Source organism: Brassica napus, chromosome C1 (assembly GCF_020379485.1).
Source record: "Brassica napus cultivar Da-Ae chromosome C1, Da-Ae, whole genome shotgun sequence".
Classification (NCBI taxonomy): Eukaryota; Viridiplantae; Streptophyta; class Magnoliopsida; order Brassicales; family Brassicaceae; genus Brassica; species Brassica napus.
This window is the reverse complement of record NC_063444.1, coordinates 6,797,915-6,870,003: the sequence shown is the minus strand read 5'-3', so window position 1 is coordinate 6,870,003 and position 72,089 is coordinate 6,797,915. Positions and strand designations below refer to the sequence as shown.

General features: G+C 36.3%; 5 protein-coding genes and 2 pseudogenes across 9 annotated transcripts; 2 read left to right on the top strand and 5 right to left on the bottom strand.

Moving 5' to 3' along the window:
• Window positions 1-12,542: 12,542 nt before the first annotated feature.
• On the bottom strand, window positions 12,543-15,411 carry LOC125579761. The gene is made up of 9 exons (XM_048743601.1): window positions 15,121-15,411; window positions 14,460-14,733; window positions 14,195-14,309; window positions 14,000-14,124; window positions 13,498-13,579; window positions 13,307-13,418; window positions 13,073-13,230; window positions 12,884-13,004; window positions 12,543-12,791 (listed from the first exon to the last, which is right to left on the bottom strand). Exons 1-9 carry the CDS (start codon window positions 15,409-15,411, stop codon window positions 12,543-12,545), a joined length of 1,527 nt encoding a protein of 508 aa, XP_048599558.1.
• A 948-nt stretch (window positions 15,412-16,359) lies between these two features.
• Window positions 16,360-18,223, top strand: BNAC01G10370D. The gene is made up of 6 exons (XM_013877762.3): window positions 16,360-16,887; window positions 16,990-17,141; window positions 17,213-17,308; window positions 17,381-17,512; window positions 17,580-17,843; window positions 17,917-18,223. Exons 1-6 carry the CDS (start codon window positions 16,455-16,457, stop codon window positions 18,067-18,069), a joined length of 1,230 nt encoding a protein of 409 aa, XP_013733216.3. The 5' UTR covers window positions 16,360-16,454; the 3' UTR covers window positions 18,070-18,223.
• Window positions 18,060-20,374, bottom strand: LOC125579760 (annotated as a pseudogene).
• A 3,903-nt stretch (window positions 20,375-24,277) lies between these two features.
• Window positions 24,278-27,069, bottom strand: LOC106427260 (probable transcriptional regulator RABBIT EARS). 2 transcript variants are annotated; one of them, XM_013867993.3, is made up of 2 exons: window positions 26,307-27,069; window positions 24,278-24,728 (listed from the first exon to the last, which is right to left on the bottom strand). In XM_013867993.3, exon 1 carries the CDS (start codon window positions 26,970-26,972, stop codon window positions 26,364-26,366), a length of 609 nt encoding a protein of 202 aa, XP_013723447.2. In that variant the 5' UTR covers window positions 26,973-27,069; the 3' UTR covers window positions 24,278-24,728; window positions 26,307-26,363. The 2 variants fall into 2 exon arrangements, with proteins under 2 accessions (XP_013723447.2, XP_013723446.2); XM_013867992.3 differs by having other exon boundaries at window positions 24,278-24,711.
• Window positions 27,070-27,952: 883 nt separating this feature from the next.
• On the top strand, window positions 27,953-31,806 carry LOC106427257. Of its 4 annotated transcripts, none has more exons than XM_013867985.2 (6): window positions 27,953-29,100; window positions 29,192-29,914; window positions 30,019-30,214; window positions 30,325-30,640; window positions 30,867-30,948; window positions 31,028-31,806. In XM_013867985.2, exons 1-3 carry the CDS (start codon window positions 28,645-28,647, stop codon window positions 30,106-30,108), a joined length of 1,269 nt encoding a protein of 422 aa, XP_013723439.1. In that variant the 5' UTR covers window positions 27,953-28,644; the 3' UTR covers window positions 30,109-30,214; window positions 30,325-30,640; window positions 30,867-30,948; window positions 31,028-31,806. The 4 variants fall into 4 exon arrangements, with proteins under 4 accessions (XP_013723439.1, XP_013723440.1, XP_022546606.1 ...); XM_013867986.3 differs by having other exon boundaries at window positions 27,954-29,100; window positions 30,150-30,214; XM_022690885.2 differs by having other exon boundaries at window positions 27,954-29,100; window positions 30,103-30,214.
• A 9,060-nt stretch (window positions 31,807-40,866) lies between these two features.
• Window positions 40,867-42,713, bottom strand: LOC106417505 (annotated as a pseudogene).
• Window positions 42,714-42,978: 265 nt separating this feature from the next.
• Window positions 42,979-44,911, bottom strand: LOC111205665 (glutathione S-transferase T3-like). The gene is made up of 2 exons (XM_022701812.2): window positions 44,713-44,911; window positions 42,979-43,913 (listed from the first exon to the last, which is right to left on the bottom strand). The coding sequence occupies exons 1-2, from the start codon at window positions 44,909-44,911 to the stop codon at window positions 42,979-42,981; spliced, it is 1,134 nt and encodes a 377-aa protein (XP_022557533.1).
• Window positions 44,912-72,089: the final 27,178 nt, after the last annotated feature.

The window sequence follows — 72,089 nt, the reverse complement described above, 5'->3', positions numbered from 1 at the left end:
ATCTAAAGAAAGGTCCAAGTTATTATCCACACTCAGGTGTCGGTTTGGATCCAGGTTCATATCCAAATTCAGGTCTAGGTTAGGGTTCACATTCAGATCTATGGAAGGATCTAGATTGAGATCTATGTTAGGATTCAGGTTTAGGTTAGGCTCTATGTTCAAGTCCAGACCTAGAGTTTCAGAAGACTTTTGAGTGCTTAAATCATTTTGTTTTTGAAATTCACTTTCTCCCATCTGCAAGAGGAAACAAATCAAAAGTGATCTTTGTTTATTTTATTTTTAGTTACCAATATCGTTTATTTTTTTCGTAACTTTGTTTTATATTATAGATTACCTCAACACAGTCATTGCAAGACCATCTTTCGGGAACATCCTCAAGCTTTTCAGCCATGCAATAACTGCAGTAACCCAAAATATGATTAAAAATACGCAAATATGACCTTTTTACTATATAATTACATAGGTAAATCATTACGTATGTTCTGCACCAACTCCGCAGTTATCACAAATGGCAAGCTTATTTGTAAATCCTTGAACACCACAGGTATCACAAACGTTCACCTGCCAAAAAAAAACCATTCGATGTAACATGGTACCAATAGCTTAAGTTATAGACCCGGTTAACCGACTATAAGCAAAAATATTTATGTACTTCTTCCTCATCAGTATCATTCAGTTCATCACTGTTCGAGTCATATGCGTTTTTAGGTGAAGATATTGGCATGATCTCTTTGGATTCCACAATCTGATCATCCTTATGAGCGATTGAAACCATAGATGTAATTTCTTGTTTCAAAGATATTTTTTGCAGTCCAGATCCTTAAATTAGAGAAAAAAAACTATTGATGAATATCCAACACCATTAACAACGAAAGGTAAAATAAAATTGAATTCATCAGAAAAAGTCTGGATGAATTGACAATTATGATTTGAATTAGGTTTGTTTAACAACAAAGGTAGAGAAGCAAAAAAACCCAAACATTTTTATAGGAAGTAAGAAGGAAGAAGCTGCGTAAGCGATCAAACTTTGGAATTTATACTTCACTATTTCTTAATAGATTCAATAATTTAGAGAGAAACTAAATTTTGCAAAGCCAGTAGATATTAAATGATTCTCCCCTTAAATCACATAACCAGGCTGCCACAAAAACAAAAACAAAAATCATTGCTAACTAAGTAAAAAAAAAATTGAAACCAATAAAATAATCAACATTTGAGAAGAGCTTTTATAGGCCTTTTAACCAAAAAGAAAAAAATCAAAAAACAAATTCTGAAAACTTTAAAGCGTTATCTCTTGACACGAGAAAAATAAAAATCAAAGCGTAGAAAAAAAAACATTACTCACACAAATGATAAAACTCCACAATGTGAAGAAAACATGAAGAAGACGAACCACATTGCTTCCCTTATATACTGGTACTGTCTTACTTTCCTTTAATTTTAACCTCAATTTTAGGAATTGTATTTGGTTGTAATTAATAGCCCTCTTAATTTTCAATTTTAATTTGATATAATAGATTTAATAAGCTTATCTGTTAAATTTTAAAGATGATCTTTACTTTTGATTGTTTCTTTTATATTTTTAATATGGCATTTGTTTGATGAAGAAAATCAATAAATTAGGATAAAGTTGTTGGGACATGTGTCGCGTGAAATAGTTAATTTACGTGAATCTCCTCTATCCACTATCCAATATATCAATATTTTCATTTTAGCTTGCGAATTAGTCTCTAGGAAACCTGGAACCATTCTATAATATCATACATATCCAGTTCTCAAAGACTACTAATAACCCACATTTGTTAAAATCATGAACACAAACCTTTTAGTATAGTCTTTACAGTTTTGTTCAGAGTTGAGTAGTCTGAAGAACCTTTTAGTATAGTCTTTACAGTTTTGTTCAGAGTTGAGTAGTCTGAAGCACCACAGGAAGTTCCCGAGCAAAATAGTAATGTGGGTCAGGGTCTAATAGAAAGAACTTAAATTGGACTAGCATATTGCATCAATTAGTTTTGTCTCATTTGTTATATTAGTTTAAATTTATCAACTACCTTAAAATCATAGATGACCTAAATACCAACCATCCAGGGTTTTTACAAGGGTCACTAATAGAATATATCATGGATGGGGTAGATGTGGATAGATAGTGTAATGTATATGATTCATATAAGAATTCAGATAATTTTTCAGAACAGAGATTGGAGGCCAAAAGTATGAAGCACAATTCCTCATCTTTGCATGTAGAGATAGAGACGCTAATTTAGGCTATTGAATATATGACTGACTTCCGATCATCCAAGATTGTTACAAAGGTCACTAAAAGAACTGTAAAATATCATTTTAACCTAATTGTAGCAACTTCCAGTAAAATGTCAAAAATTCACATCCTTGAATTTAATTCTAGTTATTTAGTATATTTGGAAACAAATATATTTATAAATGTAGAAGTTTGAGATGCGTTGATGATTTTATTTTGGTATATATGTATATCCAGTTTCTAAATTTTGATCTACTTAAAAGGCGAACAAATTTGATTTAAATATTTCAAACTTGAATGAAAATTATGTAATACAAATTTTATTATCAGGTTTTAAACTTTGTTGAGTTTTAGATTTTTGAATTTAAATATGTGAATAAAAGCTGAAGCATAATTTTGGAATATCAAATATATTCAGCATTTGAGTTTCTATTAAAATTTCAATATAAGTGGAAACTATATTTCCAAAAGTTTGCTATATTATAATTCGTAGTATACCGCAAGATAATAATTTCAAAATATTTTGTTTACTTTTAATAAAACAGTTGTTGTAAAAATTAATCGATACAAATTTAATATATATTGCATTAATTTATCATATTTATATTTTAGGAGATAACATTTAATCATACATTTTAAAACGTCTTGCATTAAATTTATTTTTGGATATTTTATAACTGAAATTATAAATTTGTATTGTTTCACATCTAATATTTCTGTAAATAAAATATAATATAGAATATTTAAAAAATATGCGTTTGTAACTAAAAATACTTTGCATGCTTTACAGACTAATCCACGAAAATTGCAATCGTAAAAAAGCATGTACTCTGAAAATTCTATAATTAAATAATATACTTTAATATTTTTTAAAGTCATGCATTGTTAATAAAATCTCTACATTATATTTATAAGAACATATAATTTTATTCCATATTAGGATTATATGATTTATAGTCATTACTGTGAACAGCTTTATTTAAATAATTATGTGATATATGATATTTAAAACTTTCAAATATAATATTTATTAATGTTAATCTATTGGTTTTAGCATTTATTGTATATAAAGTATTTTATTTCATATGTAAACTGATTTAACAATATTTAAATTAATATAATCTCACCTCAAAGAAAATACAAATAGATAAAATATTCTGATTTTAGCAAAATATTTATGATTTGTGAATAGTTGTGATCTTCGTTAAACAGTTGTTAAAATATGATTTGCTTAAAATACAATTTTGGTGGTTTTGGTTTTTATAGTATGCTGTTTCTTTTAAAGATCATTAATTATTTAAATATAACTATATCTAAATTTAATGTATTAGACCATTCATATGATATGTCTAAAAATGTAAGGGATATTCATATTCTCAAAAAAAAATTTGATGTTTGATATGTGTTATAATAAATGGTCATTTTTATGTGTTTATAAATAGAGTATGACAATTATAAATGTATGACAAAACTGAAAAATATATTAATTAAAATTAAATTTTTTCAAAAAGATTAATTAAAATTTAATCATATGATATTAAGTTTGGAAGAAGGTTGTAACTACTGACTCTTATGACATATAATATTACAATTATAGCAAAATGACTAAAATTTAGAGAAAAATTATTGTGTGGCAAGTTTTAAAAGTGAATAATAATTATTTATAATATTATTTTCTCTGTTGAAAATTGTCGTTTAAAGCTTTTAACGCATATTAAAAAATACTTAAATTTTTTTATTTATACTCTGTTCATACATTAAATATTTCTCTCTATTTAATTAATACACCAATAAAATAAGATTAAAATGAACGTTTATTTTAAATTATGCATTAAAATACAAAATGACATTTTTTTAAAAACAAAAATAAAATCTAAAATGATATTTTTAAGCAATGAAGGAAGTATTAATTAGACTGAAACGTGATTCAGAGAATCTTAATAAGTTTTTTTAAATATATGACTTGTACACCTACTACACGAACAACGTCTTAATTATAGTATATATACTAGGTCCTGTCTCCGCGCGATGCGCGGAAAAGTGGGTTGATAGTCAATTTTTGATTATATGTTTCGATGTTTTTTTGGTTGGAATGGAAGAATTTTTTTCCAAAATGTTTGAAAATTGGTGAATATCGAGTTCACGCAATTGTTTTAAAGCTAAAAGAGTAGCTAAGTAAACATAATAAATAATGTAAGAAACAGATTAAGTCTTTTGTAGATCAGAAGTTGTGCTGAGGTTCATCAGAAAGAAATTGCCTGAAATTAGTTAAGAATAAGTTAGTAAGCATAAATTTAAGCAAATACAATAGTTATGTTATTTATATAAAAAGGTACATACCTGACTTAGCTGGGAAAAAAACTCCGTGTAGGTCCTTCTCATTTGATTGTATCATTGTTTGGTTGCTATGTTGGGCATTGTAAATCTGTGAATATAATATTTTATCAGAAGACCTCTGAAAATGATGTGAGTGAAGACTACTAATTTAATTAAAAATACCTTTGTTGGGAGGAAGGCCTTTGAATATTTATTTGTAGACTATGTTTTTCACTTTCAACTGGTGGGAATCTTCGGTTTTGATGATCGTTAATCCTGCTTTGCTTGTGACACATGAGAGGGCCACATCAAGTTAACCATGAGAGAAGACTGGTTTAGGCAGATATAAGATGAGATCTTTTAAACTCTGGCTTTGGCTTTTGTTGATTGTCATTGCATAAAACAATCTGATAGGGACTTGCCGCCGACGTAATGTGAACGGTAACTTTGTTTCATCATACAAAAGAACAATTCTTGGGATCAAGACATCTTTTCCAATGTGGGAGCCAGTGATAATTTCGGCCTTGAGCACGCGATCGCCAATGTGGGTTAGGATCATACGTGTACTATTGCACATTCCACTATATAATTGTTGTAGACATAGTTAATGTGTTTATACAAATATTCGGTTAATCACCATCACCATCTCTATTTTCAAGAATAAGAAAAGGATTATAACTCCTAAAAACAAAATATATAGATTTGTCACATATTATATCTATATTATATTTTTACTATCTAATAAGTTTCGATATAAGCTAATAATTTGTGTAGATAATCAGGTTTCAATATAAGTTTTCCTCAAAAACCAAACATCAAAATTCAGTAAATTATGCAATATAAAATACATGAAATTTTATCCCACAACCAAATCATATCCTTGGTTATCAGTAATACAAAATTTGAATCAATGGTATTAAGATAACTAATATGAATCTGAAATATGATTATTTTCATAATTTATGGATTATAAGTAATTGTTGTTTGCAATTGTTTGTTGTACGTGCAACTATTATTATGTTGGATAATGCAAAATTTCATCTTTTTATTTCTTTTTTCCATTAAATTATTAAGACAAAGCAAACAACTATGTAGATGAGATAATGGATCTCATGTACATTAAGCAAGTATTGCCCTACAATATGGATATGTTAAGGTTTTTCCAACCCAGTCCAAGATGCAGCGATGATGATAGGAATGTTTACAATTCAAAGAGTTGATATCTCCTTCTGTGCCAAACTCTTCGCAGCAAATTGAGCATATATCATCTTTCTCGCTAGGGGTGGGCTCCCTTCGATTTTCCCGAAGCTCGATGATATAGACGTCTAGGTCAATTCTGCGGAGAGCGTCTGGATTGTAATCAGATATCTTAACAATTATATCAAGATCTATATTTGTGGGATCATCGAGCGTCGGAGTAGTGCGTGCGGCAAAGTCAGAAGTCTGCTCGATAATCTCCATCACCTAGTCAAAATCTATTTTTTGGTATCCAAGCATGTACTCCATATCGCGTACCGTTTCGTGGATTAGGTGGCCACTGCTTATTGTCTTCACGGCGACAGATATCACAATTTTTGTTTGCTGTGTACTTGGCCTCTTTATCTTCATGGTAATGACTCTTTTTGGAGATGTTAAACTTGGTTCCATTTTGTGGCGTATATCCCAAAATACTTGACTCATGTTTAGATTTTGGTGGAGTTGTTTAGAGATATGAAGGAGTTGTATAATGGATACAGGATGCAAGGGGTTAAATAGGTGGCAAAGTTGTAAGTTTTCTAATACACCATATGTTACAACATTAATATATGTTGAATAGTAAAGAAGTTACGAATTAATAAACATGACTTGGTCTTAAGCATAATAAATTGATCATAGTTATAAAAGATGTTTCAGTTTGAATATTTTCATAAAAATTAATTTAAAACCATTAACGTAAACATAAACTATAATAACATAATCTATGTGATATAAAAGTAAAAAATAATCCATATATAAAACAATAAAAAAAGAGATATAAATTATTCGAATTCGGTTGGTCAAATAAATGGGCTATTTCAATTGTGTGTTTGATTTAAATTATATAATTATTATTTTATGCTAGGAGTAATCAAGTTTAGAATGGATGTTCCAATTTGTTATACGTTTCACATAGATGGGAAACTATTTTTGGGTAGAAAAAATGCGAAAATATTTATGGTTGCACTTATTATATCCGAAGTAGAATACATTACTCGGTGAGATACGATATAGTTATAAATCTTGAAATATTATGGGTCGTTCATGGTGCGTTTATATTTTTTCTTGTGTTGTAATTGAAGTGATTGTGTCCGTTGTCATTGTGTGCTTGGAAAGTAATTGATTGTTGGGGGATAGCTGAGATAGATCGGTTGTTTATTGATAATTGCTCTTGATAGTTAATTTTCGATTATAAGCTATAAGTTAACATATGGTTCCACTCAGTATTATAATTTAGTTATAAATTGATCATGGTTATGTATTGTTCAGGAGATGCCTCAATGGGTTTGTATGACACTCCCACAAGTGTGATGTCAATGTAGCTCCGTATGATATAAGTATATAACAAATGTTTCTTGTGCTAGGATGTAAAGTTTTATAGATAATGTTTTTTTATATGTATCTTATTGAATAATGAAACATTTGTTGGTTGAATTGCTGCATCAACATTAGTGAATCAAAACATACCAAGCAAATATAGCATACTGTGCAAATATAACATACCAAGCAAAGAAAATATTATGCCGAAGCAAATCAAACATAGAGAATCAAATTATACATACCAAGCAAATATAGCATACTGAAGCAAATAAAAGATTAGCGAAGCAGTGGTGATACAAATATCACAACATTAGGAATATTAGGTAGATGTGTTAGCGTCGACTCTTACGACCACGACCCTTTCCTCGTTCTGACTGCTGCTGAAATGAGTCGTACGCACCTATTGCTCTCAAATAATGCAAGTAGTCTGGGTCGATGTGTTCTTCTGGTTCCTCAATGCGTGTCAATTAGTAGCGTCTGAGCTCGGCTTTGCTTAGCTTGTATACATTAGTTACTCCTGAGGTTGAGCTTCCTTGAGTGCTTATTGATGTGGCTGGCTGAGCTGTGCTGACCGCTAATTGTTGTGGCGGTTGTTGTGGCTGGTTGAGCTGTGTTGACTGCTTCTTTGCTTCCATCAGAGTTGGTAGCTGTAAAAGTTAACCAAATCTAGATCTTTAGAATAAGGATAAAAATGATAATAAGAACATGCAATCCTAGCTATTTAACAAACCTATCTGATGAGGCAATTAGGGAAGACTAAACTTATAAATTTATGAAAGCTAGATCTTTGGTTATATCTTTGAGAAACGTAAGGCTTCAAATCTTTGTGGATATATGAGGCTTGCGGTGTATTAGAAAGATCAGAGAGATGGATGAATAAGATCAATGGTCTAGATGTTGATTACCTGTCTAAGATAATGCTCTAATCTAAACTATGCCGGTTGAAACAGAATTGGGATAGGATTGTGGAGGATCTTAGTGTTGTGGTGGCTTGAGATGGATTACGACATATGAGAGAGACTTGTGGTGGTTTGAGGGAAGAGATGAATCGATTAGCGTAGTAGAATCTATAGGATGACTCCCTATATCAGGAAAATACGGCGTTACTTCCAATGGGTTCGACCAATGGGAGCCAATGGTGAGGATAACTTAAACTACTAATCTCAACCGTTGAATCATTCCAATCCAATGGTATAAATTTTTTTTTTTGAAGTTTCCCTTCAATCAAATATGAAATATGGTTCTAATTATGTTATTCGAAATTAAATATAGGGACCGTACATGAAAGGATCCAAAATTGCAATATATGGAATCACATATTAAACTAAATTGATACCATAGAAATACTAATTATTGTTTACATGATATAAATTTTAAAAAAATTTAAGCAAATTTTTAAATAAAGGGAAAACAAAGTCTTCATAGCATTATAAAAAAATGGCTAGATTTGATGTAGTTTTAACTATCCAAAAAATGAAAAGTGCAGATAATTAAGAATGCTATTGTTTGGAATGAAAGAATTGTATTTTTCAAAACTCTAAAAAATCAAGCTTATTGGATTGTTTAAAAACAAAAAGAATAGCTTAAGTAATCATAAATAATTTAAGAATATATCAAGTCTTTTGAAGAACATAAACTGCGGTGTGGACAATAAAAGAAGTACCATGATATGGTCGAAATTGTGAACGTTGGATCAATAAAATATCTAACCTTCCTTTTCCCGTGGTGATTTCCTGAAAATATATGATTTTCTTATGGTTCCATATCGATTAGGAATCATGTAAATTAAGTAGATTTTGATAGTTTCTTATGATTCCACTGTACCATTTTTTTTTTTAATTCTCAGCCATGACTTTTTCTTATTCCTCGCATTGAGGGTTTATATGTTGCTCCTTTTTTATAGACGCATCGTTTATGTCCAAGTACAACTACTTTGGCTGTGTAGAGTTTTGTCTCGGGATTTGAAAGCAAACACATAATGTATAGAATCGAACAAAGCCAAGAATCTGCACCTCTTCGTACGGCTTTTTTACAACAAAGCCAAGAATCTAGTTCTGAGTTATTTATGTAGACCAAAATGATTCCTCAGAAACTTCTTATGGTTATAAATATGTTTGTCTTTCTAACAACAATAAGATCATCTCAACAATGGTGGAACGAAAAGAGTAATAATAAAAACAACTGAAAGGATAATCTCATACCAAACAACATTTTCATTTAGACAATGACATCATAACAAAAACATAACTGTCATTGTGATTACAACATTCGGAAGAGGATTCAGACACAAGTTACTTATCAAAAAGATCATATGTTAGCTACATTCATGAGAGAACGATGGACTTTACAAAAAAACACTTGGCTATTACACTAACATAGCCTTCGACGTCCCCTTGGACCACTTCCGTCACTTCCTGAGCCATAGATGGGGAGACCTCTTCCAATAGGTTCTTCATCTCCCGGTAACAGAGGGACTTCTTTTTGAAGCACCAAGAGCTGATAAATAAGATTTGGAAATATCAAGCTTGTGTCCAAGTCTGTTACGCGGGTCATGTCGATCACTTGTTCATACACAAGTTGACCAAAATCGATTTCTTTGCGTTTGGCAACAGCATACAGGAGTCGGAGACGCTTTTTGATCATCAAATCAGAATCCGGACCTGGAAGCCAATTACGCTCACACACACGGTATAGAACTTGGAAGGGATTGAGCAGAGCATTGAGATTGAATCCCGTCCATCCAGAGCATTGACCCCCGGTGAGGTGTGTGATTGCCTGCTTCAGCACAACGTCTTTCCACTGAAAGGAGTGTTTGACAGTTGGTGTCATCATCAATTGGTTGATCACCGAAGGGGAGAAGCGGTACACAAATCCCCGAATAAGAGCTCCATCCTCGTTGAATGGTTTGTTAGAGATGAACTCTCTCACAACTCTAGGACAGAACGGATTCACATGCAACACCGTGTAACACCACCCTATGTTATCAATAACCCGAAACACATCCTCTAAAAGACGATTCCTAGGATCTAGATAACTTTGAACCACAAAACCTCGGAGACAAAGAGAGCGATACCCGATAGTGGCTTTGTGGCTGTGATGACGCCGAGAGTAACCCCCGATCGGCGGAACGGTTCCGGAGAATATCAATCGACTTTCTTGTAAACGATCATCAAACGACTTGAACGGGACTCGCGATCGGAATTGGAAGTGTTCTCCATATGCGTTATTAATCTCGCTAAACCTCCGAATCCTAGTTCGAACAGAAGAAGAAAGATTTTGATCAGCCATGGCGAGGAGATTGGATTGGAAGGCAGTTTAAATATAGAAGAGGAAGGGTCGAGTTTCCCTCGTTAAAAAGGAAGAAGAAGCAATTAAATCTTCCCGAGCGGTTCATAGATATGTTTAGGGTTTGGCATATATTTGCAATGTGTGTTTTTAGTCTATCGGTAGAGTAGCCTTCGCATATGCTCTTGTCTAGGGTTCGAACCCTGGTATCAACATTTTTTTTATTTTCGGCAAAATTTCCATTTTTGGCTTATATAAAGAGTTAATGTATTTAATCATTCATGGTTGTCTACATATATTTATAAGAGAAATTCTTGGGTTCACTCCCTAGAGTGAACCTCTAGATTCACCAACCAATAGTGTTTGAGTATTATTATTTGATATCTTTTAAAAAAAAGAAATAAAATTAAATATCCAAATTAGATTATATTTTAAAAAATAAAATAATAAAAATACATAAAAATAGTTACAAAAAATAAATAAATTAATATTGTTAAATCTTCAGCAAAATAATAAACCCTATACCCTAAATACTAAACCCTAAACCCTAAACGTTAAACCTTAAACTTTGGATAAACTCTAAACCGTTGGAAAATCTTAAACCCTAAATCATACATTAAAAACTAAATTTTAATAACACTAAACCCTAAATCCTAATCACTAAACCCTAAACCCTTGGGTAAACTCTGAACCCTTGGATAAATCATAAACTCTAGGGTTTAATTTTAAATATTTTAAAATTAAATCCTAGAGTTTATGATTTATCCAAGGGTTCAGGGTTTATCCAAGGGTTTAGGGTTTAGTGATTAGGGTTTAGGGTTTAGTGTTATTAAGATTTAGTTTTTAATGTATGATTTAGGGTTTAAAATTTTCCAATGGTTTACGGTTTATCCAAGATTTAAGGTTTATAATTTAGGGTTTGGAGTTTAGGATTTAGGGTATAGGATTTAATATTTTGCTAACGGTTTAACAATATATATATATTTTTTTGTAACTATTTTTTATGTATTTTTATTGTTTTATTTTAAAAATATAATCTTATTTGAAAATTCAATTTTGTTTCCTTTTTTAAAAGATATAAAATATCAATTACTCAAACACTATTGGTTGGTGAATCTATAGGTTCACCCTAGGGGGTGAACCCAAGAATTTCTCTATTTATAATTATTATGTTTTTGATCGATTGAGTTCAAGAACTTAGTCCTAAACAATGTTAAGTAATCATCTAATATCATAATTTCAAATCACACAGCAAACTTAAAAAAATTCTAAACTAATTCTACTCTAATTAAATAAAAACCAGTTGTTCAATTCGGAATAGTAGTTGTGAATTGAATTCGGAATTTGAAATATTTCTGAATTGGTTTGTTATCAACCAAGTGATGTGGTAAATATATATAGATATTATCATTTTATTGGTTTCTATATAGATTATAAAGATCACATTATATAGTTAGCCATTATTATATTTTGTTCAAACTATATAACATGGAAAGAGATTAATAGTAGATATTATAGTTTCTGGGAGGAACTTACCTTGTCTTAGACTTACTTTTCAACTTCTGTAAATTTAAAAGTATTTACACTTGTCTCATTTCTATTTATTCTTTTTTAACTTTCCTAGATTAAAATAACAACATAAACAATTATATTTACATAACTAAATTTAAACTACATAGACCACAAATACAAATATAAAATTATAAGTCACTTATCATTTAAAAAACTATTTATTATAAACAAACAAAACTAACTATAATGTAATATAGAGAATTTTTTAAATAATTCCAATGTCCCACACTCTTACTAAGACATCATTTTATTCCAAACAAAAGACCAAGGGTATTAAAATTTCGTTTGGCATAGACTACTCACTCATTCGTACGTCAAGAAAGTATAATGATTTATCTATCATTATTTTTCCAAACTCATAAATATATAGATATTAAAGATAGATTTTATTAGCAAAAGAGTTTATAACCAAGGTTGTTATAACACTGCAAAGCAAAATTCAGAAAAGGAGAAAACAAAACATAGTCTTAAATTAAACAGAACAAAGAAATAGGACTTCATCAGCCACATTTGGCACGCTTGACACCTTCTAACTCAATCCCATCAGCACTCCTCTTCATCGATTCATCTGCATGATCACCCCCCCCCCCCCCTCACTATCAGATTCCCCATCAACGTTATCTCTTGTCTTGACCACGGGTTCTGGGGCTTCAAGAGGGAGCACCTTTGTCACAGTTAAAGTCTGGGACTTGCCATTCAGATTGTGATCTGATACCTTCACAATGAACTTCCTTGTTTTCCCAATGGTATCAATCATGGCTTGAGGCACTGGAACTATGTGATCTTCTCCCACATTATCACTGGCCTAACATATATTTAGACATTGTCAGAATACATTTTCAAAGTTTTACTAATAATCTCTTTTTAAATCTTATAAATATACAAGTTTCCAATTACCTGATAGTATCTTTCAACCAACTCGGCAGCTTTCTTTCCAGTCAACTTCTCACCAGCATCCCCAAGGACAACAAATACGGCTTGATCCTTCTGATCATAAACAGAGAGCTTAGACAGGTACCTGTAACAGAGAGACATTAATAAACATTGCAGTCAAAGAATGTATATAACCATATGTAAACCACTTACTGCGCCACACCATCAATCTCACTCTTCCCACATTTCTTACACATGAGGGTTGTAGGTCCTTTGGTCGCCTTGGTATGGCACACACCGCAGCCTATATAATACCACCCAGAACTGTGCACAACATCATCAATAGTTGCTGTGCACTCAAACAAAGCAACCTGGAAACATGTTTGAAAAATTAAATGCGAGATTTAGATAATCTTATCAATGCATCGGATATTGAGACTATAATACCTTAGCGGATGCCTGATTCATATAGGAGAAGAGATCTCCCAAAGTCGCTGTCTCAGGCTTGGTGACCACCTCTGCATTAACCTTGTTGGCAACATCTAAGTTCAAGTCCAGCCTGAAGAAAAAGTCAAATCAGAAATTATAATATCGTAGTAACTGCAATGATATTACAAATCATGAAACCTAAACATTACCAGCTGAGGTAGAACCGGGTTTCCTGGACATCACTATCCAGAAATACCCGTGAAGACGCCATAGAAGATAGAGAGAGGACGCCTACAACAGAAAGACGACATGATACATAAGCAAAATTATGACATTTCTAAAGTAAGAGAATATGTATATCAATACAGTATATATAATCAGTTCAGGTCTTGCTCAATCTACTAATAACTATTCACATATATTTAAAATGCTTCATAACTAATAAACTCTAGAGTCAATTCCAAAAAGCAGTTCAACCACTATCTTTTTTCTATCAATTCCAATATAGTTTAGTCGACCCTTATTTCTTAGCATATTTTAAAAAATGTTACATAGATATTAAACTCTAATGTCAACTAGAAAGCAGCTCTACCAGCATATATCAATAATTATGCACCACAGAAAATAATACCTATTCTAAACCAGCCTAACAGATACGATCCGAACCATAACTAACATCTTAAACAGCAATAAAAAGTTAGTATTACAAACCTCCAAACCGTCTCGGGAATAAGATGGTTACTAAGATAACACGGGCAGTGCCTCCAGACGCCTTGAACTTCTCACAGAACTGAAAAGCAGCCTTGTCCCAGAGGTACAACTTCAGCACGGGTTTGCTGTAACAACACAAACCATTCGGTAAGATAAACCATATGTGTATGCTGAAGAAGATAGAGAACAACTCACTCATGTATTTGAACATGAAGCTCAACTCGGCGGGATGCAACTATCTCTGCTTCATCAAGAAGAGGACCGTCACTGAGAATCTGCCCATTCACAAGTTTGATGTGGCCTACATAATCTGCAAAGAAGAGAATAAAAATCAATGCTTTATATCTTATAAACCCAGCAATAAAACCTAAATTTCTGAGTCTGTACGAAAACACTATCCTAGGCAACACTCCAGAATCAATTAAAACATCTATGTGGTTTAATGCTGGTGAGAGCTTACCATAAAGATCACCTCTTTTGTCGGAGGCAGCCTCAAATTCTCTGTATCCATGGATCTGGAACCGATCATCAGGGAAGTGGATCGAACTGTCCTCAAGATCAGAGAGGACAGAGTTCCATGAGAAGCTAATGGTGACATCTGGTTCAGCTACCCGATAAATAGGCTTGCTCTTTGATCCGAAAAACTTGTTGAGTCGGTAAGTACCACCGGCCTTCATGTGACGCAAGTAAGTCTCAATCCTTCCATAAGGGATGAAACCATGGATAACATTTTCCTGTTACAAAAGAGAAGTAGTTAGAGAAGCTAGCCAAGATAACTTGAGTCGAAACAAAATTTATTTATATATCTAACCCACAAAAATATACTCATGATGATGCTAACAACAACTTAGCTATCAGGGTGCTGGATGTTGTTGAGATATAATAAGACATATATAGCAAATATTTGGTTTAAAGCGATGATAAACAACCGGGTACTGTGATATAATAGCATTTCAACCAAACAATTTCCTAAACTAATATTGCAAAAAGATATCGGTTTCTACCTCTTCATCGATGAGGAGCATTTCGAGGCCAATAAGCACCTTCGTCTGAACATTCCAAGCCTCCCATCAGTGGATCAGACGAAACCGTATCTCGCCTTCATGTGGCCCGAACGTCACGTCTTTGAAGGTAATCGCCTTCCCAACGATAGCCTTGCCTTTATCGCGGGAAGAGACAGAGGCTTTGTCCCTAGCGCCGATGTTGAGGCCGGAAGAAGCACCGGTTTTGTCGATTGACTTGCTCGAACCGGAGGAGACCACCAAGACACCTTCTGATTTCACGGAACTGACATCGTCGGCTTTGTCATCGCCGGAAGAGACACCGGTTCGATTGACGGGTTTGACCGGAACGGAGGGAACCGTAGCTTCACCGTTCGTTTTCACTGACTTGGAAACATCGGATAACTTCATCGCGGAGTGTATAGTATAATCGTGAGGAGGAAATAATTTTTGGTGAAGATAAGAGATGGAGTGTGAGATTTATATAGAATCTCAGATGGGGAAAGCCAAAAGGTTCCATTAATGAGATCAAATAGTGTATAGGAGTGGGGAGGGGATTGATTACTAGTAAGCCAGAACAGAGAAACGCATGAAACGAAGACGACGAAGAAGACGAAGAGAAAGGGTCCGAGATTCGATTTTGGGAAAATTAGGGTTTGTCATCGCGTAGAGGGGGAAGCAGTATCTACCGCGTTTGGGCTAAACGGGCTTGACGAAACCAATCAGAACCGGACGGGCTAAACTTTAAGTCCAGATAACTTTGCGGGCTTCTAACGTGGCGAATTTCAGACACCCTATTGGCTGATTTAAAATGAGGACGTGGACAGTCCGGCTACTCTTCATATATCCTTTTAGTATTAGATAGATATACACATGATATATTTTACATTTTAAATTTTGTTCTCCATTATTTTTAATTTAGATACTAAATAATTATAGGACTTTATTAAAGATTTATAATTTAATTTATAAAATGTTAGTGCTTTAAATTAAAAACTGTAGTTTTCAAAAATAAATCTTTTTCAGATGTTTTCCAATTTTCACAATAAATATATTATTTTCTTAAAATATTAAGATAAGATCTGAAATTTGGATCACCGTTTAGGAAAGCATCGGCACTAAGGCCCGTTAATTTGAAATAAAGCCCATTAGAGTTTCACGCAGAAAGAAAAAAAAATATAGTGACGTGTAGACATGTAAAAGCCGTAGGTAGTCAAGTCCAAGTGGAACTTCGTCAGGTTCGAGTGGTCTCTATTAGAAACTCTCCTTAATCGTTAGATTAATTCTGTCTATATCATCCGACGGTCAGGAGTTTTACATTTTAAATATTAATTTTGAAAAAATAGAAATAAATACTGATGAGAACAGAGTCTCTCTTTCTCTCTCTCTCACACTAGATGAAGAACAGAGTCTCTCCGGCGAATTCGCCTGAGAGCTGTCGCGTGTAAAATCTAATGGGTCTTCCTTTGTTGACTTGTAGTACGACAAGAGTCGCTTTCTCCTCTTCTTCTTCGTCTTCGTCTTCGTCTTCGTCATGGTTCAAGAGTAGTGATCGTAGTTATAGGCTTTACGAGTCTCCGGCGAGTTCGAGATCGGAGCTTCGGAAGCGTAGCGGGAAGAGAAGCAGTCTTTCGTTAGAGAAGTCGAGGGGAGTTAAAGCGTCTTCGTCGGGACAGAGCAGCGGCGAAGTGATCGACGACGGGGATGCGGCGGCGGCGGCAAGAAGTGTAGCTGTGCCTTCGGGAGATGTAACGTCGGTGGGAAGCTTCGGCAGCGGGGGGTTAGCTGGACCGTCGGGAGAGGTGACGTCAGTCGGGGAGTTTGTCGGTGGAAGCGGCGGAGATTGGGATAAGATCGGTGCTGTTGTTAGGCTGAGTTACGGAATCGGTGAGTCAACTCGGTGGTGATGACTGATGACAAAAGTTTTGTTTTCAAGTAAATTAAAGTTTTGGATTATTTTTTAAATTTAAAATATAAAAAAAAAAACAGGAATATACTGTGGAATGGCTGTGGCGGGAAGGTTTATATGTGAAGTAGCAGGAATCGATTACACAGGAGGTTTTAATGCTTCTTTAGATGCTATTATCGCTGGTCTTGGTTATGCTTCTCCACCTATCATGGCTCTTCTCTTCATTCTTGATGTAAGTTAAAGAGTTAGGACTCTCTCTCTTTTAATGGTTTAGTGTTGATTGAGATTGTTTTCTTGTTTTAGGATGAAGTTGTGAAGGTGTCGCCGCATGCTCGTGCCATTAGAGATGTTGAAGATGAGGAGCTTCGTGGCTTCTTCCATGGAATGTCAGCTTGGCAGGTTAAATTAACTCTCTTTTAACAAAATCTTTTGAAACTTCAAGAACTGGTACCATTGACGTCTTTCTTTTAGTTTATCTTAGTAGTTACTGCAAGTTCAGTTGGAGAGGAGCTCTTCTATCGAGCTGCGTTTCAGGGTGCACTAGCTGATATATTCCTAAGAGGCACAGATCTCATCTCAGATCCTCGAGGAATGGTCGCTTTGGTAATGCTCTCTTCTTCTCCACGTTCCTTAAGACTCCAAATTGACTTCAAAGTATTGAAATTTACAGACTGGACTATTGCCTCCGTTCGTACCGTTTGCTCAAGCGTTTGCAGCCGCTATTACCGCCGCTCTCACTGGCTCTCTCTATTACATTGCTGCTTCACCTAAAGATCCGACTTATATAATGGCACCCGTCTTGAAAACTCCTTCTGCCCGTGACGAGCTCAAGAAGTTGTTTGCAGCGTGGTACGAGAGGAGACAGATGAAGAAGATCTACTCTCCTCTTCTTGAAGGGCTTTTGGGTCTCTACCTCGGCTTTGAATGGATTCAGGTACTTTTATATTACTGACTCATTCTCTTTATCGAAGTTAAAAGGAATCATAACTTGAAAAAAAATATTGCAGACAAACAACCTTCTTGCTCCTATCATCACACATGGCATATACTCGGCTGTTGTATTGGGTAATGGACTCTGGAAGCTTCACCATCACCAGCAAAGACTGCGCCTACGGGTACATAAGCTTGAAACTGAAGGTGACAACAACAGTACAAGATAGATTAAAAAATAAATGAAAAAAACACTACCCCCTTTTGTGTTTTAAAGTTTTGTAAATTGTCTTTTATGTATTGAACCACCATTGACTTGTACAAATAGATAGTAAAGTGTTTAGAACCAAATAAGAGAGCAGCTACTTGAAGCTTTTATTTTTATTGTCTTCAAAGTAAAGTGTTTAGTCTTGTTCAAGCTGGGAAATGATCCTAACGAAGACATCAAAGCCTTGGCACATGTCTGTAAGAAGACAGTACTCATTCTTTGCATGATATGTAGCCATGAGGCCGTATCCTGAAGTTTGCACATCGAAACCTTCGTCCTACAATCGATTTGAGAAAAGAGTAAATTGCAGAAGAATCTGGAAGGATCAGACTTGAGTCTAGTGAGGTTAAGGGGGCTTATCTAATGGATTACCTTGAGGTCTCGGATAAGAGGCAAAGTACCGGTGATTGAGTAAGGCTTCACGTGCCCGACGACTTCTTTGGTTGCGTTGCAAAGAACGTGATAGCCGCGGGAATCAAGATTACATGCAACTCCAGCTGATGCTTCATCAAAGCTTAACGTTAGCCTGCAGGAGACAATTGAGACTTTGTTAACAAACAAAAACTGAGAGAAGGAATGAAATCAGGCGTAAGAGTTAAAAAAAAAACGAACCTTCCACGTAAGTCCTCATCTGGTAATACGTACTTGGATACAGGACCACGGGTTGCGAGATTCTAGACGATAGTGTTTATGTCGTCTACATACTCTTGCAGCTTCTTCATCACTTCCTTCACGCTGCGGAAAAAACAAGGGTTAGTTCTTTAGAGTGTGTCTAAATGCATAGAAGAACGAAACAACTATGGAACCAAGAGAGAAGAGAGACTTACTCATAGAAAGGAGTCAACCTGAAACCAAAAGAACAGAGAAAAAAGTAAGTTAAAAAAAAAAAAACTGATGAGACATCTCAGTTTTACAATATTCACAACTTAGAAAAACATAACCTGACATCACCGGAGACGGTACATTCTCCAGGGATTTGATTGATTCCGCCTCCAGGATCTGCAAAAATCCTATTGGAGTTAAGTAGACACAACATTTGGAAGTCATTACTCAAAAACTTACAGCTCCATTGTGTTGGCTTCATGGTGGATGGCGTGGCAAAACCATAAACTTTCTCTTGTGGGTGAGGAGGAAAGTCTCTGTAGAACCGGGATTGAATTTCCTTAAGCCCTTCCATTCCTAACACCATAGCGTTAATCGCCTGAGCATAAACACAAGATTAAAGGATTCAAATGCTGAGCTTGCAGCTTCACCAATTTAACAGGACCATACCTTGTGAGCTAAACCGCTGTGGAAAAGCTTTCCAGTGAAATGAAGCTTCCAAGGAATCATACCACCCGTTCCAATACACGGCTGCTTATCCGCCGTATCAATCCAAAACCTTCAAAAACAACTCACACATCAACAACAGCTTCATACAACTCAAGAATATTAAAAAAGAAAAACTAACAATGGTCCGGATTTGAGCTTATCAAGAAGCCCAGCATGTCCACACCAACACCTGGAATCGAAGAGTTCTCTTCACTAGCAATAAAAACCGCCACCACCGATGATTTCAACGCTGGCTTGGTCTCCCCGAGCCTCTTCATGAGCTCAGTCACTAGAGCAACGTGTCCATGACAATCCGTAGTCCCACGACCTCGAAGCTTATCCCCATCTATGCTCAGCGAGAAAGGATCAAACTCCTACGAAAGAACAGTCAAACCCAAAACAGAGACATCTGAATAAAACCATAACCAATTAAACCCTAGAGTACACAAAAGAAGATAAAGATCTCAACTTTGGATCAATCCGCATAAACCCTAGACTACACAATGAGATAAAGATCTCAACTTTGGATCAATCCCTATAAACGCTATAGAGTACAAAATGTGATAAAGGTTTCAACTTTGGATCAGTTCGCGTAAACCCAACATCTTAATTCTAACGGGCACCGATCAAAACCACGAAAAAATGATTTACCCATTCGTCGGGATTGGCGGTGACGACGTCCATGTGCATTCCGACGAAAGACAAGATCTTTCCGGGGACAGATCCTGGGTACTCCACGATGAGGTTGCCTCTTCCTGAGAGTGATACGCCACATGATTGATCACGAGAGGACCACCACCAGTTTCGGTGCTGTAAGGACGGAGAGAGTCGAGGACGTGGTTTACGATTCGATCCTCTTGCGGGATGAGCTCCGGCGGATTGTTTTGGACGTATTTGGATTCGCCGATGAGTTTCGATAAGAAGCAATTCTGAGGGAAGGAATCCCTTTGGAGCTTTCACAGTGGACGTCGATAACGGTTGGGACGGCATATATTCATATTAAAGGTTTCACCTTTCTCTCTGGGTTGGGTTTCTTAATTCACGACCAAAGATGGTGGCTTTCTGATTGTTTCATCATGCAATGCTTCTTGTAGATCCAAATGCTTTCTGATTGTATTTTTTTTACAATATTGGTTTCGTGTTTTTGCTCTGTGAAAGCAGAATCATGAAAGACGTGATTGAGAGAGAGCAAAGGCTGCAGAAGAACAAGAGCAAGAAGGTTAGAGCGGCTTATGCTCCCCACATTGAGCTTTTGCCTGCTGATAAAATGGCGGTTATTGTGATGCATAAGATGATGGGTTTGGTTATGTCCGGACATGGGATGGGTGTATCCAAGTTGTTCAAGCTGCTGTTAGTATCGGTATAGCAATAGAGCATGAGGTATGAGCAGTCTTGGAATTAATATCTTTAAGTGCATCTTGCTGTTTTTTGGATCCATGAATACGCATGATATAGGAAGGCAAAAACAACTAACCACCCTTGTCATATCTGAAGAAAATTTGCGTAAGTAAGAATGAGAACACATGGCTATAAACAACGTGGGAGCATGAGGTATGAATTGATAGTATGTGACGTACCTTGGTGTCTTTGCTCTTATAATTTTCTGTTTTGTTTCTGTCTTGTAATGTTCTACATTAATGTTTCGAAATGTAACTTGATCAGGCGTTGGATACACTTGGGAACACCAAGTGGAGGTCAGTAGGAAAATACTTGATGTAGTGGAAAGGCTATGGGCTGATGGAGGCAACATTGCAGGCTTAGTTAATCGAGAAGACGTAAGTAACTAGACATCTTATAGGTTTTAATGCTATGTGTCGATAATGTATGTATTCTCTTTCTTGTTTGTTGCTTAGGTTCCCATACCAGGTTTCTGTGTCTGAGGATCCAGAAGAGATCCAATTATGGAAATGGAGTATTAGAAAGGCGAAAAAAGATTAACAGAGAGAGACATTCCCTAAGATGTGATGTTGAGCTCAAGCTTTCTGTAAGATAACCCTCTTGCTAGCTATCAACATTTTGTTCCTTTTTGACTTGCTTACTGAAGATAATAAGTTTCAGATGGCTAGAAAAATGAAAGACGAGGAAGGATTCTACTACCCTCACAATCTCGACTTCAAGGACATTCCCTAAGATTCTACTTGTTATTTTACTAATCTTTTTTTTTGTTTTTATTTAAAAGTCTATTTTTAAAAAGTTATGTTTAATAATTTTATCAATAAATTTGAAAGTTTAATAAAATAATGTTTAATTTTTTTTTAAGAACTCTTAAATAAGAGACTTGCAATGGACCACACCAATATACCGATCTCTTAATAAAGTTTCTAAAACTCACTTTTCCAACAAAAAATTATTAAAAAAAATTTAAGAGTCCCTAAATGTCTCTTAGGGATAATGATGCTCTAAGGATTCCATTGTTGTCAAGAGACGGAGAGTCTTAAAGCTTCGGTTACGTTAACCACACAATTTTATACGGAAGTATATATAACTTTTTTATCTTTTTTTTTGTTGATAAAACCAAGTAAATATATTCATTTTTTGAAGTAAATATATTCATTGAAAAAAAAAATGTAAAACTTTGTGATACAATGTAATCTCAAATGAGTCGGTTCACAAATAAAAGAACACAACAAGCTGTATCGGTTACTGACAAGGCTAGACGATCACACGTAGAATTCCACTTGGTAAAGCTTTGGTTTGGAACAGCTACACGATGCCTTACAAATTTTAGTTCCATGCAATGCAACTTTAGCTTGGTATGGGACAAAACCATAAATTGTTATTTATTTTTTGCTAATTTGTAAACGTCATTACTATGTAATGTAAGTTTTTTTCTAAAATGTATTGTAAGCTTGGTTCAAGATTACTTGGACCACATTTTGCTTAATAGCATTTCTAGAATAATAGCATTTTTTATTCTAAAAGCCCAAAGGGTTAAATCCAGGCTTTCCAACAGTGACAAAGCTTGAAGTTAAATGATTATATAGAACAAGTGACAACAAATCAACAAATGAAGCTCCATAGCCAAAACGCTTCTTAATCCAAGATGCTTCAACAGAGGAGACAAACCATCAATTATACGAATAGAGGCATGACCGTTTTAAGCATGTGTAAGTGGAATGTTGGAATAAGATTTATAAAAAAAAAATTGAAAGTTGAGTAGCTGTTTATACTAGTGCGTAAATTATGTAATTTTAAATGTGGGGCATATAATTTCAAAAATAGTAAATCTTATATAGATATGAAGCTATTAAATTTTAAAACAATTTATTATTTTAAGTATATTGTTATTATGATTTTTTAACAAAGTTTTAAAATAATTTGAGACGACAATGCATGGTATCCAACTTTTTCTTATTATTCTGATTATAATCAATTGTTTAACGAATGTTTGTCTCTTAGTTGAGTTGGTACGTTGATGACAAAAAAAAATCAGAAAGTTGTTGAGAAAGCTAAAAAAACAAGTGATCGCAACTAACTTCACCGATCTTCTTAAAGTTCCATAGATGCGTGAATGCTGGGGACAAATTTCATTTACTGAAATTGTTAGAAATATAGTCCTAAGCACAAGTGCATCTCTGTAACAGGTAGAATCACCATTCCATTAATAGGCCAGAGATAAGCTATCAATAATCTGAAAAGTTCACTTTAGAGAATGATGACTCGAGCTCTAAAAGTCAACGAACAATCACTACATATCTAATGAGTTGAACTTGCCATAGAAGAAAAAGTTAGCTTAAGCTTGACTTGGTGCGTGAGAAGATGGCGGCCAAGCTATGGCGAATAGGAAAGGTAATTCTTAAGACCAATGTCACTTTCAATTTGAATTAAATCAATTTCAGAAATCCCGAAATGAAATAGTCAAAGGATTTTGCCACACTGCTTTCGAGCCTTGATGGAGTGCAAATATTCTTTTGTGATGAGTAGTAGAACAAAAATGAAATTATTATTTGCATTTCACATAATGTACATGAATAACTTCCCATCTTAGGCCGTATTTTTCTGCATAAAAGCATTGTTGAATACTTAACTGAAAACTGAATAAATAATACTTCTGTCAATAATTGCAAACCAAAGTTCTTTCGATTTATTTAAACAAAGGTGAAAGCGACAACGGATGATTGATATGGGGGATTCGAACCTTTGCTGAGCATCAGAAGACATTGTAGTGAAAGAATCTTATCTCACTGATTCAATGGACTGTTCATCTCTCACATCCCAAATCCCAAAATGCCTCTTTAGTTTATTTATTTTTAACATCAATTTTTTTTTTGCATACCAACAAATACATATCTCAGTTTTGCTTTTTACACGAATCTTGGTCGGTATGTTTCTGTCCTCTTTTAAAGCAGAAACAAGTAAATTTTCATTTTCTTACTTTAAAACCCTAATAACTGCTGATAGATGAACGCAAGTACTCGACAAAAAAGAAAGATGAACGCAAGTGACATAATTATAAAGATTTAAAATTTGGCATTGGATCTCTAAGTGAGATTAACTTAACCGGGTAGAGCAAAAAACATTTGGGTTGATATAAGAATACATTTTGAATATGATCGTTGTAGATTTTTTTTTTATATTTTGTGATAGTATTATTAGTACATATATTAATGTCATGATTGGTGTAAATCCTATCAAGTATAAATCGAAACCCCACGTCTCGAGTATATCAAAATAAAGGTTACGTATGAATATGATGCTAGATATGGTGAGGAAGCGGGGACCAAAACTAGAAGAAAAACAACATAATAATGGCCTATTTTGAAATGTTCTGAATTTCACATGTGGGGGTCCGAGACAAGATAATGTCAAAAAAAACATTTACAATTTTTGGTAGTTGTACCAAAATTCGGGTAAAAAAATTAGTGAAAAGAGAGTACTAATATATTGATATATTGAAACAGAAAATAAATAAATAAAGATGAATGTGGAGACAGAAATAGATCTGAGTAAGAAGCAACATGCAACGAATTAAAAAGAATTCACATGCCTTCTCTATCTCTTCTTCCATTTGTGGTCCTCAAATCTTCTTCCATTTCTGGATTCATGTTGCCTTTACCCTAAGTTTATGGTAACGTTTCTTTGTTCTATATATGTATTTTTATAGATTAGAACGAACTATAAGTATATATAACTGCGATCGAGAAATAGATACATGCACACACGCAGAAGCAACATCACCAAGAAAAATTTAGGTAGAGGTAACATCATTTTTCCTCAACATTAATCTCTATTGTCTCGCTCTCATAATGCCTTTCTCGAGCGTTGAACACGTTACGCGTTACACTTGCAGTGCCTTCACAGACCAGAAAACTTCAAGATCAAAAGCGTGTAATTAACATCACAGGTTATTTATGCAAAAGATGCACAAAGCTTACAGAAAACTTATTCAATCAAAATTTTGATATTAGATCAAGTTTCACGTTACGTTATCCATAATCACTATCGAAAAGCACAAATAAGCAATTACGAAAAAATTGAAGTTGATTCAGATAATTAAAAAAAAAACGAGTAGTAATCTCTCTGTTATAAAACCAAATTTTAAATAGTATATTACTTGAAAATAAATATAATTGATGAATAAAAATGAATATATTAATAAATTTTATGAAAATAACATAAAATAGAAATTTCTAACATATAATCAGACACAATAACAAATATTATTAAGCAATTATTGTATAATTTTCTATTTATCATAAAATATTTCAATATGTGTTAAAAGAGACATGTCGCAGTCATATTAATTATTAACTTTGAAATATAATACTTTATATAATAGGTTGTCCAAAAAAATAATTTGTATAATAGATTAGGATATGTATAACATGTGGATAAATTAATTATTTGAAACCTAAAAGTAATCATCTACAGAATATGTATATTTGAATTTAAATTAAGATTGCATTAGTTTTTAATACAATGTAGTAAGACATAGTTAAGAAACCCCAAAAAACAATTAAGAGATTCGAAAGAGGCAATTTTACTTTAATAACAAAATTTAGTTATATATCACTTATTACATTTCCCTTAAAACAAACCCAAAAAATATTATATAAAAATAGCTATAATATCTTTTCATTTTAGGATTAGTAATATGTATATCAGCGCAATACTCCAAAACCCTAAAGCATATGGAAATGGAAAGAACAAACTGTCTTCTTAAGATTATGGCAGCAAATTACTGGAAATCTTATTTTGTTATAAAACACTTCTTATATATAATTTGAAGACACTTATAAATAGTTCAAAAGTTTTGAGCTAGCATTCAAAAGTTATAGAGACATCTTTTAAATATGAATTTAATGTCGATGATAAAATATTCCATCCGTTTTAAGATAATCCATGTTTTAGAAAAAATTGTTCCAGTAAAATACATTTTTATATTTAATTTATTTTTATTAGATAATTAATGGTAAATTGTAAATTTTTAAAAATTAACTGTGTTTTAAACTTCTATTGGCTAAAATTTGTAGGAATAGTTAATCACAAAATAATATTTTTTTTGCAAACACAAAATAATACATTTATAAACAAAATTTAATATGTTTTAGTAATATGTGTGAAAATTCTAAGTCATAGTCATTTTGTAACATAAAGAGTATAAATTGACTCCAATAAACTGTAGTTGGAATTCGAAGACAAAAATAAAACAAAACAGTAGGCCTAACATAATCAAGAAAATCTAAACCAAGGAATCATTAAAACATGTATTTCTTAGGGATTTTCGAGATGCTAATTATAGCGTTTAAACAAATCTGTAATTCAGGCACATGTATATGTGAAAGCAAGGAAGCCAAGCATGAAATATAATGGATTTAATTGTGATAGACAACTAAACCAAATTGAAGTTCAGAATTTAACACAAATGCAATTTAGGATGTAAACAACCTCTGTATGAATGGATATGGATATGAAAGGCCTCAAGTGTGTCACGAATGTGAAATGTCACGGTGGCTTGTGCCCTAGTCGAAGTTCAAGATCAGGCTCATTCACTGATGTTCTCGTCGTCTCTTTCATCGAGCCAGCTTTCTCATCATCTCCTGTCGGATATTGTATAAGCCTAGGAGGAACCTCTACCGACGAGTTCAACAACGAAAACTCAAGGTTGCTCGAAGGAAACGGCGTAGTACCATAAAAATTCACCATATCACTGGAATTACCAAACATGCCATTAGGGTTTTGCAATTGGTTGAAGTGGGACAAGCCTTCACTGTTACTCGCCGTGGATTGGATTATAAGCGTTGTCGACGGTGGAACACAAGAACTGAGAAACGTTGTCCTACCGCCTCCGCTGCCGCCACCGCTTCTAACCGCAGGACCTTGATGAGCCTTAGAGCCACGGTCACGGCGGTGGACATTCATGTGACCGCCTAAGGCTTGAGCAGAACGGAACTCACGGCGGCAGAAATTGCAAGTGTAAGATCTTGGAGGCCAAGTGGTACCATAGATGTTGCCTTTAGTGTCTCGCTCGAAAGCTTTGACTTCCCAAGATTCATCATCGTCCTCCAATTCTTCGTTTTTGCTATGATTCCACATCCATGCACCACCGTGCATTCAAGGATGAGTTTTTTTTTGTTAAAGAAAAATCTCAGTAGAGAAGATGGAGAATAAGAAGAGAAGATGGGGTTGATAGATAATGATGTAAATAATAAATATAGAGATGGACCCGAAATATACAGATATGCCATTTATCTTTATCATTTTCAGTAAATGAAAAAGTATGTTGAACCATTTGAAATTGCACAGAGAGTAAGAGGATACACAATTTGATTGTAAACTTTAAACTTCACATTTTAAATTAGCAAAAAAGCTTTTTAATATCAAAATAATACTGTCTTTCTATTACAATATTCATTGCATATATAGTTTCTCAACTACAGATATAAGAAAATTGAAAAGGTGTCCGCTATTTGTTGGCTTGCATATATTAAATTTAACATTTTGCCAAAAAAACTTACATACATTTCGTTAATATTGAAAATTGTTTGAATATATATAGTTAGCTATTGTACGAAACTTAACATTACAACTTTAGCTCCTACATATCTATGCTTTATAGGCTTTATAAGCTGCGTTCATCGTGTATAACCTGAATCGGAGATTTATAATAATTTTAACATAATATTGCTATATGCATTTAACATAGGAAATCAGTCAAAAACAAACAAGCGTGTAAATTATAAATAGGTGGAGATTTAAAGAGAAAAAGTTAGTTGGAGTTTGATGTCCTATGTAAGGTTATGACAAAGTTTGTTTGCTTTAAATGGTGAGGCAAAGATCTTATCTTTGCGTGATTACTACAAAGATTCTCTTGTTAGAATCCGACAAATGGCTCGTGTAGCTTTACACCGTTAAATAAACACCATATATTTTAGATAATTATCCTACATACTGAGACCTATATTATAGACATCACATTTGTGGTAAGTGGAATTTAATAAAGAGAATTTGCGCTGGATAACCAAAGCAAGATATTTTATTAACTAAATAGTCAGTGGACTGTATATATTACAATAATATCAATTCTAACCCTACTGGTATTACTGTGCTCTATAGGATTATTTATAGACTCTGACGAAAACCCTTCGGTTGCCCACCCCATCACGCTTCCATTCAGAATGATGAATATTATTGGAAACGCAAGAAACAGCCTTTTTATGTTTTATGCAAAAAAACTGTACAGAAACCAAACGCATTCCTTCCACAAATTCTATTTATCTCCCATCTCTTCCTCAATCTTCAGGTTAACCAGAAGTAACCTCGTTATCTTTTCGAGAATAGCCGATGGAATCCCTTGGAGTTGGAGATCCACCACCGCATGGAGTCGAAGAAAGCGAAACAAACCTACCCCAGATGATGTTCGCAGAAGGCGAAGAACCGGTTGGCGTGAGGGTTCTTACATACCAATCGTGGCGGGCTATTAACACTATTCTCAACGCGCTGGACGAAGAGGAAATCCAGTATATCAAGGCGTCATCTTTTGGAAAGATTGTTGAAATTGTCCGGAAGATTTGCACGGTTTCTCCTGTCCAGGCAGTTGAAAGTGGAGAAGAAACACGAGGCTTGGTTCCGATTTGCTGGAAAACCTATAAGATTTTCCATCCGCGAGTTCGCAATTGTTACCGGTCTCCCTTGTGGTGAGATTCCGCATGACCCCAATGGAAAGAAGAAGAAAAAGAGTAAAGAGAAACCTTACTGGCAGGAGATTTTTGGTAATGTTGAAGACATGCGGGTATCTAGGGCAGTCAAGATGCTTCGTAGGAAGTCCGGTTTTGAAAAAGATACCAGGCTGAAAGTCGCTTGCCTAGCCATTGTTTCCTCTGTTCTCCTTTCTACGAACCTTAAGATGAAGATGTTGAAAGAACACGTCCAGCTACTTGGTGATATAGATGAGTTTTTGGCATTTCCGTGGGGGAGATTGGCATTCAACATGCTTATGAATAGCATTAAGAAAAAAGACGAGATCTCCCTATCTCAAAATACGATTGCGCTCCAGGGTTTTGCTTTAGCCCTCCAGCTAGTAATTGTTGAAGCAGTTCCATCACTTACCGAAGTTGTTCAAGAAGCATGCTCCTCATCCGAGTCTGACAGCGATGATGACGACACAGACCTTAGGTCAAACAAGTCCAAGAAGCAGACGTTGAGCCATGCCCACGCACGAGAAGTCGATAAAAAATCAGAGGTTTGTCCTTAGTACTATTGATTTTGCTTCACTGCCCGATATGGTTCAGAGTTCCAAAGCCCAGTTACTTATGTTATACATTCTTATTCAGGTTCTTGTTATGAGCATCATTCCCCAAGACCCTCTTCACCCGGTTGATGAGTCTATTCTTGTAGTAAAAGACGATGTCGAAGATACTAAAGTCGACAACCTTCTGAAGTTGATTCATGCGAATCATTGTTTTTCAAAGTCCATGTTTAAAGGGGGCCTAACAAAACAGGAAGTTGAGAGAATGAGAGAGTCAGCCAAAGTTGCGGCCAAACGAAAGCAACCCACATCGAAGCAAACCACTATGAAGGAAACCACCGCTGGAGTCATAGATGAATCTACTATCAAGCCAATTATTCTTGCCGCCATGAAACCCGAGATTTCAAAAATAGATGTCTCAATTGCATCAATAATCCGGAGCGTGAAAGAGGTGTCTAGCTCTGCGGCCCTGCAACAAGCTACTGTGCTTGGAGCAGTCGATGCAATGCTTGTAGCTTTCAAACAGGAAATTATGTCGTCCATTGTCAAGTCACCTCAAGAGGTTGCTGAACAGAACAACGACAACCTTCAGACATCCCAGACCCGAGTTTTCGGAGAACACGAAGGACAGTGTCCCCCTTCGCAACGGCCACAAGAACATACACCATCCGTTGTCAATAGAAGCAGGTCAGGTACCTCCCGTAACGCAAAGCCATCAGGTGAAGACGCCAATGACCAGATTATCAATAGTGTGATGGAGAGCCTTAGTCAGTATTCCACACCTCCTCGGTCTGCCCAACGCTGCCCGGTAAGCCTCTAGTTTCTTGTTTTAGTTCTCACCTATTTATACTACCGGTTTTTTTGGGTTGTAGCATATATATTCTATATAGATCTGGTTTCTCTGTGTTGTAGCCAAAATATAGTCTGCAGATCCGGATTCATCGTATGCTGAGTTTCAACTTATTTATATTTTTCATACCAACTTTCCGACGCGAGATCTAACAGGCAAAAATCTCTAACCCACTCAAGTGGTCATCATGAAGGTGAGACTCAGCAACAGACATCCCTGTCTGCTACCAGCATTACCAAGCAGGAGAACGACCCACTGGTAAATCATTGCTTTGAATTTGAAATTCTTGGTCATATCCCTTTATTGTTAATCACAGGCCTTTAATTATACTTATGCACGCCCCTTCTTTCTCACTCGGATTAACTCAGGATGAGCTAGGCTCCTTCTTTCTCACTCGGATTACCTCAGGATGAGCTGGGAAGACCAACTGATGTTGTTGCAGATGTTTTAGTAAATGCTGAAGTAGACAACGATGAAAATGGAGAGGGCAGTAGAGGGCAGTCCTCTTTGCCGCAAAAGCAAACGCTTAAGGACAGTTCCACCAGCACTGGTCAATGACTACCATTGTAGTCCTGCAATCCTAAACAGAGCTTGGGAAGCCCAGATGTGTGCAGACAACCGCTATGTGAATGAGGTCCTCCGTGAGAAGTACACAAAGCTCACAACACTCATAACTAGACCATGGTAAATCACTATACACTCTTTGCGTAACCGGTTATTAATATACGTGGCCGGATTTCATTTACGTAAACTGCATTAACATTTGCAAATCTGGTTTATGTACCCATCTTTAACCCGCCTCGGTGGGTTGTCTACTAACTTCCGGTTATTATAACACATAACCTGATTTTCCGTCAATATGTCGTGCATTAGTACACTTCGTCCCCTGCTTATTATTTATTGGTGACAGTTTAATAAACGTCAACGGTTTTGCTATCAACACGAAGGACATCAGGGACATTGCTGATAGGAACAGGCTCCTACCCTCTAAGGTACTGTTAATAAAAAATCAAATATGCTTCGAAAATGCTAGCTTCTCGGAAGGAAAACCTAATATTTTTAGTATGTTAGGTGATGGATATACTTATGCGTCTAGTCAGATCAACCTTCAATAAACACGTAGGGGCCAAGAGAGACAAGAAAGCTGAGTTCATTGATACCCGATTTGTGACAATGTTGAGTAGGAACTATCCCAAGTTCAAGAATGCGACGGTAAAAAAGATTATGCGTTCACTAAGGGGCTGGCAGATTGTTTCAAGAAAACCGGATCTGAAGATAGCAACACCACCAGTTTCTATTTCCCATTCCTCATCGCGAACAAGCATTGGATTGGCATTTGTGTTGACTCCCCATCATGTAAGATATACGTTTTAGATTGCAACCCCGGTGTCCGCACTGATGCTCTGTTGTCGAGAGATCTTCGCCCTGTTGCCGATATGTTTCTCCCTCTCCTCAAGTTCTGTGGTCGCATTGACAGAGTTGATGGCCAGACGCTGTTGGTTGAAAGAATAAAAGGCGTTCCAGTTAACGCTGACCCTGGTGATTCGGGGTTTACAGCAGCGTTGCTCATGCAAACTCACGCCTTGTTTGGTCCAGACACATGCAGGTGTGTCACCCCGCTAGTTCTTACCGAAGAATCCCAGAGGGGCGCTGTCATGCTCTACGAGTTTCACAAGATTCTTTAGTCTGTTTTGATACTCCGTTGATCTACGCTAGACTTGTTTTATTTATATCTGCAAAACTCTGTTCCAATCTCCTATGTTTCGTACCTGTTTTATTAAGACCATTTGTTTCGTTCTACTAACTCTCATGTCATCGTTTATCAGGTTCAAACAAAAAGTTTCACGACAGAGTAGTTGTGTTAATAACCGAATACATATTTGATTGAATACATAGTGATAGTTGTACATCAACCGTATCCAAAATATTTTGCTTCTAACTACCATTGACCACACCATTGATTTCAAACTGTTTCATCTTTATTGTTGAGTAGTTCATTTAATATTGCCGGATTTTAGGATAACTTGTTGGTTAATAAGTACTAAAACCGGTTTTTTATTACATAAGATCCATGGTTTAGATTGGCGAGAACGAAATATTTTACATTAGTCGAAAGATACCCAAATATTTTACATTACCTGAAACATACCAGTATTTTACATTACTCAATAGGATCCACTACATATAGAGGAACACACTTAACCGGGACCAACAAACCAAAAACAAACCCCAAGGCCACAGGTATTTTACAGGACAACCTTATGAAATACGCATTTTCCAGCATATAGAAACAACATGCAGAAATATCAAGACCCTAGATATTAAGCAGAACTACAAGATGCAACCCCTCTTCTACCACACGCATCTGGATTCATGTTTAATGGTCACCACCCGGGCCGTCTGTATTGCCCTTCTCGCCTCGTTTAGCGTTATTATCCTCCTCCCCCGCAATGTCCTGAAGAACGGTTGTCGTTGCTCCTCCTATCAAACAACAACCGTGAAAGAACCATTACATCTTGTTAACATTATGCACGTAAGGATGTCTATATGTGATGTGTAGCCAAATACTAATAACAATGACCAACGTACCTCCATGACCCATTGTCGCACCACTGACGTTCCCATCAAACCACCGATGGGAGATTTGTAACAGCAGATGATGGTAGACTCGGAGACCCAGGAAAAACCGGTAAAGCTTGTGTCCTTGGCTTAGCCTCAGGTCCCCCAATAGCAATATCACTAGGCTGATATCCCACATACTCCGAGCCTTCCACCCCATAAATTCGATCAAGTTGCAGTGCATAACTGCTGGACATCAAGTTTTACCAATACACCGGTCCGATATCAACGCCTGACCAATTTAGGGGAAGATGGCCCCCCGGGACATTTTGGCATGCTGGCACAGCTAAAATGAAATTTAACAGGTCTTAGTTCCGGTAACGGACAGTAAACAATGCTTGCGTATTAACGAATAATATGGTACATTACCTGAATCGTTCATATCCCCAAATCCATCCATACTACCATATTGATCTCCCTCTCCCCACTCTGGACCCACCTCGTTAACATTGCCAATGTCTGGTACTATATGATCACCGTTTCCATCAACAACGCCTAATAGATCTAGATCAATATATCACGGTCGAAACTAAATTCAAATCAAGACTATTTCTTGCTTTCTCAACCTCCAGCGCAAAACGGAAAATAACAACCATTTTATCCTGGTCAAAAGCTCCTCTAGAAATCGCCTAGGACACTTTATCTCGTCATCTCCAATTATCTCTGCCACAAAATTGGAAGCAAAGATTTAATTAGTTTTGTTTCTGCAAATAGCTCAACTAATGATCTATTTTATTAATTTTTATTTTGCTTACCGTTAATGGTTGCTAGGTGCTGCTCTTCGGAGACTCCATCTGTCAAGAAAGTTCTGTTCCCTATGGTGAACGTTGTTCGACATACGAACTGGTACCTCGCAACCTCCTCCGCTCCAATAATGAGGCAGAGTTTTGGTTCTGTGTTCCACTCATGCGCACCCATCATTATCTCCACATCGGTGTTTGATACAATGTTCAGTGGGGGGATTTTGGCTCCTTCTGGGCCATCCATCCATGGAGGCAGCTTGAAGACACACCTAACCAGATTCAACAAGGTTTCAATGGATTCATTCACTTTTACTAGGATATCCTGGACAGTGACGGTATGATCTTGGTTGAAGCTCCACACGCCTTGCTGGCTCTTGGACCATTGTCCCTTGTACAAACGCACCAAACGACCCATCTGCAAATATATATTTAGTAAAATATCAAATAGATTTCACAGTTTATTAACATTTCCTCAGCAGCGTCTATACAGTGATAATAATTTCACCCTTATCAATTTTTTCAGTTATATTAGCATGGTCTACTTAAATGGGATTCTGAGTTTATGCATCCAAAACTCACCTTTTCGAAGAAAGAAACAAGTGAAGGAGTCGAGGTCAACAGATAGCAGTTTCGTTAGCTTTAAAGCTGATATAATATCCAGAACTTTTTAGCTTTGTGTGGCAGAATTAAGAAGATAGTGATAGTTCCTTTTATAGGAAAAGCTTCATAAACAATCCGGTCACACTTTTTCCACCACAAAAATCCTCCAAATCCTGCTGAAATCCCTTCAATTAATGCTTGCAGCCTATCTAATCCTAGGGCTTTATCATTACGTCTTTCCCTGACACATATTACATCAATGTCTTCTAATTAACTAATATTCCACAATTACATCGTTATCACCTAAAGTCAAACCAAATCTTCTTTTGGAAGCCAGCTCAAAAAAATATCTGATTTATCCTCATAACCACCTATAAACCGATTTAATTTGGTTTGGACCGGTATCTATTACAAATAACCATATATAAATCAACGATGGGTTTATCTACATCTCACCGGCGGCAAGATTACACCAAATCACCCCATCATATTATTATGGTTATTTAACCGTAAAAACATACACTAACATAGTATAGATGAAGAAAACATTTATTACTTACAAAATCTGTGCTGTGATTTGTATGGTGGGTGGGGGTGAGTGATGAGGGTTTATGGTTTACAATTGTACTAAAGTAATCATAAATATAAAAACAAATAAAGTATAAACAAAACTCAGGTTTAGTGATGTTTTACTAGGTTTTTAATATGTTAAGTTAGAGTTTGTATCCGGGTTTACTTTGTCAATGGCATCAGTTGATACGGCGATTATTTCTTTTTAGGGCAAACCTCTTTAGGGCAAACCGCCAAATTGAAATATATTATGCATCGTTCTCAAAAAATTGTTTTCCAGTGATATATAAGTATTATTTTAGATTTATACAGACATTTAAACATGATATATATTTGAGTTCATCAAATTAATCCATATATAATTGGCATGTTAAGTGGATACATTGTTTAGAAGATATAGTCATCATTTCATATTGACTTATAAGATAAACCGACTTGCATAATTGAACAATGGAAAGTAGATATTATTAATTCCACAAACTCGGGTATTAAGATAATCCAGCCACAAACCCAATCTGGTTTATATTTTACATGATATGTTTTACCCTCTGCCCAGTAACAGACCCAACCCAACGTGCATAGACCTTCATCATCCGAGCATCTCTTTCCACCAGTTATTTTACATAAACCCCTTCATATTGCCGTTTTGCAAGTTGCTCAGTTATGTCCCGAACATTTGCAACAGCTACAGACTGTCTTTCTTTTGGGACCTTGCACACAAAATTATTGTGTTAGTTAATTAATACCTTCTCTTTGTAATTACATAGCTACACACATACCTGGAACTCCCCCCGGGATAAATATCGGTTTTTCCTTGGCCTCCCTGGTGGTCTTCTACTCGCTGGGGGGTTGACGCTCAGATGTGTGTCTGGCCCACTCCCTGACTCAACTCAACTGGGATTCTGTATCTAGTTGCAGCGGCAATGGCGTGTGTACAAGGGATCATAAGCGCCTGGAACTCATAGCATGTGCACGTTTTTCCCCCGAAGACTAACATGGAACGTTGCTCCATCCTTGTCCCTCACCTCATACTCACCATCCATGATCGAGCTCACCAAATAAACTCCACTGCTTTCAAAATTAGAGGTTATGATTTCCTCAACCCGCGGAGTCAGATTGGTTGCTCCCCGTGAACTGATATCTCTTCTTGCAGCAAACCAGTTCATCAGCTTTGCTCTGATGTATTCGACTAGTGAGAGTACTGGATACTCCCTAGCCGCTCGCAAAACAGAGTTCCATGTCTCCGCTATATTGCTTGTCATGACATTGTAACGGTTTCCCTGGAAATGTGATCTTGCCCAGTGTTCGAAACCTACACCAACAAGATAATCGGCACAAGATGCATTGACATTTTTTATCTCGTTGAACGTTGTGTAGAAATCTGATAGACGATATGCTCTCGCAGCCTTGCCAACCAGATACCCCAGGTGTTTGTCCTTAAAGTAGGTTCTTAGAGCATGATTATCAATGGGACTTAATTGGTGGTCCTTAGAGTTTTTTATTGTTATTTCTAGATTAGGACATTGTTAAGGACTTTTAATGAAAATGGTGATTGTTGGTTGGACTTCTTGTTGGTCCTTAGGTTATAAAACATCTTACCATTTTAAGTTGAATAACTAATAAGAAAAACAAATTTATTCATTTAATACAAAATTACAAACATTTTATTACATTGCATTAAAAAAAAAATACAAACTTCAGAAATAAAAGCAAACACACAACTTATTCAAATCATAGAAACTTATAAATTATATGTTATTTGGAAAATATCCAAATTTAGCTTATATATTTTCAACAAGATCATTTTTTAATTTTTCATGGGCTTGTCTATTCCAAAGGCTCGTTCGACGATCCATTGTACTGCCGAGATTCGAAGGCATGTTGACGGAAAATGTATCCACTTCTTCTCTTTCTTGAAACACAAATTTGTTATACTGAGTGAATGATGACCGTTCATCTTCGACAATCATATTATGGAGTATGATACATGCTCTCATAATATTTCCTATTTTTTCTTTATCCCATAACTTAGATGGATTTTTGACAACGGCAAATCTTGCTTGCAGGACTCCGAAGGAACGCTCAACATCTTTTCTAACTGATTCTTGGGACTTAGCAAACAATGACTGCTTTTCAGTTTGTGGTAGTCGAATAGATTGAATAAAAGTCGCCCATTTCGGATATATACCATCTGTTAGATAATATGCCAGATGGTACTCCGTTTCGTTGACATAATAGTTTACTTGTGGCGCGATGCCGTTAATAATGTCATCAAAAACAGGTGATCGATCAAGAATATTAAGATCGTTCATAGTACCTGTGATGTGCCGTGGGGTAGCGCACCGGGCAAAACAGACATGCATGGCTTGATCATGGAAAGCAGTAAAGATATATGTTCATTGTTTGACTCATATCATCCAAACCACGAGGCTTCTACGCATGAAATCACTTGGAGAATGTTCTCAACTCAATTACGGAGCTCCTTGAAGAAGAATCAGATCAAACGGAGTTCATATGTGATAGTTATGCTATTTACAAATCAGGTGATCTTCAGTTCTCGCGAATTCAGACCACCCGAGAAGCTCGAAATGGCTAACCTTCTTTCTGATGAACCAACGGTCAATTCAATCATGAAAAAGGTTATTATTCATGTTATACATGTTCAAGAAAGCATTGGGCTTGATGGTTTTCAAAAAAAGATTCAAAAACGAGCTTGTTTGGACCAAATGGAGAAACCGATAAAATATTGGCTAAGGGAAAAGATGGATTTCGACCAGGCCTCAAAGGGACATGTCTTGTACCATATCAGGAGCATATTCTTCACTTTTCAAAGTCTTGGTCGTGGCTATATGAAGAGGTAGTCCAAGTTTCAGTCAAAGACTTTATTTAGTCAAGTCTTTGTTTCTATTTCCAATGTCTTGTTTTTAGCACATTTTTCTTTGGATCTCTACAACTTGTAATCCTATAAATAAGGCCTTAGAGCCACGAAATAAAAGAGATTGTCTTTCCCTTTTTATGAGTTTCTCTCATTGTTCTTTGTTTAGAACACTTCTTAGTTTCTTGGTGAGGTTATCTCCAAGTTTCGAACCTTCTTTTGTTGGACCGGTGCGTCACATCCGGCAACGATCGAAGTCTGGTAGTATCTTTGAGCTATTCCGCAACCCTTAGTGTCACCCCTCGATCCATCAGTTTTCAATCCCCTCGGATCTGAGTTCATATCAACCATACCGAAAGAGTGATCCTTATTTTGGCTGTATCAAGTGGTATCAGAGCCACTCTTCCGGTAACTCTATTATCATTCCATCTTCTCATCTCTCCATCTTCTTCAAATACTTCTTCTTCTACCTTTCTTAAATCCGGGCCCCTCATTACCATCCATTTATATAAAAAAAAAGATTTACGATTTGATTCAAAAAAAAAAAAAAAAAAAAAAAAAGTTCAAAGTTTGTTTTGTTGATTGGTGGTGGAAGAGAAAGCCTGCTGGCTGAGGAGAAATCCAGCCTTTGAGGTGGTTAAAACGGATTTCAAAAATCAAAAATCTCTTATCTATCTATCTTGAGAAAAACCCTTTGTTTGCTTTGGATCTACCCATTGGGATTCTTGATTTGTTCTCTTAGAATCTTGAGAAGAAACTTGAGTGATTACCATAAAATCTGAGAGAAACATTTGAGTGGGTGAGATTAAACACTTGAGAGAGTGTGAGAATTTTTATCTAACTTTTTTGTTGAGAATTTTCAGGTTATGATGTTTAGTCTCCAAAGGAAAAGTAACAAGGAGAAGCACCCACGACTTTCTGTCTCTCAAACCGCCTTTAAATATGCTTTGAATACTTTTGATGAGTTTGTTGATGTGCAGGAAAAACCAAACCGGTGGAGCAAAGAGCATGTCAATACCTCCAAAGATGTGGCTGATCCAAAAAGGAAACATTTTCAGTTTGATGTCAAACAATTTTGTGATAACTTTGTGAAGGGTGTGTGACAAAGCCCTCAAGGACGTCAGCAAGAGCCAAAAGAAGAGCACATCCACACGTGCCCCAGTAGCTGAGCCATCAAATTTCATCAGTGAAAAACCCAAAGGTAAATCTGAAAACAACCTTGAAGATCTAAAAGATTTTTCAGATTCTTTACCAATTTTTGATAAGTATGATGAAGAGCTAATGGAAAGTTGGATCACTTGTGAGGATGAATGTGATCTTCCTTCTACAAAACCTGATCTTATGTTTGATATTGATAATGAAGAGACTAATGGACTAACCTGTTTTGAACCGGAGCATCCGAGTAGTCTTGTTCTAGTTTCACAGGTTTTTGAGGAAGAACCATTGAACTACCAACATCAAGGGCCACGTCTTGAGACTAGGAGACCCTTGGACAATGATCTTAGTCCCATCTTTGATGAAGAAGACGAGCTTGATCCAATCTTTGATGAGGAAGCACCAAGCACATCATCCATCATCATAGAGAAACATCTTTGCTTTGATCCAGGCACAACTTCTACGCCTTTGCCTAAAGAGCACTGCGAGAAACTTTATTTACTTAATTCTCTGCCTGAAATGTTTTTTAAGATCAGTTCTCCTGTTGTAAATCGTTTTGGTTTTGACAAAGTTAAAGAATTTTGTGTTTCAAATTCAGTTTTTGATAACATGATTCATTCTTCTGAGAAATTTGAACTTGACGGAATTCTTGATCAAAAACGTTTTCAAAATGGCAATGACATCCATTTTGGATTTGTTTTGAGTCTTGATCAGTTTTTGAAACATAGCAAAAGTTTTGATCATCTTGAAAAGTCATTTGAGCTTGATTTGCAACAGTCTGATTTTTGTGCTAGAAAATCGTTTGATTCATTTGTCTTCAAAGAAAATGACTTTAATCTGAGCCCTTATAGACATGAACTGATCACTGGTAATTTATTTGCATCCATTTGTGCCTTGGACGAATTTTTGGTTAAAAAGTTGCTGAAACAAAAATCACATAGAGCTGAAACCGATTTTATTTTTGATTCTGTTTTGAAGCTTGATAACTTGTGTGTTGAAACTGATAAACCTTGGTATAATTTGAAACCAATGTTTGAAAATTGTGTTGTCTTGAGCTTTGATGTCATCTTGGTTTACAACACATTCTTTGATGATTATCCTAAGAGCTTGGATCATGTTTTTGATGTCCTAAGGATAGAGAAACTCTTTGATTATTTCTCTCGCAGATTTGATGTGGTTTCCCTAATTGTTTTGAAAGTACAGGATAAGTATGATCAGTTCCCAAGGAGAGAAAACACTGGTGAACGCCAAAGTTCTTATGTATCAGGGACATGGAACTGGAAGTACTTGAGGAAAACAAGTCCAAAACTCCAAGGAAGTTTTTGTCCATACTTTTCCTTCATTGAATTTTATATGATTTTAAAATCCGTTTCTCTTATTCATTTCCTTTTGATAGAGGTGAAATGGATTTGAGGTCAAATCCTTTTCAAGAGGGAGGGAATGATGTGCCGTGGGGTAGCGCACCGGGCAAAACAGACATACACGGCTTGATCATGGAAAGCAGTAAAGATATATGTTCATTGTTTGACTCATAACTTCCAAACCACGAGGCTTCTACGCATGAAATCACTTGGAGAATGTTCTCAACTCAATTACGGAGCTCATTGAAGAAGAATCAGATCAAACGGAGTTCATATGTGATAGTTATGCTATTTACAAATCAGGTGATCTTCAGTTCTCGCGAATTCAGACCACCCGAGAAGCTCGAAATGGCTAACCTTCTTTCTGATGAACCAACGGTCAATTCAATCATGACAAAGGTTATTATTCATGTTCTAAATGTTCAATAAAGCATTGGGCTTGATGGTTTTCAAAAAAAGATTCAAAAACGAGCTTGTTTGGACCAAATGGAGAAACCGATAAAATATTGGCTAAGGGAAAAGATGGATTTCGACCAGGCCTCAAAGGGACATGTCTTGGACCATATCAGGAGCATATTCTTCACTTTTCAAAGTCTTGGTCGTGGCTATATGAAGAGGTAGTCCAAGTTTCAGTGAAAGACTTTATTTAGTCAAGTCTTTGTTTCTATTTCCAATGTCTTGTTTTTAGCACATTTTTCTTTGGATCTCTACAACTTGTAATCCTATAAATAAGGCCTTAGAGCCACGAAATAAAATAGATTGTTTTTCCCTTTTTATGAGTTTCTCTTATTGTTCTTTGTTTAGAACACTTCTTAGTTTCTTGGTGAGGTTATCTCCAAGTTTCGAACCTTCTTTTGTTGGACCGGTGCGTCACATCCGGCAACGATCGAAGTCTGGTAGTATCTTTGGGCTTTTCCGCAACCCTTAGTGTCACCCCTCGATCCATCAGTTCTCAATCCCCTCGGATCTGAGTTCATATCAACCATACCGAAAGAGTGATCCTTATTTTGGTTGTATCAACCTGGATCTCCAAAAATCGCGTGCCATATCCAGAGGTCATACGATGCTACCGCCTCCAAGACAATTGTTGGTTTTCTGGTTCCTCGTGAATACATTCCTTTCCAAGCGGTGGGACAATTCTTCTACTCCCAATGCATACAGTCGATGCTTCCAATCATCTCCGAAAATCCACGTTCTTCTCCAATATGTAGTAGTCTTTCCAGATCCTCCGGTGTGGGACGTCGTAGGTATTCATCGCCAAACAAGGTGATTTTTCTGGCGGTAAAATTGTGAAAACATTTTCAAGCCGTTGTTTCAGCTAGACGGATATATTCGTCTACTGTATCAGCGGCACCACCGTATGCCAATTGTCGAATTGCTGCAGTACATTTTTGTAGAGGTGAAAGACTTGACCGTCCGGTTGCATCTTTTGATGGTCGAAAATACGGTATTTCTGTGGAGAGACGATGCACAATATGCATGAACAAAGATTTGTTCATTCGAAACCGTCGCCGGAATAAACTGGTAGAGTATGTTTGGATTCTCGCTAAAATAATCATTCCAAAGCCTGTTGTGGCATTCTTCTCGGTGTCTCTCTATAAAAATACATTTTTTTCGCTCTTTTGGTTCTGGTATAGGAGCATAGTTGTTTAAAAATTCTTCAAAGGGGGTATCAAGATCATCATCATCATCATCTTTGTGGTAATGATAATGGGAGGAAGATGCCATTATAAATATATCGAGAAGTGGTTGTGATTGTTTAGGAAAGAAGCGAGAAGAATTTTGATGTGTAATTGTTTAGGAAATAAGGAGAGGAAAGATTTGTGTATTTGTAATCACAAGAGCAAGCTCATATTTATAGATATGAAGTTGTGTAACAAGACCCGTGTGACAGTCCGTGAGTTTGTGATGTCCTAAACAATCACATGTGATGGAGAATCTATTCACGGGTTATTAAACTTAGTGTGTGTTGGAGATACATGTGATTGTTAGGTATAGATACTGTTTGTTTGGTTGGTGATGAAAGAAACGAAACACATGTGCTCAAAATGTGTGTTGGAGATTAACAATTACAAGACTTATACGAAATCACATGATCAATTAGTATTAACAAAACATAGTACTTATAAAAATTTATAAGTCTCCTTGTTCATTGTAAAAAATACACCCCTTAACTGTCTCCTTGTACAGCTTCATAATGAGTTTCATACTACAAAACACCAAGCTACTTAGTTCACTCTCCTCTTAGTTCAAACCTACTTTAACATTACGAACATGGATATTACCATTACTAAAAGAACCAGACCACCTAGTACAAGTTCAAACCCATTACGAAACGGAGATTTTTTTTAGATAACTCAGAGACAGTCTTCTCAAGCACAGCCAACTTCAGCTCACTCTCATAATGGAGATCTTTTACCTGGTTTAGTTCTGACTCGTAGTCACTCACAGACGCAAGATAATCAACCTTATCAGAAAGCAGGGCATACTGTGTACCTATGGCTTTGATCTCCTCTGTAGCCGCCACATCCCACCACTTGTGTACATGGCAGTCTCTGTCTTCGATGTTCTCACAGGTGTAGAACCTTCTCCCCGGGTCAGTTCTTGTGTAAGATAATAAGCGGTTCACCACCACAGTAGCATTCCTTGGGGAAGCCGAACTCAACCTCCGGCTGCGGAGAGTACTGAACCCGCGCGGCTTCTATCTCTGCTTGGTCCAGCAGTATATTCATTTCTGTGCAGTTGTTTCCACTGTCTGCTGAGTTCCCTAAACCATAATCCTCTGAATCAGACGGCTGCGTGTAGCTATAATTCAATCCCATGACCTGACAATAATAAAAACGGCACACGTAAGTTTTGTATGTCAAATAACAAGCTGAGTTATCATTATATCAAACATAACATCACATAACATCAAGATATACAAGTACATAGAACACAAGACAGAAACTGATAAGAGAACTTCATAGAAATTATCATTATATCAAACATAACATCACATAACAGCTTAGAACATAGAACACAAGACACAAACTTAGACCAACACAAAAGCAACATTTTAATAGATATTACACAAGACAGAAACTTCGAATTGAAAAACTAGAAGAGTTCGGCCAATAGCTTGTTCTTGACAGTTTCTTCACTCTCACTTAGTGGATCCTTCTTAGCAAGGAGAGTGTCTGATACCGCCAGCTTCGACAGTTTCTCCTTCCTCGCCAAATCTTCCATCTTGAGCTCCAAAATGCTCTTATAGTCATCAATAGCCTTTCCTTTACTACCATTCATGCTTGCTTTCGCAGCCTTGATACCTTCAGGACGCATTGAAGATTGGGAACTGACCTCACCGACATGTGCGCTTGAAAGTTGGGAACTAACCTCACCACTCTTTCTCTTTGAACCGGCCGTCTTAGGTGTGTTCAGGCTTATCCACTTTTGTTCATATCGCAGGACACACCACGCGTGCTCGAGGGTAAACTTGTGTCCCTGATCAGAGTAGAAGATTTCATGAGCCACCTTTAGAACGTCATTGTCACTCTGACCGCTGGTTATTTGTCTCTCTGCAGCTGCGAATGCGGCACAAAACTTGTTCGTCTGATCATTGATTCTGTGCCACCTCTGCTTACAATGAACATTCTCTATGTTCTCATGAAGAGTTGTTGCAAAGTATTCATCTACGCGTTTCCAGAAGGTCCTTAACTTCTGTTCATTTCCGACAACAGGGACCTTTGATGTGTTTAGCCACGCACTAATCAGAACCTCGTCATCACCCGGCGTCCATTTCCTTCTCACCATACGCTCCACAGGTGTGTCCTGAGGTTGGGATGTAGCCTCAGACTGTTGGGAACTGAAAGGAGGCATTTCTGAGGCTCCAATGTCGACACTGGAAGGAAAACTTTCATAACCAGAATTCTGGCTATATGGATTCCTTGGATCCATAGGAAGAAGAACATAAGAGATTATAGAGAATGGGAACGTTTTCTTGTTCGCAAAGAGAAGAGAAAGACGATTTGGAGATAATAAAGCTGGAGTGTTTTCTATGAGATTTAATAGGAGAAACTTTGACAAGTAATAACTCCATAACCACCTAACCATTATCTACCTATGTCTAATCAGATGTTATTACTAAACTACAACTACAAAGCTATCAGCTCTAGTTTAATGGATCATTAAATTTTAGTACGAAAGCTATCAGCTATAGTTATTACTAAACTACAACTACAAAAGCTGTAAGCTACAAAGGGAACTACAATACAAGCAGAGAACACAATTTCGTTTAAGTAACTTCAAATCCAAACTACAAACATGGCAATCTCGTTCATAAGACTCACAGTCTTATCACTAATTTTTAGTTACTTCAATACAGAACTAAAAGCTATCAACTTTCGTTCAAAAAAATCAAAAACAACAAGCATTCGAGGCAATAATTTATACTGAACTTCAATACAAATCTAAAACCTATCAAGTTTCCTAACAAGAAATTACAGAAACCATATCAACTACAAAGCTATCGACGAAACAATATCAAAGAAAACATCAACGATCATCATCATCAATAAAAGAAACTGAATTTAATCTACCCAACATATCATCACAACAAAGAATCACACGAAACTAACATGCGGAGGAACTAGATCGAGAAACTGAACTTAATCAACCGAACATATCATCACAAAAAAAGAATCTACGAAACCCGACTCGCAGGAACTAGATCGAGAAACTGAATCTAATCTACCGAACAAATCATCACAACAAAGAATCTACGAAACCAACATGCGGAGGAACTAGATCGACAATGACATCCTAAGGATTTAAAAACGAAAGAGGAACACATACCTTTTAGATTGAAATCGGCGGAGAATGAAGTTGGAGACAGACTCGGGATAGACTCGTGAGGGATCCGAGAGAGATTCGGGATGAAATCGTCGGTGTACTTTATCGCCACATGCATCGCCGTCGAGAGAGAATCGGAAGACGGTGAGATCGATTTGGGAAGAGAAAGTCGAGTTTCCCCTACACGACTTTTCCGCTTCATCTCCACTCGACAGGTGGCAAGGAAGGACGAGCAAAAATCGACCTTGGTTAAGGCCCGTCCCGGAACATTATCACCATTTTGTATTTATTTTTGGGCCGAAAATGGGTTAGGACCCAACTTTAGGACCCCGATAATCATGGTCTTATGTTTCGCTTCAGGTGAAGTATGCACGCACAATGCCTAGCGTTATACATGGAATTGAGCAGACATAAAACCATATTAACAATCATTTTCAATTGAGTTAATTACAACAGGTTTTTCAATAAAACCGGTTTATCAGTAAAACAATATACCATTTGTCCATCAGTACAAACCCGAATAATTCATTTCGTTGCCAGCAGTATAAAACCGTAGAATTCAATTTTACCAGTTTTATAAATCCGGAAATATGTGTTCAAATCCGGATCGTGAAATAGACTTAGTTAGAACCATTTTCATAAAACCGGTTACCGGAATATAATTTCGGAAAATCGCAAACATATAAAATCAAACAATATGAATATATTACCGGTTTTTTTTAAAAAAAATCTCCTATACGATGACAATTTATACACCACACATCCAATTTATTTACCGGTAATATTTCAATCCACCAGCTTCAACAGTGACCATATTTTTAAACATGTTACCGGGTATACGTTTAGGAATCGGGTTTTGGAACAAAGCTAAAAGTCCTTACCCTTACTTTTATTACCGGTTATTTGTTCTTATCTCCTAAAAAAGTTCACTTCAAAAATAAGCAATCAGACGTTTAGATATTCTTTAACCGGTTATATATATGTAACTACGGCTTAAATATAAACATGTTTTATAATAATCGGTCAATTATTACCGGTTTTATATTTTTATAACCGGTCAATTACAACTCTCACAGATGATAAATGACTTTCAAAGTAACCGCCAATTGGTTTTTCTTTCCTTCACTGAAGCTCTATAAATATGCTCTAATCCACATTTATACTACCGGTGTCTTTAACTAATCTCCTTTATGATGACAATTTACACACCAGACAAATAATTTATTTTCCGGTTGTATTTCAATCCACCAGCTTCATCATTAACCATATTTTTAAACATGTTACCGGTTATACGTTCAAGAAATGGATTTTTTCAATAAACTATTAATTCCTTCCCATAAATTTATTACCGGTTGTTAGTCATTATCTCCTCAAAAAGTTCCTTTAAAAAATAAGCAATCAACCTATAAGATATTGTTTAACCGGTTATATATAGGTAATAACGGCTTAAAAAACATATCTTACGCTTTTAACGGGTTATATATTATATTAGCCGGTGAATTTTTACCCTTCTGCGACAACCAACATTTATAACACGTCTACACTAACTGTAACTTATGTTGTTAATCGAACTCACCTTTGCCAGCCCATAGTATATGGATGGATGCCTATCAGAAACAAATACAATCTCGTCAGCGTCTGGAATGAACTGAGTTAGCTGACGCAGAAACCATTCCCATGATCAGTCGTTCTCCCCATCTACAACAGCGATGGCTAAGGGAAAGACCTGATAATTCTCATCTTGGGCTGATGCCATCAACAGACACCCATCATCTTTCCCACGGAGATGGGTGCCATCCACAATCACAACTTTCCTTATGTAGTTGAATCCATCAATGCTTGCAGCCAGCGCCATAAACATGTATTTGAACCTATGCCCCACTCCATCCATGTACTCAGTATGTACATCGGTTATTGTACCGGGATTAGCATAAACAAGCTTTTCCAAGTAACCAGACAGAAGGTTGTACGATGCACCACATGATCCCTTTACGTAGTCAAGAGCTACTTCCCTAGATCTCCACGTCTTCCAATAAGAAATGTGGACCCCGTGATCTCCCTGCATTGCTTGCATTATGTCATTTGGACGGGGCCCACATCCCCTACCAGCAAACCTGGCCTTCATCATACAACCAATAACAGCATGAGTCGCTTGTGACTAGTACCCCAACCTAACGTCTACTGAACATGTGTGCTGAAGGTCAACTCTTCTTACTTCATATAACCCGGTATTTTTTAGCATAACAGCGTACACTCAGCCAGTTGCATGTGTTGCTGAAGCATCTTAGTACCATCCCACCGGGTGATGAACGACTGTTCCGAAAACGAAATTTATTCTTAATAGCATACATTGCCATATGACTTTTGAAATCGTCCCTGGTTCTAAACACCATCCCCACATACACCACGTCTGGGGTGTTTTGCGTAACGCCAACATCTGTACATAGAAACTTTTTATTTTAGAACTCTAAACTTTATTAATAGTATTCGCATTTAAACCTAAGGAGAGGAAACCCCAAGACAATAAGCTCATAAAGTTTTAGATGTACCGTTTTCTACATGCATTTCTGAAGAAGAGTCATCGAGGACAACGTGGTAACTAGCTTCCCCAACTGGGACATTGACTGAATCAGCTGGTGTCTCTCCCAGTGAATTACCTACGTATAAATTACAACTTACTTTACGATATAGCATTCATTATCTACCCTAAACAATGTTTAATGTCAGGTTTCGTCAATTTATATCAGTATATTTTCATTTTAATGTTAAATAATAAATAATATCAGGCTTTTTAACGAAATGACGCATATGTTATTAACAAATCCGGTTATATGATAGATGACTTACCCCCGCTCATCGGTTCCCCCCCAAGGTGTTTGGATCTTTCACACCATGTGCTGCAGAGACTTCAGCAGGAGTATGTAACAGGTCGTCGGTGGAACCAGTGGAAGATCCATCGACATCAACAAAAATTGGTTGATTTAACGAGTGCCTCGGCTCCTCAATATTGAGATCGTTCGCGAGGTTGATCACGTCTACGTATGATTCCACACCAGTGTCATGATTCATCATTCGTTCCCAATAAACCCGACCCATTTCGATATCACCCCAATCTGTTTCGAAGTACGGTGTTTCATTATCATCTTCCTCAGCGAGAGAAACTGTGAAATTTTGTTCCGTGTTTACGCAATATTGTGCAGTTGATGTTGTTGAAATCCCGCCGGTAGGCAACACTGCAAACATTTTTACGTGTAAAACATGACTACATTGGAGTTATGGTCATTATTGAATACACATCTAAAATACTATAACCGTTAATATTTTTTCTACCTAGTTTTAATTTATATATTACCTGCAGATGCAACCACTACAAGAAAACAGGGGGATTCTGATGGCCGAAATCGTCGGAAATTCGTCGGAATCGGTCTATTCCGACGAATTTCCGACGAACCCGTCCGTCGGTATCGTTTCGTCGGAAAAAAAAAATTCGTCGGAATTTCGTCAGAAATTCCGACGACTTTCTGACGAATACCGAGAAACGTCATTCTGACGAACTTCCGACGATATTACGATGCGGCTACACGAGACCAGAGTTCATCGGAAAACTACAATTCCGACGAACGTGGTTCCTCGGTTTATTCCGACAAACTTTGGGCGTCGGAATTTACCGACGGACATCGGTCGTCGGAATATACCGACGAACCACGTTCGTCGGTATATTCCGACGGAAATGAGTTTGTCGGTAAATTCCGACGGATATATGTCCGTCGGTATATTCCGACGACCGTTGTCCGTCGGTATATACCCTTTTTTTTTTACAAATTAATTTTGCATTTTTATATATTTTTTGATATTAATAAATTTAAAAAATTGGAAATTTAAAACTAATAATATTATAAAATTTAAATTCATAAAAACCGAAATAGGAAAAAAACATTCATAAAGTTTAAAATTCATACAAACCGAAATAGAAAAAAAAAACATTCCGAAAGTTTTATAAAGCCGAAATAAACTAAGATGAACTCGAAGACATCAAACGATCTAGCTTCTGCATAATCTCGGTGTTGAACTTCTTCTGGGATGCCAACTCAGCAAGGATAGTGGCATTCTCCGAACGGATAGTGGCATTCTCCGAAAGGATAGTGGTGTTCTGCTCCTCCAATGCCCCAATCCGTTCATCTTTGTCATGTAGCTCCTCGAGAATCATGGGATCGGCATACGGAGCTTGCGAAGAAGATGCCGGATACGAAGAAGCACGACGGGCCAACCCAACTAAACGGCCTCCTTTCCTTTTAGGAACCGCCTACAAAAATATTTAAAGTAAGTAAATATGGACAAGTAAGTAATCGACATTATAAAAAAAATATATTAATAAAAAAAATTACCTTTTCAACCATCTCATTTATTTGCAATAGAGACAGGTTGGTTGAAGCTCCCGTGGAGTCGCCGTCATCAGAGAGAGGCTGAGATTGAGAAACTATCTCAGCTTCCACCAAATCAACTACACCTCTGATCACGGGGTCCTGAATTTGACCCGTCGTCTTGTTAGTGTGAGCCACCTTAATGAGTTGGAGACGATCAACGGGATTACCGTCATTTGCTTCGATCTAAAAAAACCGCCATTATTAGCCAAAAAATATATAAAATATTTATTTAAAAAATATAAAGATAAATAATAATAAAAAACTTACAAGTTCATCCTCCTTAGTAGACATGGAGCAAGCGCCGAGGTTGTGCACATACATACCTTTCCCGCCACGATCGCTCTTCCGGTTCCTGGAGTTCCTAGAAGACGTCTCTGCAGTGTCTTCCCTCTCCCAATGAGCTATCAACTGCTCCCACACCCCCCCGTTGATGAACCGTGGCTTCTTGTTCTTCTGCCAAACTGTCTTCCACGCGTTTATCTGCTTTGTGTAAGAGTCCATGGCCTTTTCGTTGAATTTCTTACGGACTGTTTCCGTAAGATCGGAGTGCCAGTTGAACTCTTGCTACAAAACAAACACAATTTAATAAGTAAATATATGTAAAAAATGTAAAAACTTAAAAAAAATGAAGGGTTACTATACCGCAAACTGACGAAACCACAACTCTCGTTCGTCGGAAGGGATCACACTCCACTTTGGATATCCAAAACGGAGCATGGAGTACATCATCTGGTTGATGCTCCGGCTAATGCCATTTTTCGACTTGGTGAACCTTTAAAAAAAAATACAAGTTAGCAAGTTAATTAAAGCAAAAAATATAACGGTACAAATAAAAAAAAATACTAACCAAGTGCTATGGCCTCGTCGTGGGTTGAGTTGGAGAAACGGGAGATGCTCTCGACCTGGTTGTTGAACCAATAGATGAACCGGCATGACCCCCGGATCCTGTTGAGCAGCAGCGTGAGGGGCAGCGTGAGGGGCAGCGTGAGGGGCAGAGGGAGCTGGAGCGGGAATATATGCGGGAACCGAGTCATGAGACGATACCGATGCACGGGAACCGCTCACCGAACTACGTCGAAGACGGGCTGCGGGGCGGGCTTCATCCTCGGCCCTAAAAAAAAAAATTAACCCATCAAACATATTTTCATTTATATATTTACAAAAGGTTTTATAAACGTTTTAAAAAAAACTATTAAACCTTTTATATATATATATATATATATATATATATATATATATATGTATACAAAATTATAAAAAATTTATAAATATAGAAAAATGTTGTTAAAATTTATAAATGAAGAAAAATGGTGTTAAATATTTATATTTTTTTCAAAAAAACGTTTTTAAAAATCAAAAAACGTTTTTAAAAATCAAAAAACGTTTTTAAAAATCAAAAAACGTTTTTAAAAATAAAAAAAACGTTTTAAAAAATCAAAAAAAGTTTTTAAAAATCAAAAAATGTTCCAAAAAAACTAAAACAACAATCCTAACTTATATATCCTAAACTATCCATTCAATCCTAAAATGTTCAATCAAACAACCTAAAATCCGAGATCAACTTCCAAAACCCTAAACAATTGAAAACAAAAAAGGTTTGGGATGATTCTTACATGATTTGGGGTTTGGGGAAGAGATAGGAGGGTGAGGAGAGGATTCGCCGGTGAAGAGAGGCCGGAATCGCCGGAGAGTCGCCGGAATCGCCGGAGAGTCGGAGAGTTTTGAGAGAGAGAGAGGCCGCGGAGATAACGAAGAAGAAAGGAGAAGGGTTTTTATTTCCGTGGATTCCGACGGACACGGGTTCGTCGGTATTCCGTCGGTATAATTAAAATATACCAAATGCCGATTCGCGAAAATTTTCAAGCGGTTTGGTTCTCCCGGGCTAATTGAAATTCCGACGGAACGTGTCCGTCAGTATTTTCCGACGGACACATTCCGTCGGTATATTCCGACGGAATTCCGACGACTTAGTGTTTAGGGTGTTCTTTTCAAGTTTCTAAATGCAAAATCCAAACCTTTGATAATATATATAGTATTTGCATAAAGATTTAACAATAAAAATGTTTTATAACACGATTTTACACAACAATATTTTTTGTAGTGTAAGCTTATATAAATATGATTGTATAAGTACATAATGTTAAGATGAGATGTTATGAAAACAATGATATGCATACATAAATATTTTAATGAGTTGTTATATTTGAACGGTTGCGATCTAATACTATACTAAACACTTATTATGTGTTATTTTCATAGTTTTGGCATCTAAATTTATAGATTTTTATGATTGAAACTTTATAGAAAAACATGTCGTCGGTATTTTCCGACGAAATACCGACGACCTTTCCAATTTTCAATGAAACCCGTTGTCGTCGCTATGTCGTCGGTATATTGCGAGGGATTTCCGACGGACCATTAAAAAAAAAAAAAAAAAAAAAAACTAATCAGAATCTTCTGAATCTTCATCAAACTCCCCAACCTCGGCTTCCGGCTCTGAATGTACGACAGCATCATGTCCAAACACAGTCAAATTCTCAACGAGTTGAACATTTTCCAAATCTTCAACTGCCTGGGCGTTGCTGGTAGACTCTGGTTGCAATGGTTCATCATCATCAGAAGTTCCATCCACTCGTCCTCTTGGGTTGATTTGCGTTACAGTAACCCATGGATCGTCTCTGTACGTCACCCGAGGGTAACTGATGTAGCACACCTATACATATCAATTATACAAAGTATTAGTTCAATATATAACATTAATTAATTATATTGGTAAAAAATTATGAATATATTGACATACCTGATCAGCTTGCGAACCAAGAATGAAGGGATCATAATATTGAAGTTTCCGCCGCGAATGAACTGATGTAACACCAAACGCATCAATCTTCACTCCTCTATCTGGGGTGGTGTCATACCAATCACAATAGAATACTACACAACGCAATCCAACCATTCCAGGAAATTGGATTTCCAATATTTCTTTTATGTTGCCGTAGTAGACATCGTCACCAGAAGAAGATGAAACACCAGCATCATATGTTGTCTTAGAATGACCTTTCCTTGTGAATGCATATCCTCGCGTACAAAATTTAGGATATGATTTGACCACATAGTTTGGTCCCTGCACAAATTCGCGTATCCAATCATCGAACACAAGACCTCTGGCCAAACCATCATTCACCTATAAAAAAAAACATATATGATTGCAAAATTAATTAGTTTATATATATTAAATTTAAACTAATCATTTGCATAGGGTAATAGGATATATGACTCACATAACTACGAAGCCACGCAGCAAATCCGTTATCTCTAAGTTGTCGAAGCTCATCTTCTGTTGCATGCCTGTGAGTCATACGCAACTCCGCCATATATACACTATATACAAAAATATTATCAATATGAAATAAATTTATTGAATATTAATCTAACAATAAATGAATAAATATTTTTACCTCTCATATTGTAGAACATCTTCACAGTTGGTGAGCAAATATGTTTGCAAATGAGCGTTCTCAGTGTCCGTAAGTCTCCGCTTCGTGAATTTTCCACTAAGTCGTCCTATTTCCTTGAACATGCTTGGGACAGTAACATGATATGTTGCTCTCTCCCCTCTATCATCATGCCGAGCAGGTCTTCGGTGTTTTGTTTGCACTTCTGGTGGAAAATAATTTTCAGCAAAGATTGCAGTTTCTTCATTGATCACCTGTGCCACTATAGATCCTTCCACCCTGCTTTGATTTTTGACCATCTTCTTCAGATGATGCATATAACGCTCAAAAATATACATCCATCTGTACTGCACAGGACCACCAAGTTCCAATTCTCTTGCGAGATGAATAGCAAGATGTTCCATTACATCAAAGAATGATGGAGGAAATATCTTCTCAAGGTTGCACATGCTGACTGGTGCGTTTGTCTTCAAATTATTAATACCCTCTTCAGTCAATACTCTGCTGCATAAGTCACGGAAAAAAACACTAATCCCTGCAATTGCTTCATGAACATTACGTGGCAATAATGCTGAAAAGGCAAACGGAAGGAGGCGCTGCATAATTACATGACAATCATGACTCTTCAAGCCAGTAAACTTTCCTTCGCTTCTATCAACGCAGTTCCCCAAATTTGATGCATATCCGTCAGGAAATTTCACTTTCTCTGTAATCCAATCAAAGAACTCTTCTTTTCTAGCACCATCTAGCCGATAAATGGGAAAAGGGGCCGTACCGTTCTCATCAACGTGAAGTTCAGAACGATCACAAATATCGACTAAATCCAACCTTGACTTCAAATTATCCTTCGTTTTACCTTGGATGTTAAGGACTGTGTTCATCAGATTATCGAAGAAGTTCTTCTCAATATGCATGACATCTAAATTATGCCGCAATAGATGACTCTCCCAATATGGTAGATCCCAGAAAATACTCTTTTTGTGCCAGTTATGTAGCTCTCCAACCGCATTGACTCGAATGTTTTCATGTCCACCTACATCTGGCGTCCTTTCTGCATCAAAATACCTAAACTGCTTCAACAAATCTTTCCCACTAACTTCCTCAGGTGGACCATCAAACACCTGCTTGTTCTTCGTAAACGAAGTCTTACTCCTGCGGTATGGATGATCAGGTGGTAGAAATCGTCTGTGACAGTCAAACCAACACGTTTTCCTTCCGTTCTTTAGTTGGAAAGCATCTGTGTCATCTTGACAATATGGACATGATAGCTTCCCATGTGTTGTCCATCCAGATAACATACCATATGCTGGAAAGTCACTTATTGTCCACATAAGTACTGCCCGCATCTGAAAGTTTTCTTTGCGCGAAACATCGTATGTCTCAAAACCATGCGCCCATAGTTGTTGCAACTCATATATTAGTGGTTGAAGAAACACATCTAGTGATCTTTTAGGATGATCTGGCCCGGGGACTAGAATTGAGAGAAACAAAAACTCTCGTCGCATGCACAAGCTCGGCCGTAAGTTGTACGGTGTCACAATAACTGGCCATAGAGAATACTGCCTTCCATGCTTTCCAAATGGGCTGAAACCATCAGTAGATAATCCAAGATAAACATTTCTTCTCTCTTCCGCAAATTCTGGATATGTTGACTGGAAATGTTTCCAAGCCTTTGCATCTGAAGGATGTCTAATCTCACCATTTGTGGAATGCTCTGCATGCCATCTCATTGCTTTTGCTGTGCGCTCACACTGATACAACCTCTTCAATCTTTCCGTCAAAGGCAAATACCACATTCTTTTGAATGGGATCGGAACTCTTCCCCTCGTCTCCTGATAACGAGGTTTCCCACAAAATTTGCATACATTCCGTGTCTCATCCGCTCTCCAGTAGATCATGCAGTTGTCAATACATACATCTATCACTTCATACGGTAGTTGAAGACCTGCAACAAGTTTCTGAACCTCGTAGTATGAACCCGGTGCAAGGTTATCCTCAGGTAGAATACCTTTGACAAAATCAGTAATCGCATCCATACATTCTTCAGCCAAATTATAGTCTGTCTTAATACCCATTAATCTAGTTGCAGATGATAAGACTGAATGACCATCTCTACAATTTTGATACAAAGGTTGTTTTCCTGCATCCAACATGTCAAAAAATCTCCTAGACTCGGGGTTTGGTTCTTCCCCTCTATAATGATCATGTACCATCTGCTCAGTACCTACACCATAATCTATATCCGTTCTAGATTCTTCTAACCTAATATCAGGCTGAGGTTCACTAACAGGCTGAGGTTCGCTAGTACTACCATATTCATAACCAGTTTCCCCATGAAGGTACCAAACTTTATAATTACGTGAAAACCCTTTCATATACAAATGAGTCCAAACATCAAATTCTTTTATAACCTTATTATTATTGCAAGAAGAGCAGGGACATCTTAACATACCACTTTTTGCATCCGGTTGCTGTTGAACAAGCCTCATGAATTCTCCAATCCCTTGAACGTATTCTTCCGTAAGCAAATTGGTGTTCGGATCCAAATGAGGTTTATCCATCCACGAACGATAATAAACTTCTGAAGACATGATTTTCACGGAATTGTTATGACTAAAGAGAATGAAGAGAGAATGAAGTGTGAATGAGTTGAATGAGGAGGGGTTGTATTTATAGGAAATTGCTTACGGACCTCCGACGACTTTCCGACGAAATTCCGACGGATATAAAGAAGTCCGTCGGAATTCCGTCGGAATTGTCCAATCCCAAACGGCTATACAACGGTCATATGTATTTGTCGGCAACGGTCACATGGTTCGTCGGAATTCCGTCGGAAAATACCGATGGAATTCCGACGACTATGCTGTTAATCGGAATGTCGTCGGAATTCCGTCGGAATATACCGACGAACTTCCGACGACTACAACGGTTACATTTTTTATCGGAATGTCGTCGAAAAGTCGTCGGAAAATTCCGACGAACCTTATGTCGTCGGAATTCCGTCGGAAATGGCCGACGGAATTCCGACGACTTCATTTTTTTGGATTTGGTCGGAAATTTGTCAGTATTCCGTCGCAAATGTCCGACGACCTTGGTGTCCGTCGGAAGCTCCGTCGGAATTCGGAGTGTTTTCTTGTGGTGAACAACCCCGACGAGTGGGGGCTTGGTTGCCTGTTTGTTGACGGAAACCCCTCCGTAACACTGACATTAGGTCCCTCGTCCGGAGGTGTGATGTTAAGATCAATACGACTCATAGCCCTTTCAACCTCCATGGAGAACCGGTAAATAATAACGAGCTTCTCCTCACTGAATATCTCTTTAAGCATCCTCTCGCTAAAGTTTAGCTCATCATGCCCTATCAAATCTGCAGTGTTTAACCAACAAATACTAATCAGTTCGTAAAATATGCATCTCGGTCTATTTGACCATATTCTTATATTTAACAAAACTAACCGTTTACGGCGGCAATATGTTCCTCCTCCGTTTCACCACTACACAGAAAGGGTTTATTTCCTATGCTGAAAGGAGTCCTGCAGAGAAACTGATATTTTGCAACTTTAATGGGGCCATGTGATACACATATCTCCAGCTCATTCGCCCACTCGTGTACACTAATCATGGCTTCAACATCATATGATGTGGCAATGTTTAGCGGTGGAGACGCAGCGGCGTGTGGCTGTAGCATGCACTCTGGAAGGCAATATGTCAGAATCACAGGGGTGTGCGGTGTGATAACTAGTTCTTCACGTATTAGGCTAACCAACGAGTCAAACTTTTCATTTGTTCTGGCAATCACATACTGCTCTGATTCCCCCGGGTTCCCTTTGAACGACCAAACCCCATCTTCTGTTTTGGTCCATTGCCCAATCCGGACTCGGACCAGACGCCCCATCTACGATAAATTGTCACGTATGCATGTAAGGGAAATAGTAAATATATAATGAAACATAACAGAATGTAGCTCATATATTATCCCTATATTATAAAAATATCTTCTTATCAGACGAACCGCGATCACCTACTCTTCGTTAGGTTGCTTCTTGTTTTGTTCCGTGAAACTGGTGAAAAATGTTATCAGAAATGGTAGAGGAAATTTAATACCCCTTCATAGAACCTCTATATATAGTGATTTTCACGGTTTGAACCCGGAAACACTCACTCCCGGTTTGGGAATATCTTTATCCAGCTCACACTCCAGCATTTAATGCTTGCAGGGAACCTGGGGGTAGGTAATTATCATCACCCTAACTGGACTGACACCCCTACCTAGTTCCAAAAGTCAAAAGTGGAGATTTTATTCTCGTCGAACAGTGTACAAGCCCCAGATATCCACAAGTTACAAAAAAATATCGGTACCCTGTTCACTTCTCAATTATTACACTAAAACCAACTGATTTCCTTCAATAACCGGTTGTTCAATTTCGATTTATTTTGGGCATACAAACTGGTTAGACTATGTAACCGGTTATCGTGGGTTAGTTTTCCATTTTAATGGAAAACAAACTCTCATAAGGATACAGTGTTAGTGCTTTACCTCCTTATCATTTTCACCTGGTTTGTAAATACTGTTTAATAACAAGAAAACACATGCTTAACGAGGAAAGTTAACGAGGAAAAACAATCCTCGTAAATTTACGTCGATTTTACAAGAAACTTACGTGGAAAAATAATCTTATCGTTATTTCCTCGTAAAGTAACGATAAAAGCGTTTCGTCGTAAAGTCGATGTAATTTGACGTGTCTTTTACGAGGAAATACTATTTCCTCGTAAATACGACGTAAACTTCACGTGTTATTTACTAAGAAATAATTTACGTGTATTTAGCGAGGAAATTTTGAATCCACCAACTTTGTAGGTGTTACACGGTTTTTTTGGCCACCTAATTAATTTTCGTCGTAAATTCATAGAAAAATTACAACTACCAGATTCGAAATTTCCTATAAATATGGATGTTTGAACATCATTATAAACACACCAACAACAAAAAACGTGAAAGCAAAAAAAAATGGCTGGCTCCGGGACTATTTACGAGTTGCGGAAGTGGATGTATATGCATAGAGATGCTAACGGGAGAGTGACGAAAGAATACCTTGCGGGCCTGGAGACATTTATGCATCAAGCAGATTCAACACCGCTCGCCCAAGAAAGTGGTAAGATGTTCTGTCCTTGTCAGAAATGCAACAATTCGAAACTGGCAAACCGTGAAAATGTTTGGAAACATTTAATAAATAGAGGTTTCATGCCAGATTACTATATCTGGTTTCAACATGGAGAAAGTTTTAATTATGATCAGAATGAAGCTAGTAGTAGTAATAGCAATTTTCAGGAAAAAGAACCGGTTGATCATCATTTGCATAATGAACATAGTTACCATCAGGAGGAGATGGTAGATTATGATAGGGTTCATGATATGGTAGCTGATGCATTTGTAGCTCATGATGAATATGAAGAACCTAATATAGATGCAAAAAAGTTTTACGAAATGTTAAACGCGGCGAATCAACCACTTTACAGTGGTTGTAGAGAATGTCTCTCTAAATTGTCGTTAGCTGCTAGAATGATGAATATTAAAACTGATCACAATCTACCTGAAAGTTGCATGAACGAATGGGCGGACTTGTTTAAAGAGTATTTTCCGGAAGAAAATGTGTCTGCTGATTCTTATTATGAGATTTAGAAACTGGTTTATAGTCTTGGGTTGCCTTCTGAGATGATAGATGTTTGCATCGACAACTGCATGATCTATTGGGGAGATGATGAGAAGCTAGAAGAATGTCGATTCTGCAAGAAGCCACGATTCAAGCCGCAAGGACGGGGACGTAATAGGGTACCGTACCAAAGGATGTGGTACCTACCAATTACAAACAGATTGAAAAGATTGTATCAATCAGAGCAGACTGCTGGAAAGATGAGATGGCATGCCGAGCATACTCAGACGGATGGTGAGATGACTCATCCATCAGATGCAAGAGCCTGGAAACATTTCAACAAAGTACATCCGGATTTCACTAGCAATAGCCGGAATGTGTATCTCGGACTATGCATAGATGGATTTAGTCCGTTCGGAATGTCAGGGAGACAATATTCATTGTGGCCAGTCTTTCTTACACCATACAACCTGCCACCGGAGATGTGCATGCAACGGGAGTTGCTATTCTTCACCATATTAATACCTGGTCCGAATCATCCAAAAAGGTCACTGGATGTTTTCCTACAACCACTGATAAAAGAGTTGAAGGATTTGTGGTCAACAGAGGTGAGGACGTATGACTGTTCAACGAAGACGAATTTTACGATGCGAGCGATGCTTTTGTGGACCATAAGTGATTTTCCTGCCTATGGGATGTTGTCTGGATGGACTACACATGGGAGACTAGCTTGTCCATATTGTAATGGAACGGCAGATGCGTTTCAACTGAAGAATGGTAGGAAGACAAGTTGGTTTGATTGTCACCGTCGATTTCTTCCCATTGGCCATCCTTACCGAAAAAACAAGAATTTGTTTAGGCACAAAAGGGTTGTGAGAGACACTCCTCCTCCATATCTAACTAGAGAACAAATTGAAGCGTAAATTGACTACTACGGAGCTAATGAAACAGTTCGTTGGGGTGGTAATTGGCATGTCCCTCGTAATATGCCTGATTCTTACGGTGTTTATCACAACTGGCACAAGAAGAGTATATTTTGGGAGTTGCCATATTGGAAGGATCTTCTTCTGCGCCACAACCTCGATGTGATGCATATAGAGAAGAATTTCTTTGAGAACATCATGAATACAATATTGAATGTCCCAGGGAAGACAAAAGACAACATAAAATTGAGGTTGGACTTGCTGGATATTTGCTCAAGAAGCGAGTTACATATTAAAAGCAATGGACAAGTTCATGTTCCGATATTCAGATTGTCTTCAGAAAAAAAAGTCGGTGTTGTTCAACTGGGTGGCATCAGAAGTGAAGTTCCCCGATGTGTATGTTTCGAATCTCTCTAGATGTGTTTAAATGGGTCAAAAGTTCTCCGGGATGAAGAGTCATGATTGTCATGTCTTTATGCAACGACTGCTGCCCTTTGCATTTGCGGAGCTACTTCCAACAAACGTACATGAAACACTTGCAGGTACGTAGTGTATTATATCATAATAATTTTATAACGGTCTAATTTGCAAAATAATATATGACTAACAATGTGTTTAATTGTTTTTGGAATATAAAAGGCATTGGAGCAGTTTTCAGGGATCTGAGCACACGCACTCTTAAAGAAGAAGTTTTGGAACAGCTTCAGGAGAACATTCCAATCTTGTTGTGCAACTTGGAGAAGATATTTCCTCCCGGATTTTTTGACGTCATGGAGCATCTAGCTGTCCACCTCCCATATGAGGCATTGCTTCGTGGAACCGTACATTACGGATGGATGTATCAGTATGAGCGAGCCATGAAGTTTGACGGAAGAAGTTTCTCACTTCACATCGTACTACTTTGCGTCAAAAGTACGTACCCGGAGAAGAGCTCCAAGAAGATATGATGATGGTGGTGTTGCGCCAACATATGCAGTTGCTGGTGTTCCAGACATCTTTAGCCAGATTGGGCGACTCGGTGGGAAGTCTAAAGAGGTTTGGTGGTCGAGTGAATAAGACACTCATAGTGCACACACCTATATTCTACTCAATTGCGAGGATCCATTGATGCGTTATTTTGAAAGGTAACATATATGGATACTTCGAAACACATATAAGTATAATTAATTATATAATTGCGAGAGATTCATTCCTATAAAATGTGATTTTACAGCCTATTTGTTTCTCAAGTCGAAGAAACATTTCCTGGTATATCCACAAGTGACGTAGACAAAAGAAAAGATCAACACTTCATTAAGTGGTTGCTGAATCAGGTATTAACTCAACCTCTTTTTTCATACATGATCTGTATTTCAACATTCTCTTTATTTTTGCAGGTTGATTACGACGACGATGCAGATTATCCTAAGTGGTTACATGAAGTAATTCAATCTCCACTTGTAAAGGTCACCACATCACAGATGTATTTCACACGAGGCTATACTTTTCACACATATGAGTATGGTAGACAGTGGGCGACCAGTAACTATGGAATATGTGTGAAAGGGGAAACAGATTTCTACAGGATCTTGACGGAGATTATTGAAGTCGAATTTCCAGGGATACTGAAGCTGAAATGCGTCCTCTTCAAATGTGAATGGTTCGACCCCGTTGTCAACAGAGGTGTTCGGTCTAACAAATTCGGTGTAGTTGATGTCAATGGTGGACGAAAGTACAACAAAATCGAGCCTTTCATCTTAGCTTCACAAGCAGACCAAGTTAGCTTCCTTCCATACCCTCGGATGAGAGATTCGGGTATAAATTGGTTAGCAGTGATCAAAGTTACACCTCGAGGACAAATCATCAGTGGAGAAGAACCACCATTGCAAGAAGAACAGATAAATGAAGTCGAGGAACCTGAACAAGAAATTGATGACATCCTTCTCATTGATCCGCATAATCACGAGTACAAAGATCTTACCGATGATGCCACAGACGAAGCTGTTGAAGACGACTTTAATGAAAATGATGATGTTTCTAGTGATGACGAGAATGTCGATGTATTCGATTGATGTATTTGATTTTGTGTATGGTGTTTTATGAATAAGATGTGGGAGTTTGTTTTATGAATAAGGTAATGTGGGAGTTTGTTTTATGAATAAGCAAATGTGGGAATTGTGGTTTGGAATGAAAATAAAGATGGGGTTTGGAATATATGAAGTAGAAAATAAGGAATATGGGGTTTGGGGTGTCGGATTTTAGGGATTTAAACATAAAACTCGTTAATTCCTCGTAAATCGACGTCGAACTTACGACGTAGGCCTCGTTAATTCCACGTAAGAGAGAATCGTCGTAAAGGACTCGTAAGAAGACGAGGAAATAACGATGAAATAAAAAATAAAGAAAGCGACCCCCGTTAAGTCCACGTAGGACGAAATCGTCGTAAACACCACGTAAATAAATAAAGAACACGGACCTCGTTAATTCCACGTAGGACAAAATCGTCGTAAATACCTCGTAATGTAAAAACTAGAAAAAAAAAAGAAAAAGAAGAAAAATATCAGATTCACATGTGGCAAGACTTCCAGCAATTATAATACGTAAGTCTCGCCCACATGAATTCTAATATCTTCTTCTCTTCCCTTTTTTTTCAAATATTTATAATTTGAATAGGATTTTGCTGAGGAGTGTGATTTGGGAGTTTGTGTGTAGTTTGAGAAGGAGAGTTGTGGGTATATTTATAGGAAAGCGCGGCTCGTTAATACCTCGTATATAAAAACGCGGGCCTTTGTAATTCCTCGCTATCTTCTCGTAGAATTGCTCGCTATTTCGTCGTAACGTTACGAGGAATTTGCAACGATAATAAAATCATCGTTAATACCTCGTATATAAAAACGCGGGCCTTTGTAATTCCTCGCTATTTCCTCGTAGTATAAAACGCGGGCCTTTGTAAGTGCTCGCTATTTCGTCGTAACCTTACGAGGAAATTGCGACGATATGTAATCTTATATATACCCCGAGCGCTCACTCTTTCTTTCCTCTCTACTTCCTCTCCATTTCGTGGCAATGGTAAACCTCTCTAATTTCTCTCTAATTTGGTTAGTTTAGGATAGATTAGGTGGTTAGTATAGGGAATTTAGATTGGTTTACGGATTTTATGTTATTTAGTGTTGATTAGGTGGATAATGTTGGGAAATATACTGTTGATGTTAATTTTAAAAATTAAATTTTTTTCCCAGGTTCGAAAAGGCAGACTTACTGCTCATTACAGAGAGATGTTCGGTGAGCCGGGTAGTCGTTTAGACCCATCTTCTTCAGCTCCCGGTTCTTCGGGTCAGGAGACTGTCCCCGAGACTCAGTACACTCAGAGAGTCTCTGGGTCTACTTCTTCAAGTGCACCATCGGCTCCTCATGTGCTTTCCCCGATGGCTCATCCGACGATGTCTCCTCCTGTGCCTCCTCCGATGGCACCTCCGATGCCCGCCGATATTCATCCCGATTTGATGGTGCCTCCGAGTGCTCCTTACTCGCAGTACACTGTAGAGGACATTCTCCGTCTGCCAGGCAGAGAAGGTTTACCAGTCATCAACCCCGACCGACCGGACGGAACTTTGTGGTATGTTGCATTAAATTTTTTTTTAATTCGTTTAAAATTCTTTTATAACATTAAAAAATAATTTCTATTTTAAATTTTTATTTTCCAGGTGGGGGGTTGACGGATCTCTTGCATCGGACGTAATCGACACGATCAAACGTTACTTCTCCATGGCACATCCGAACTGGAGTAAGACGCCTCACTACGTCAGAAAGACGTGGTTCAAAATTTATGCTGTAAATTTCTATTAATTAATTATATATACTTTAATTTTTTCATGATTTATATATATACTTTCTAAAAAACTAATTGTTAATTTATTTTTTCCAACAGCAAAAATATAATTGGGCCTTGGGGATCACTGAGAGGGTGAGGAAGAAGTTTAACGCGAAGGCGAAAGTTCGCTTGTTGGACACGGTCTCCAACTGGAAGGGTGACTGGATCGTGAAGGGATATGAGCATGGCAAACCCGCTGAGCTCACCACGGATGTGTGGGATGGCCTCATCCGTTATTGGCGTCTTCTTGATTCCATTAGAATCGCTCAGTCTTGCTCTAACTCCCGTAACACGGTCGATGAGCACGGAAACGGGCCGATGCTTCACACTACGGGCCAAAAACTCCACGCCGGTGTCCGTTTGGAAATGGTAATTAAATATTTTATTAAATAAATTTTTTAATATATATATTTTTTTATTCTAACTTTCTTAAATGTTTTTTAAGCCAAAGAGACGGGACATCTCCCGTCTCTTATGGAACTTTACCAAAGGAACCACAAGAACAAGGCGGGCGTATTTGTTGATGGCAAGTCCGAGCAAATCTACAACGATGTGGTTGCTCTGTTTGAAGACCGCCAGTCCCAGCTGACCCAGCAGTCTACCGACGGATTACCCGTCACCTTATCCACACTTGAAGTGGATAAGATTTACGAGGAGGTAAATTTTCTAAAATTTTAATTTTTTATTATTCATTTAATTTAACTTTAAATTTTTACTAACAATATTTATTTTTTGTTTTTAAGGTTGTCCCTAAAAAAAAGGGACGGACGTTGGGGATTGGTTCCGTCAACAATTTTCGGAGAGCGACATCGTCTTATGGTCAGCGACGGGATGATGAAGTCACTGAGCTGCGTAACGAGTTGGCCGCGACAAAATCTGCGTTCACAGCTCGTGTGGGTGGACTCGAGGGCTTCTTGGACTTTATAGCGGCCACAAATCCGGAATGGGAGACCATGTTGAGGAACATGCGACGACAAAATCCCATTCCATGCGAGGGACCATCCGACAACACACATGCCGAGGAGGATGTAGACAGGAGGAGTAATGAATTCCTCCAGGCGATGCACGATTCTTAATTTTTTTTCTGTGGTTGTATTATAAATTCAAAACTTATTTATATATAAAATATTTGCGTATTTATTTATTTTTTAAATTTTAATTTTATTAATAAATTAAATAATTTTAAATATTTTTTAATTATATTTTTAAATTTGTTAAATAATAAAATGAAGTAGATTCATAGCTAATCTACGACTTATTTACGTTGAACATTTACGAGGAAATCACGAGAAATGTTAAACGAGTATTTTACGAGGAAATACTTTCAAGGTATTTACGTGAAAATTACGAGGAAAACATTTCAAGGTAATTACGTGAATTTTACGAGGAAATACTTTCGAGATATGTACGTGTCGTTTACGAGGAAATGCTTTCGTGGTATTTACGAGGAACGGTAGCGACATTCTTACGTGGTTTGTCTACGTGGTCTTTACGACGATTTGTTTTCTTCGTTTTTACGACGAAATGGTTTCCTCGCTATTTTACGATAAATTAGCGAGGAAATATGCGTTACGACGAACGTATAACGACGAAACCCGTTTCCTCGCTAATTACTCGTAACCCTCTTTTACGACGAACTCACGAGAAAAACCGCTATCGTTAAATTTATGTTTTCTTGTAGTGATAGGACCGCTTCATGTTTCCAACTTCAGATACTAAATTCTTTTACTCCCCTCACAATATAACCTATTTTCTTCCTTCTTTGAGGTTACAGCTATATGGATTTGAACTTAAGTGTTCTTTAAAATCTGGAGTGTGAGCTGGTTACTGGTAAAATGATTACCAATACTACCCTGTGCAATCAGTCTGGTAAGGCCAATCATCAGTCAGTGCCCAGATTTCCGTTTCAAATCTGGTATATCCTTCTTCCCTCTAATCCTTTCAGGCCCACGTTACCTTTAACCGGAATTTGGTAAAATGTACTAAACTCTCTTCCCAAAAAAAAGTCCATCGTTTAATTGTTTAACTCAATTTGGTTTCACATATCAAACTTAGGCGGTTTATAACATCAACCATCACCGTGCTTCATAGTTACCACCGTTTTCAGCGGTGCTTCAAAAAGAAAAATTACTTTCCAAAAACTAGGGATCGTTATACCAGTACTATAAAACCGGTAAATGCCTGCATCGTCTTCTCACAACCCTCTACTGCCGGTTTTATAAAGAATTATTGATGTAGCAAGAAGACTCGCTACTACCAGTGCCACGGATCTCCAGATTTTGTCTAGCACCTTTGCATTTCAAAAATCTGTACAATGTGACTCTGGCTGTAGAGAGTTCTCCAGCTGCCCCAATGGATCGCCGCAGCGAGATTACGAAGAAATGCATGTGTATGTGGAGTTGGAGATCTCAGGGTTTCCCTTCGTTTTATAGAGAAGCAACTAAAATGAATATCAGTGGTTATACAATCACCACGTACATGATTAGAATGACAAATTTGTGGTACCCCGCTTACCTTTACGTGGCCCTCTCACACCCACAACAAATAAACGTGATCATATTATAACCCCTTTCCATTTGAACTACTATTGCGTAGGATTGATATTTTCTCTGAAGTATACGAAAGTCATTTACTCCCACCTGATGTATCGATTCACAAATTTTTAAAAATATTGCACATTTGCTTAATTTAACACTTCAGTTTGGTTATTCACCTCATTGATCCTTTAATAAAGATCTATTTCAATGTTTTTTATGTAGGAAAAATAACTTTTCTTGTACCAAATGAAAAGTTTAAAATTCCGGAATTATAAAAACAATCAAATTTGGGGAAAGCAGAAAAGGAAATATAAAAAGACCAGAAGAGCTGAAAATGATGTGATCTTAATGTCCGATAGATATTTACCATATTAAAGTTAGTGGTGCATTGGTGTCGTTGGCAGTTTAGTTTTTTTTTTTTTTTTTTTTTTTTTTTGAAACACCGTTGGCAGTTTAGTTAGATCTCAACTAAATTACACTAAAGGAAAAGCGACCTGGTTTTTCCTTAGGAATTATACAATCAATGAGAAATGTCGGCCCATATAAAAGGTGAATGTCGATGCTGGCGTTTGTTTCAAATGGGCCATTAGAGACATAGTTTAGACCCTATAAGTTATAACTATATTAGCCGTTGGTCTGCGAAGGGGTGCCAAGAATTTGTTTCATCCAATTTTTTCTTTCCGACAATGATGGTATCCGGTGAGTAAGGTCAACCGATTAGTCCCATAAAACCCACCGCACTCCACGTATTCTCACCGTATAAGGTAGTTGGAGTGGCAAACAGAGATCGAACCAGGTTTCATCCAATTTTTCATTTACCATTTTACATTTATGTTTTACATTTATGTTGAAGGGTTTGATATTATATTATATGAGAATCTTTATTTATGTGTTTTAGTATTTTCCATTGAAATTTTTTATTGTTACCGATTCAGTATTAGTTTCGTTGTAGTTGAGATATTTGAATGGGATTATGTTATGTTTTTATTTTAGCAGTGTAAATCTTCTAAATATTTACCCTATTGTAAGTCATTTAGTTTTTTTTTTTTTTTTTTTTTGGGTGTAATTAAGTCATTTAGTTTCATTTATACTCTTGTGTGTTTCTTGTTGGATTGTTTTATATTACATTTCTCGGTTGGACTATGCATGTATGTACCTTTTGCTTTCATATTAATATATAATTATGATTGAGTTTCTTCTAGATTCAGTATGTAACATTTTAAGTTTTCCACATTTATTTGAACATAATAATTATATATCTTTTATTTATATCTGAATTGTTTTTTCATTTATAAGTGGTATTAATATGGGGAGCATCTATTTACTAATCATATAATGTTTTACCATTAAAAATCTCATAAAATTTAAATTTGATTATTTTGTTTTCAATATTTATTACTTTAACTTTGATAATAAGTAGAATATGATTTCTTAAAATTGTGGCCAATTTAACATATAAAACATGAATTATTATTTTTTATTCATATGTTGTTTCTTGAATTTAGTGGCAACTTTTATACATTTCTTCTTAAAAAAATTTCTTTAAACTATGAAAACCCCAATTTATTATAGCAATTGTTTTACATAAGTAGGCAGATTAAAACCTAATACATATAGTTATTATTTGGCACTATAAATTTTGTTCGAATCTTGCATATGTTATTATACTTGACTACCGAATAACTAATTATAGTTTTGAAATAAATATAAAATTTAAATATAATTTCACATTGTATTTATTATATTTTTTATATCATATATTAGTTTTTATTATTATATATTATTATATATATATATATATTTTTTTTTTATTTATTAATTAATATTCTTATTTTGTTTGAAATAAATAACTTTCACATATAGAAAATATTAAATTATTGTTTATAGTATATTAGATAACAATTATTCATTAAATTTATATTTTTTAATAAATTCTAAACTTAGTATGTATATATATATTAGTATAATTATATCTAATAATTCTATTATTTTAGTGTCTTAGGCATAATATTTCTAGTTTATTTTAGTGTCACATACATCAAAGCTATGAGAATAATAAATAATTTTTAATATTCATTTTCAACCAATATATATATATATATATATATATATGTTGAAGCACTACAAGAAAACAGCGGCATACTGAGGAAAAAAATCGTCGGTATGTCGTCGGAATAACGCTATTCCGACGACATACCGACGAAAAAAGTCCTCGGAAATAACTCCTCGGAAATTCATTTTTCCTCGGAAATCCCTCGGAAATTTCTGAAGGAATTCCGAGGAAATGAATTTCCGAGGACCACAAGTTCGTCGGAAAGTCCTCCGAATATTCCGAGGAAGATGTCGTCGGAATATCCCGAGGGATAAACTTCCTCGGATCGTCGGAAAGTCCTCGATGTCGTCGGAATATCTCGAGGGATAAACTTCCTCGGAATATTTCCAAAATTAAAAAAAAAATTATAAATTTATTTTTTTAAATTGAAATTCGAAAATATAAAATTAAAATTGAAATAGAAAACATATTTAAAATACAAAAAATAATAAAATAGTTTTTATAAATAAAAAAATGTTTTATAAATACAAAATTAGTTTTAATAAATATAAATATTTTTATAAATATGAAATCATCTTTTTATAAATACAAAATAGTTTTTATAAATACAAAAAATAATAAAATAGTGTTTATAAATCAAAAAAATGTTTTATAAATACAAAATTAGTTTTAATAAATATAAATATTTTTATAGATATGAAATCATCTTTTTATAAATACAAAATAGTTTTTATAAATACAAAAAAAATAATAAAATAGAGTTTATAAATCAAAAAATGTTTTATAAATACAAAATTAGTTTTATAAATATAAATATTTTTATAGATATGAAATCATCTTTTTATAAATACAAAATAGTTTTTATAAATACAAAAAATAATAAAATAGTGTTTATAAATCAAAAAAATGTTTTATAAATACAAAATTAATTTTAAAATATGAAATCATCTTTTATAAATCCAAAAATCAAATTTATATACAAAAAACGTTTTGTATATTTAAAAATAGTTTTTATAAATAAAAAAACAAAAAAATTGTGTTTATAAATCAAAAAAATGTTTTATAAATACAAAATTAGTTTTAATAAATATAAATATTTTTATAAATATGAAATCATCTTTTATAAATCCAAAAATCAAATTTATATACAAAAAACGTTTTGTAAAATCGAATTTATATAGAAAAAACGTTTCGTAAATACAAAAATAATAAACAATTTATAAAAAAGTTCTAAATCAATTCAACACAATCAAGTCACAATTCTAAACCTATTACACAACAAATCACAATCCTACCCAATCACCCTAACAAAAATCTATCAAAAAACTTTTAAAATCATCAAATCTACTTACAAACCTAACAAATAGGACCTAAGAGAGTGGGATATGGTCCTTACATGATTTGTAAGGGAATGGAAAGGATTCGCCGGAGAGATCGTCGCGAGAGAAGGTGGAGAACGCCAGAAGGAGAGAGAGATCGCCGGAGAGGAAGAAGAGAGAAATGGGGAAGAAGATGCGTTTCGAGTTTATAAAACCTAGGGTCCGACGGATAATTCCCTCAGTATTTTCAATTTCAATTTTCGCGAAATATTTGGCGGCTTGTTTGCCCGGTTAAATGAAAATATTCCGAGGAAATTCTGACGGCAACTTAAATATCCGTCGGAATTTCCTCGGAATATTTTCATTAATTCGAGGAAAAAGAATATCATGTGCATGTATTTCTATTAATTTATATTGTTCCTCGGAATTTCCTCGGAATATTCCGAGGAAATTCCGAGGAACACATGTTTGGGGTTTCAAAACATCAAATTTTTTTGCCCTATATCATTTCTTATACAAATGCAATGCATACCATTGAGGAATCTTTGTATAGATGATCATAAACCATGAAATAACAAAATTTCAAAACGAATTGTAAGTATTCCCTTTACCGTTCATTAAAGTGTATAAGTGTTTCTCTTATGTTATGGGGAATTCGTTCATACAATCGGAAAAGTGTTTATTATAGGGTAAGAAACAAATTTTTGACTACATAATAAGTCTAAGACACTTAAAAAGGGTTATATAAGTGTTATTCAAACCTAAAAACGTTGTTTTCGATTTAAAAACCTTGTTTCCTCGGAAAAGCCTCGGAATATTCCGAGGAAATTCTGAGGAAAAACAAATTCCGATGTGGATATCCAATAGATCGAATGAACAAAATCTCAAACGTTTTTTTATAAACGGATCGATCGATGGATATATGTCCAAAAACGCATCGATCGATCGAGTATATCAAGTGTTCCTCGGAATTTCCTCGGAATATTCCGAGGCTTTTCCGAGGAAACAGGGTTTGGGGTAACAATGTGATCGATCGATCCCAAAATCTCAAACGTTTTTTTATAAACGGATCGATCGATGGATATATGTCCAAAAATGCATCGATCGATCGAGTATATCAAGTTTTCCTCGCAATTTCCTCGGAATATTCCGAGGCTTTTCCGAGGAAACAGGGTTTGGGGTAACAATGTGATCGATCGATCCCAAAATGGATCGATCGATCACTAAGATGGACCAAAGCGTAACAATGTGATCGATCGATTAGATTATCCCATCGATCGATGTGGATATCCAATAGATCGAATGAACAAAATCTCGAACGTTTTTTTATAAACGGATCGATCGATGGATATATGTCCAAAAACGCATCGATCGATCGAGTATAAGAATATTATATCCTCGGAATTCATCGGTTTTTTCCGAGGAACACATTTTTCCTCGGTATTTCATAAGAATATTCCGACGGATTTATATTTCCTTGGAATTCCGTCGGTATATTCCGAGGAAATTCCGAGGAAGCCAAATTTTGGGTTTTCTCGGAATATCCTCGGAAATTCCGAGGATTTCATTTTCCGTGGGAATGTCCGTCAGAATACCGCTGTTTTCTTGTAGTGAAGATGTTATTACTTAATTTATATATATTTAAAAATAAAATTTTGCTTTAATATATTTTAGTATAACCAAATACATTTTTTTAAAAATTGTTAAGAAATTATGTTTAATTTTTATGATTTAAAATGAATCATTTAATTATGGAATAATACATTAATATATTTGATCTAAAGAACATTATAAAAAAGAGAAGATTTAATAAAATTTTAAAATATTATGGTGAAATATCAAATTTTGGTGTACTATTTGATGAAATATCTTCATAAAAAAGAGTATATTTAATTTTATTGATGTAGATTTGAAAGTTAAACTGTGGTGAATTAAATGGTAAATTATGGTGAATTATCAAATATTGGTGACGTGACTTCTAAGAAAACTCCATATTCATGGTGGCTCATCGGATTCAATGGCCCACACACTCTATTTAAGGATGATGGAGTGGCCGTAGGATCCGCAAGTTAGTCATCATGGCTTAGTTTTTTCGAATGTCGAAAGTGAAAGCGCCGATGAAGACACTAGTTGTGGGAATGGCGGTTCCTCGGGATACATTTCCTTTCTGGCGCGGATTATTTTCTCGTACATGTGAGACAGCGAAGCTACAAAGCAATTTGCAGCGGTTAAGTCCGTTCTTCTTCTAGATCATGGCGTTTGTGGATGCGGGACTCCTCCGATAGTGGTCTTGTCTCTAGCGGTGAAGTGTCGACGGATCCTCATGCTAGTTTGGGGCCTGGTCCTGTGAAGTCACGAATAATCGGTTTTGTCTATCACTAGTACTGTTCATTGGCGTCAGAGCTTTCTGCTTCCATATCTTTTTTCCACAATGTTTTTTTTTCTGATTTTTCAATGTGCATGTTGTTATCTTTTTGTCGGATCCTTATAACCGAGAACCACTGTTTTCCAGTTAACCGGAATTCTACTGGTTCCAGTTATCTTTTTAGGTTGTTTTTTTATAGATTAATTATAATTAAAACAATTGTTAACTAATCATAATAGTTCCATTAATTTAAAAACAATGACTTTGATGTGTGTCAATGGCATATTATTATATACAAAGTAACAACAATCCTTCTTTTTTTCGGTAATCATGTTAAAGCAACAATCCTTATTTACAATCGATTAGTACTCAGTTTATACTAGTTTCAGTAATTTGAGTAGCTTAATCGGTTAAATTAGTCTTAAACCCTTAGTTTCATTAAAAACAAACACATTAAAGCACATTTTTAAATTAGCTGAAATGATCACATGGAGTTATCAAAGCATACATTGATGTTTGAGCTGCGGGAATCGCACGTGTCCACATGAGAAGTTCTGACTCTAATTGGCTAGATTTGAATGGCAATTTCAGAGTGATCGAAGTGTTTGAAACCACGTGATGCGTGTTCCATTTGCCTATCTATCTAATCCATTGCCTTCGTGTCCGTACTTCCAGGTAAAATAAGCACACGGACACTGATTTTATCTTTATTTTTCGTTCCCTACTTACTGAAATGCATAAAGCTAGATATCAATTTTAAAAAATATAGCCGATCAAACTAACGCTTTTATTTTATTTCAAAAACT

What these genes read in the sequence shown, in the direction of transcription:
- LOC106427260 (XM_013867993.3), bottom strand. Translation starts at nt 26,972, where the DNA reads ATGCACGGTGGTGCATGGATGTGGAATCATAGCAAAAACGAAGAATTG.
- LOC125579761 (XM_048743601.1), bottom strand. Translation starts at nt 15,411, where the DNA reads ATGAAGTTATCCGATGTTTCCAAGTCAGTGAAAACGAACGGTGAAGCT. An exon ending in CAAAAGAGGTGATCTTTATG is followed by an intron (nt 14,310 to 14,459) that starts GTAAGCTCTCAC and finishes TCTTCTTTGCAG; the next exon opens with ATTATGTAGGCCACATCAAA. An exon ending in TGAATCAGGCATCCGCTAAG is followed by an intron (nt 13,231 to 13,306) that starts GTATTATAGTCT and finishes ACATGTTTCCAG; the next exon opens with GTTGCTTTGTTTGAGTGCAC.
- LOC106427257 (XM_013867985.2), top strand. Translation starts at nt 28,645, where the DNA reads ATGCGGGTATCTAGGGCAGTCAAGATGCTTCGTAGGAAGTCCGGTTTT. An exon ending in AAGTCGATAAAAAATCAGAG is followed by an intron (nt 29,101 to 29,191) that starts GTTTGTCCTTAG and finishes ATTCTTATTCAG; the next exon opens with GTTCTTGTTATGAGCATCAT. An exon ending in GGTCTGCCCAACGCTGCCCG is followed by an intron (nt 29,915 to 30,018) that starts GTAAGCCTCTAG and finishes TCTGTGTTGTAG; the next exon opens with CCAAAATATAGTCTGCAGAT.
- LOC111205665 (XM_022701812.2), bottom strand. Translation starts at nt 44,911, where the DNA reads ATGAAGCGGAAAAGTCGTGTAGGGGAAACTCGACTTTCTCTTCCCAAA. An exon ending in CGCCGATTTCAATCTAAAAG is followed by an intron (nt 43,914 to 44,712) that starts GTATGTGTTCCT and finishes TAAATCTCATAG; the next exon opens with AAAACACTCCAGCTTTATTA.
- BNAC01G10370D (XM_013877762.3), top strand. Translation starts at nt 16,455, where the DNA reads ATGGGTCTTCCTTTGTTGACTTGTAGTACGACAAGAGTCGCTTTCTCC. An exon ending in CTCTTCTCTTCATTCTTGAT is followed by an intron (nt 17,142 to 17,212) that starts GTAAGTTAAAGA and finishes TTCTTGTTTTAG; the next exon opens with GATGAAGTTGTGAAGGTGTC. An exon ending in CTCGAGGAATGGTCGCTTTG is followed by an intron (nt 17,513 to 17,579) that starts GTAATGCTCTCT and finishes TGAAATTTACAG; the next exon opens with ACTGGACTATTGCCTCCGTT.